Raw genomic sequence first — 72089 nt, forward strand, 5'->3', positions numbered from 1 at the left:
GGCAGGTAGGCCATAATGAGTCCAAGGAGGCACGTATACTAGGATGGCAAATGCAAAAAGCTAGAGTGATAGAGTTGAAAGCTAGGGCATATTAAGAAGCTACCTATCCAATTTCATATCTTTCAGCCAACAGACAGCTAAACCATCTGAGATGGATAGCTGTCTGTTCTAATTCCATTCATTCATGTTTTATTTGTTCACTGACTCATATAACAGTAATTCCAAAAATATTTGTTGTTTTCTGATAACAACAATAATGATGACTACCAGGTATGGAGTGCCTGCTCTGTGCCATTCCCATATTGTGCACAGATGAGGAGCTGAGGCTCAGAGAAGCTGGGTAACTGCCCAAAGTCACACAGCTAGGATTCAAATCCCAGTCTGCTCCATGCCAGCCTGTCCATTGAATCAGGCATCATGTTGCATAAAGTCAGTCCTTTTTCAGGCATGTTCACGTGGGGCTGCTGGAACCTCTTCCACGCTGTTCTAGCACTTCAGCCAGGGAATCTGCTTCTCGTCCCTGCTCTGCCGCCCATTCGCTGTGTGACCATCGCTCATGTCTCTTTTGGGTCAAGTCTCTTCATCAGCAAAATGCAGAAACAGGACTAGGTGATTACTGAAATTCCTTGTGGCTCTAACATTTCACGTATCTGTTACTGGGTGCTCATTTCTCACATTTGGGGGAACATTTATGAAACTTCACATTTCTCTAGACCTCACCTAGGCTGGTGCTTCCTGTGATAGAATCAGCTATTGCCGACCTGATGTACATTATCCTTAGTAGGAGACTCTTTGGCTTTCTTCAAGGTACCTATCTAAAAGGCTACATTTTGATGTAGTCCCATTTGTTCATTTTCTCTTTAGTTTCAAGTGCCCTAGGAGCTGTATCAGTGAAGAAATTGCTTTGGCATATGTCTGAGATTTTGTTGCCTTTGGATTCTTCTAGAATTTTTATGGTTTCCTGTTGTACATTTAAGTCCTTTATCCATTTTGAGTTTATTTTTGTGTATGGTGTAAGTTGGTGGTCTAGTTTCATTTTCTTACATGTATCTGTCCAATTTTCCCAACACCATTTATTGAAGAGGCTATCTTGGCTCCATTGTATGTTCTTGCCTCCTTTGTCAAATATTAATTGAGCATATTGGTTCGGGCCGATTTCGGGGCTCTCTATTCTATTCCATTGATCTATATGTCTGTTCTTGTGCCAGTACCAGGCAGTTTTGAGAACAGTGGCTTTGTAATACAGCTTGATATCTGGTATTGAGATCCCACCTATTTTGTTCTTTCTCAGAATCGCTGCAGCTATTCGGGGTCTTTTTTTATTCCAGATGAATTTTTGGAGCGTTCGTTCTAGATCTGTGAAGTATGCTGTTGGTATTTTAATGGGAAGTGCGTTGAAAAAAGCTTCTGCACAGCAAAGGAAATCATCAACAAAACAACAAGAAAGCCCACTGCGTGGGAAAACATATTTGCCAATGTCATATCTGATAAGGGCCTAATCTCCAAAATTTATAGGGAACTCATACAACTCAACAAAAGGAAGATAAACAATCCAATCAAAAAATGGGCAAACGATCTAAATAGACACCTTTCAAAAGAGGACATTCAGAAAGCCAAGAGACATATGAAAACTTGCTCAAAGTCACTAATCATCCGAGAGATGCAAATCAAAACAACAATGAGGTACCATCTCACACCTGTCAGGCTGGCAATGGAGTCACCTTACCGGCCCTGGACTTCCTACCGACAAACTTCTTTTAGGTGTGAGGGGGAGGGGAAAACTCTTTCAAATGTAAGCCTCTGCGGTTTTTTTATGCTACATGCAGGCAAACCAATTTTCACTGATATACCTACTAACTCTTCACTCTTCCTTTCTTCAGCTGTAATATTTCCCTTAGGTTGTAAAGTGAAATTTGCTACAAACTGCTGGACAAATTGATGACCTCCTGGCACCTCTGAATCAATAAAGAGAATACCAGATTTATAATCATCCTAGAAAACCATTTCTCCAATGTGCCCTGTTGCAGTAAATGGCCACACCCCTTTTCCTATTGTTAGTGTTCAAAAGCCCGGTGTTTGCATTCATTCCTCTTATTCCATCAGTTACCAAATCCTATGGATTCTCCATTCATTGATCTAACATTTAAGGGCATGTTATCTCAAGATATGATTGGTGCTGAGGCTACAAGGGTAAGCCAAACAGATATTTCTCTGTTCTCATGATGCTTAACAATCAAGGGCAGGCATTATCTGTTCTCATGGAGTTTATAATCAAGAGAGGCATTAGCTGGATAATCACACAAACACACGTAAAATTGCAACGGCAGCAAATGCTGCAAGAAAAGAGACTGAGAACATACAATGGGGCTGGGGAAGGCTTTGACTGAGCTGAAAGATGAGTGGGACTTACTGTCGCAAAGAGAAGGGAGGGTGAGGGGTGAGGGTTATCATTTTGCTCCCATTTTTGAAAGTCTTCAGGAGCTCCTTGTTTTCTGCTACATTAAATCCCGCTTCCCAAGCCAGAGTTCAAGGCGTCTGGCCTCCTGGGCAGCCTTCATCACCTGCCACTCTCCCTCACAACCCTGTGCCCCCACCAAGTTGTACTGTACTGCACTGCCCTGTTTCTGTGCCTTTCCTCACGCTCTCCCTGGGAACTGCAATGTCAACTTTTGGGATTGACTGCTTGTTAAAACCTCCTGCTCTTTAAGACTCTGCTCCAAGTCAACTCTCTCCCTGAGGTTTTGCTGTTCTCCCCAACCTATTCATCTTTCCTCCTCTGTGTCTGAGCCCTGTAGCTACTTCTCACCAGGAGCTTGTTACTCTGCATTCATGCACACTCCTTACCTCCCGAAACAGCTTGATGGGAAGATCCTGGCTTCCGTTCTGCAGCTGACAAGTCCCACTGTGCCCTTCTTAGCACAAGGGGCTCAACTGAAGGAGCAACTAAATGACACTCAAATATGTGGGCAAATTGCACTCAGGGTCACACTTTGTATGATTTCTTTGTGGTCAATGAAAATGGCATATCGACATGGTGGCCCTGGTAACATGAAGGCTAGTTTTGGAAACAGATTACTTGGGTTCAAATCCCAGCTCCACTACATACTACCTGTATGACCATGATGAGCAAGTTGCCTCATCTCCCTAGGCCTCAGTTTCTTTATCTGTAAAATGGGGTAATAATATACCTACCTAGAGAGTTAAGTGAGTTCATTCTGATGGAGCATTTAGACAAGTACCTGTTGCATACTAAGTACTCAATAACAGTCTTTGTCATCATCCTCTCATTCCCATTTAGGATTCTCACTGTGTGAGAAGGCACATGTATGCCCACTGTGACCTAAGGACCTAGAAAACGGCGCCAGAGTCCTGAGCAGGATAATTTCCTGCAAGCTGTTCAGCAGAGGAGCCTCCCAACAACTTCATATCTTAACATTACGAACCTGGCAGGTCCTTCATCTTATTCAGCAGATGTCCAGTTTGTACTGTTTCAGCCTCTGAACTGGGAACTACCTAAGGGCAGAGACCATAACATACAGTTCTATACAATCGTATTACACAGTAGGCACTGCTCAGAGCATTCACATGGATCAAATCATGTGGCTTTTCCAAAAATCTTGTGAGGGAACTAGGGCACAGAGAGGTTAGGTACCCTGCCCAGGGACACATAGCCAGCATCCAAACTCAGCCGGTGTGGCTGACAGGCTAGAAACTTCTCTATGCTACCCCACCTCCCCTCTGTATCGTTAACACCTGCTGCATAGTGGGCACTCGATAAATGTTTGCTGAATGAATGGATGGGCCCCAGTGGCATCTTCAGGGAAGCCCTCTAGTATTTTCTCTATTCAAAGTTTCTGACTGGCTTCCTCTCTCGCTAACCCTTTTAAACCCTCCAATGGAAGTTTTGCAAGTAAATCTCAAAAGATATTTATGCTGCAAGAATATTAGCCCTAAAATTAGGATTTTTCTGTGTTTTGGTTCTTAATATTTCTACCTTGGTTAATGAAAACTTACTCTATTATTTAACATATAGTGCAAAAGTAATACATATTAATGATAGAACATTTAGAAAATATAAAAAATGCACAAGAAGGAAATGAAAAGCATTAGTAAATTCACCATCCTGAGAACCTGGCTCATTCTGAAGTTCTGACTCTCTGGATGTTGATAAGGGGAATGGGACAGAGGAATGTATATAGTGATGGATAACTGTGGGCTTGGCTGGTCCCAAATGCCTGCATCTGGTCATAACACTGGTTCCCTTTATAAACTGCTCCCTGCTCCCCCGCTCCCCACACCACATCCCACAACCAACCAACTAATCAACTAATCAAACACCCACCCACCCACCTAGCCAATCACATTCACCCACACACACCTGTGGCCATAGAAACAATGTCAATCCCAACACCCGTTTTCACAGGGTTAGACATAAAATCCAGACTGTCTAATCTAATTCTTTCTGGGAGACAGTTCTTAATTTGATTCAAGGAAAGAGATTCCCTTCTGCTCTGATGGCAAAGATAGAAAGATGAGCTCCCTGGGGCTGCTAGCTGCAAGAGTTACCGCCTTCTGGAGGAAGTTGGTCTCAGAGTGGAGGAAAGACAAAAAATGGAAGAAGCCTCATTGTGCTGAGTCCCTGGTCTGGCTGTCCCTGAGGGCAGCAAGTTCCTGCCCTTGTCCAGTTTGGTTGCATGAGCACACAGTTCCTTTTGGTCTGGGTTAGTTTGAGTTGGACATCTTCTCACTGGAACCAAGTGTCTTATTTAAACAAACACACCAACATTGTGTTAGAGGAGAGAAAATTAGGAGAAGCATATTTATTTAGGATAATTTTGTTTTACTTACTTAAGGGAAAGTGTTGGACCTTGCCTTGTTCGCACCTCATATTGCCTACGGTGGATCTGGCCAGAGATGTAGGTGCTTGCCCTCTCCCTCAGGTGACTGACTTAGCTCCCACCAGCCCACAGCTCTGGGAGGAGTCATGGGTCCCAGCCCAGGTCTGTTATTCATGCTGTCTCCCTGCAGCTGGGTTTCCCAACTTAACAGGAAGGGTGGGCTACTCTGACAAAGAGAGGGTAGTGGTTATCTAGCGTCTTTTCCACCCGTAGGCCAGGCTGACCACCGTTCTCTGTGCATCCAGTGGCCAATATAGGGAGACTTTGGATAGCTCAGCTCCGTTGTGGAAATCACCTGAATCCTCCTCACCTCACTCCCAACACTATCTAGCCTGCTCCTGTCTAACCCTTACCTCTACTTTGTATCTCAGATTTTGACTCCTCTCTTGCACTTTTGGTCTTCACAGCTAATCTTTGTTTCTCCTGTTTTACCGGAGCATTCCCTAAGGCCTTTTTCTCACATTCTCCCCACTCCTCCCAGCCCACTAAGCTCTCCGGCCCCACTCAGAAAACAAATCTCGACATTAGTTCCTTTGGCAGCTTCCCAGATCTATTCCTGAAGGCAGAAGGCTGTGCAATAAGAGCAAAGAGGGAGGATGGAGGCCCATCTGGGATGGCACAGGGTGGGATATGAACAGAGAGGCACAGCCACATGAGGTAGGAAGTCAGCAGCACCACTTGTAACAAGATGGAGAAATTTCCTTCCCAGAGAAGAAATATTTTGTATCTTGTGCTTGTATCATCTCCCAGAATAGATTATTTATACTTTTTATTGATAAAGCTTGTATTTCTTTTCTCCGTGACCCTCCAAAGAACAAAGAAGAGAAGTCCAGAGCTGAAGAAGAAAGAGTTGCTGAGAGGGTTTTAATGATCTGCTGGGCTCCTTCCCAGGTGTTCCTTCACCCTCCAATCAGAACCACTTTATCTCCTCCACCTCTACTTGCTTGTTAGTTCAATTATGATTGTTCTCTGTGTCCTTCCAGATTAATTTAAGGTGGCTAAAAATAGAATGCACATACAATAGGACAATTTCAAACAAGGATAAAAAAATGATATCAGAATCCATTAGATGTAAGGTGAGAAAAACGTAATTAAATCGGGAAACTTGGGGAGAAAATGGTGATGGAAAATGAACAATTCTCTATTTGTGTCCTGCTCTCACTGACAATGAAGACTAATTAGATACTTGAGTAAGAGTGATGCAGGGACTCTTAACTCAGCAGGTGATTGGTTTTTCTATGATTACTGAGCATCTACTAGTGCCAAACACTGTTCAGGATACAGAGATGCTAAGTCTTTTTCATTTCTGTTCTCAAGGTGTTCACACACTACCTGAGTGTGAGCGTAAGATCCCATTATAACCTTATGTACTGAGTATCCATCCTAATATATAAAAAGCCAGGGGCCATCACGACCGAAACAAATGGACGAACAACCAAACAGCAGGCTGCATGGGGTGACCAGGCCTGCGGGGGGGGGGGGGGGGGGGGGGGTTAGTGATGGACGACCAAATAAATGAACAGCAGGCTGCATGAGGCAACCAGGCCGGCAGGTGGGGGGCAACTGGGGGCAACCAGGCCGGTGGGGGTGGGGTGCAGTTGGGGGTGATCAGGCCAGCAGGCAGAGGCAGTTAGGGGTGATCAGGCTGGTGGGGGGGGGCAGTTAGGGATGATCAGGAGGTGAGCAGTTAGGAGCCAGCAGTCCCAGATTATGAGAGGGATGTCCCTGGGATTGGGCCTAAACCGGCAGTCTGTCATCCCCTGAGGGGTCCCAGATTGGAGAGGGTACAGGCTGGGCTGAGGGGACCCCCCTGCCATGCACAAATTCCGTGCACCGAGCCTCTAGTAAATGTATATGTGTCTGACCCACCCACACCTGTTCTGTGCCATGAATCTGCCTCATGTAGTAGGTGAAACCAATTCTTCCACCTACCAAAAATCATTGGACCAGAGATGTATGTCCAGGCTCAAGATAGCCACACAGGCACTGGACTCAAAGGAGCTCAAATATTGCTAAGGACACTTGATGTGAGATTGCCTAATATATTCCCTCCATATTGTATGGGCTCACACTAATTTTATCAGATTATATTTTCCAAAGATGCTTATAACATATCTCCTATCCACTTGCTCTTCTCACAATGTGACCTTGACGTCCCTCCCATTGAATGGTGGGTTTTGTGTTTTCTCCCCCTTGAGATTTGTGACTGTTTTAAACAACAGATTATGACTTCTGAGTCTAGCTTATAAAAATGCCATGCACTTCCACTTGGTTCTCTTGGGACACTTGTTTTTGGAACCTAGCTACCATGTTGTACAGAAGTCCTGTGTAATAGGAACCAAGGTCCCTGGCCCACAGACCTGCTGGGCTCTAAACCATTAGCCAGCACCAACTTGCCAGCCATGTGAGTGAATCATCTGAAAGTCAAAATCCCCCAGCCCCCACTAAACCCCATCCACACCGCAGACTCATATATGACTGTTGCTGCATCAAGCTACTCAGTTTTGAGGTGGTTTGTTGGGTAGCAATAGATGGCTAAAACACCAATCCAATCCAGTTTTCTTGGGGGGAAGTATGAATGCATCCAGAGGTGGGCTCTTGAACTCAGACTGAATCCTAAACCATGCTGCTTTTCCTCTTCCACACAAGTCCTACCTACATGCTAGGCTTGGCTATTCTGAAAGGCAGCATGACTATGGCTATGAAAGAAGTGATATTTCAGGCTACTTTACATTCTTTCAAATTCTAGCACTAAACATCTGTTCTTGAGAGTATCTGGGCATGCCTCTCGAATGCAACTTTAAAGAGTACAACTATATACTATCCTGTTGACTTTAGCTCCAGTAAACGGGAATTCTATTTTATTTTTTTTTGCTCAGTGACCAAACCTTTTACCAGCACCTACGTCCTGAAACTAGGTCTTTCCTTACCACCCCTATTCAAACCCTGGCTTTTTTTCAACATGATATATCATTTTCACTGGCCCTGGGGTCATGCTATCACTGCCACCCTACAGCTTCTGCTACTTATCTTAGGCTGTGCCCACTTTCAGGCCTCCTTGGCAATGACAGACACCTTCTTAAATATTTTCTTATTGCTTATCACTGGGGAGGCAGTGTATCATAGCGATATAAGAGCCTTGTGGAGACATGGGACAAGTTTACAAGTTCCCTAAACTTGCCTTCAAAGTATATTCTGGAGATTAAAATGAGATGACATATTTTTAAGTGCTTAGCGCCTTATGGCCAGAATTGCTATCTCATCGGGTACCCAATACTCTTTCACTGCTTTGAGAAACAGAACCTTTGTTGTTGGGTGTGATGATGTGCCAACCATGGAAACCACAGTTCTCTGCTGCCTTGTAGATAGGTTGGCCAATGAATGGGCTGAGTTGTTTTATTGTATGGATGGCTGACCTAGTTGGGAGGCTCTTACAAATATTATCCTTCTTACAAAGCTAGAGCAAGCATCTTGGATCATGTGTCTACCCTGAAGAAGGCAGCTCTGCACTAATGGAGGTGGGGGAGAGTTCGCAGGAGCCCAGGTCCCAGATGACCATGGATTTGCCATACCAGCTTACCTCTGTACTCTCATGTGTGAGAAAAAGCCAGCCTCATTGAAAACAATTTTATTTTGTGTTTCTAGTATTAGAGGCTGAACTTAATTCTTAATGGGTATACATAATAAATGCTGGTCAAGATTACTGGTCTCTCTTTGCATCATTTCCCTAACTCTGTGGGACTGTCTGCTATGATCTCCAGGCTGATCTGACCTACCACATTGGTCACTTACTTGTTCCAGTTAAAACAGGAAAGGAAATACACACTGCAGCAGACCCAGAGGCATATTAATGCCACAATTAGCCAGGTTTTTCTTTAGTTGGAGCCATGAGGAGCAATATTTCTTACCCATTCTTTGTCAATGTGCTGACTAGCTTTTATGACCTGCAAGAATGCATCCTTGGTCAAGGAAATCTTCATATTATCTGCATGCTGTGATAATATTATTATTATTTAATCTATAATAATAAAAGCATAATATGGCAGAGTGGTTATGGGTGATCAGACAGGCTGGCAAGCTGTTAGGAGCCAGTGGTCCCAGATTGTGAGAGGGTGCAGAGAATGAGAAAGAGAGAGAAAGATGGAAAAAAACCACTCGCCTGCCTGCCTGATTGCCCCTAACTGCTTGCCTGCCTGCCTGATTGCCTCTAACCACTCTGCCTGCCTGCCTGATTGTCCCTAACTGTTCACCTGCCTGCATGATAATCCCTAACCACTCTTCCTGTCTGCCTGATTGCCCCTAACTGCCTCTACCTCAGCCTCTGCCATGGTGACTTCATCCGGAAGTATGTCCAGAATGATGTCTGAAAGGTCATCGGCTGTCCAGTCTAATTAGCATATTATGCTTTTATTATTATAGATTAAATTTAGAAACAGTTTTCAGTCTATCCCTACCAAATGAGTAATTTAGCATACAAACATATATGCACTTATTTATTTTTATTAAAAACCATGCTGCTGAGAATTAAATAATTTTTACATAAATATATATATGAATACCCGACATTAATAAAGCCCTAGTCATAGAGGAAAAATATTGTTTTATATATATATATATTATTCTCAGCATGCAAGTTAGGAGGAAAAAACCTCGAGCCTCAATCAGTCTTTAAACTTTGATAGTTTTGCAAATCAGTTCTAATCAGTAGCAATGGGAATATTTCTTAGATGAGGCTTGCAAAGTAGAATTTTTATGTTGCTGGGACAAAAGCCAAGTGATAAACACAACATCTGATGATCTTACTGATCTCCTGAGGAAATACTTTACATGCTTGTAAAATGAGGAAGTCTAATATAGTGGAGTTTGTTTTTTACATTATTCTCACTGAACTTTATTTATCTTTATTTTTATTGATTTCAGAGAGGAAGAGAGAGAGAGAGATAGAAACATCAATGATGAGAGAGAATCATTGATTGCTTACCTTCTGAGCCTGCAACCCGGGCATGTGCCCTGACCTGGAATTGAACCGTGACCTCCTGTTCCATAGATCGATGCTCAACCACTGAGCCACACCGGCCAGGGTCATGCTAAACTTTAAAAGCAGGATGCACACATACTAAATGATTACTGATCTACCAGATTAGTTTTGAACTTGTTGAATAACCACAATCCCTGCTCTTTCTGAAAGCTGGCATTTATTAAACTTACAGAGTTCCCCATGTTCCTGATGTTAGTTATAATTTCAGGGGTTTCACCTAAGTCAGAGTAATACATGATTACTCTCATTGATTGCTTACTGTTTGTAGTATCCATATATCAATCATTTAGTCCATTCATGCTGACCAAGGAAGTGAAAAATGTGAGGAATATGCTTTTTGTAAAATGTCCAGTTACTTACTTATAAAGCACCGAAGGCCAATGATGATAATGTGGTGTGAGCTCAGCGTGTGATTCACTGGTCCCTCTCTACCTGAAGTTCAATTGTAAAAAGAACCCATCCACTGTGGGTTGTCTCAAATAGTTCAATATCATATTTATAATCTTGTACAGAACTGAAATTAAAGTATTGATGTTATAATAAGCATGTTGGTTTAGGAATGTAACTTCTTAAAATATCATTTCAAAAAGAGCTGAAATGTCTTCCTTTGGGAGGGCAAGAGGGAGAGGACACAGTCTGAGTGGTTTCTTTAAAAAAGAAAAATAAAATAAAATAAATTAAAAAAAGAGATGAAAGCACCTATGGAGTTGGTAAAAAAAAGTTTTATTTTATATAATTATATGGATTGCTATCTCATGAACATGTTATTTATAAAAGGTAACAGGGCAAAAAACAAATGAAACAAAAAAAGCCACCAGGTATCTACAAATAACCACCTTCGAAAGGACTAAGAGGAAAATAAAATTTTGGTGCTAGATAAGACAAAGGCAAAGTCAAAGAACTTCTCAAAATAATAATAACAATAATAGGTCATTTGGTTATGACACTATTAATAACCAATTTGACTAATTCCATTGCTCACTAATATACAGTGACTCTTTTGGTTATTGTAAGATCCAAATAATGTAATCTATGAGTGAAGCTACTCTGGACTGTCTACAATAGATGCTAAATGGAAACCCCAGAATTCACCCAGAGTGTCTTCTGAGTGTGAAAAAGTGCCATGTGTAATTTAAAAATTTTTTTAATTCAATCTTTTACCCACACTGAGAATTTTAGCAGTGTCTTCCCAGTGTAAAACCATGTCTTGTCACTCCACTATATTCAGAATTTGTACTAATCCTGACAGAAGTTGAAATCACAGTTTCCATTTTATGTTTACTCAACAAAGGGCCTTCTTTCTGAGCTGGTGCAAACTGATAGTTTAAACAACCAAAATAAATGAGTAGGTAGAAGTATTTTTTAAAGCACCTGTTTCCATTGCTAGAGCTGTGAGGGTGTCAGTGGAAGTATCTGTCACTCCATGGATGTCAAGGTTGATCCAATGCTGTGTGCTCGTGTTTGGAATGACAATGACCTTCTTAGAGAAGTCACATCACTGGGTGAAGGTAGACACTTTTACATACTCATTAAAACAAGTTTCCTGCCCTGGCCAGTTTGGCTCAGTGGATGGAGCTTCGGCCTGGGACCGAAGGGTCCCAGGTTTGATTCTGGTCAAGGGCATGTATCTCAGTTGCGGGCACTGGTCGGGGTTCATGCAGGAGGCAACCAATTGATGTGTTTCTCTCACATCGATGTTTCTCTGTCTTTCTCTCTCTCTTCCACTCACTCTAAAGATCAATGGAAAAATATCCTCGAGTGAGGATTTTTAAAAAAACAACACAAGTTTCCTAAAACAAACAAACAAACAAAACCCAACAAGTTTCCTTAGGAGTTCAACGAGGCAATGTTATTAACCTAGTGTGCTTAAAATGTACAAAAATGCAAATATATATATATATATATATATATATATATATCTAAAATATTCTAGTCAGATTTTCTTCTGATTGGCTACCCAATTGGGGGCAAATTAATGAGACTTTCACAAACAATAATCTGAAATATAAAATTAAATTTGGGTTTAAAATTTCTTGACATTTCTTGACATAAACCTATGATACCTATTAATTGGATGGGAATAAAAAAAAGACACTGGATGCTGGAACTGACCCTTGACTGTTTGACCCATACTAATTTCATATATCTTGCCAGAATTAACTATATTTTTAAACATATACACTGTGCAATTATAGAGGTTAGTACATTTTTCAGATATAAACTCAATGGCATGTTGCTGAAGTTGGCTTCTTCTAGAATTTGAAGTTATTTTAAATAGTGAATGAGAATATTTTTAAAAGATCATAAAAATATTGCTTCATCGAATCTCATCAAAGATTCCAAGACCCTTATACTTCTCAAAACTTCTAAAGTCCATTATCCAATTGAGTTGGGTGAAATTTACAGGTCAAAGTGTTCAGCAAAAATCTTAGCTACTTAGAGAAAGAACTGAGACTCTTCTGAGAGTCACACATTGATGAGAAACAGACTGAAAATAACCAAAATAGGCAGAAATGGTGATTCAGAAAGTGGCAATGTTGGCATAACTATCTGAGAATCACAAGTTGTGGACCACAAGTTGAACATGAATATGTAAAACAGCAGTGGAAACAAACAAAAAATGCCATATTAGGATGTCCCAAAGAGAATATGACAGATAAATCTGTTGAAGTTAGATACCACGAAGACCGTCTTTTGCCAGAGCTCTGTGCAGTGCCAGGATAGCAGAATAGCGGTGGTTAAACACAGCCAGACAGTTCTATTGTTCACTGTGGGGCAAGACCTCCCTGATTTGGAAGCCTGCCTTTAAAGGTAAGGGCAGAGTTCAGAAGGCAAATACTAGGTAAGGGATTCTGACAGGGAGGAGGGTCCGGGTTTTGTTATGCGTTAACGCAGCCTTTCAAACACAAGGCCCCAGATTCAGCAGTAGATGTTTGGCGAACCTTATCTCCCCTCCGTGTATATGGGAAGCAGGAAAATAAACAAAGCTTTTATTCTTTGTTTCTTTCCTGGAATAAAATATCAGGTGGCGTAGATGACCTGAGGACTCCCCATTTGCTAGATTGCTTTAAAGGTCAGAATTTGAAAATTAAGGATTAACTGGAGATTGATAGTACATGAGTGGGAGTGATAAACAGGCCCTTCTGCATTTTGTGCCATTTCCTCTAGCGCGAGGATGTCAACAAATACCACGTAGAAATCACGCAGAATGTCACCTCTGACAGGCTGATAGTGACTTCCTGGAAAGCTGAGATGAGAGGACATGAAGCGTGTCCCAACACCGAGTGAGATAAGTGACATTGGCCACAGATATTTGCTATTCCCGTTTTGCTTGTTTCAAGTGACCTTAAAGATCTCAGAGACATACAAAGGTGGCAGATGACCCCACCACCCACTCTCCCTACCTATATACTACATGCAAGGGAGCTGTAGTGAGAACAAAAATGAGCTTTGGGCCCTGATTGGTTTGGCTCAGGGGATAGAGCGTCGGCCTGCGGACTGAAAGATCCCAGGTTCTATTCCAGTCAAGGGCATGTACCTTGGTTGTGGGCACATCCCCAGTGGGAGGTGTGCAGGAGGCAGCTGATAGATGTTTCTCTCTCATCAATGTTTCTAGCTCTCTATCCCTCTCCCTTCCTCTCTGTGAAAAATCAATAAAATATATATTTTTTTAAATGAGCTTTGAGGACAAAGTAGGGGGTTTTATTTATTTTTATTTATTTATTTATTTATTTATTTATTTTTTTCACTTTTTTTGCCCCCAACCCACAGTAAACGCTTTTCAGTCTAAGGTCTGTCTCACTTCATCCTGGTCTTAGGACCCTTCCCGGTATATGATGGGGAACGGAACCAACTGCAATCATAATTCACTGAACTTCTTTTGGTCCAAATCAGATGAACAGGACCACTTCATTGAGAACAGAGAGGCAGGACGTGACACTGTCACTACTTTGTGAAAATAGAGCTTGTATATCTGTCATCATTAACAAGCAACTTGGAGGAGGCACCTCTGGAATCCTCAGCATAAAAGGCTGGTAAACAGCTGGAGCCACGGAAGGAGCACCGGACCCAGGTGAGACGATTTCATCTGGGCCCGGGCTCGGCCTCTAAGGCACTGGTGGCTGGAATTTCTCCACATGTTAAGAAGAAGAAGAAAAAAAAGATACCACTATGTTGTTTGAATCGCTGCTCTAATATTCTCTACATCAATTCTACTGGCCCTAAAATTCTTAGATTCTAACCTCCATCACAAGGTTGCAGGGGGAAAAACAAAGGCCATTATAACTAAGGTTAACTTGTATTGAACCCTCAGGAGTTCTGGATTCGTCATTCTTTCACAAATGGGGATGGGACGTGAGAGATGAATGGTGTCCTGTGGAGGTGGGTGGGGCAGTTAACCATTAGAGAGAAAAGCGTGGAAAGTGAAAAAAGAGCATGAGACTGGGAATCAGGAACACCCAGGTTTAAGACCTCATCCTATGTTGGGCAAAACGTAAATCACCCATAAAATGTAGCTAAACGTCACTTCACCGGCGAAGGTTAGATAAATGTCTCTGAAATTGCTTTACAATTATAAATTATTATGCAAATAAAGTTATTATTAAGCAATCAAAGCACTTCTGTCCTCACTTAGTCTAAAAGCACGACATTCCCGCGCATCCCACCCAGGTGGGCTTAAGGCGGAACCCCAAGTAGGGGGTTTTAGCTGAGAAAGAAAACGTTTGCTCTTCCATCGAAGATTCCCATGCCTCTGAGAAGTTCCCAAGAGTGACGCGATCTAGCTGACGTGGGTCCACAGGTCACCAAACAACATCTCCTCAGGTCTGTGGCCTCTCGCTGCATCCTCGTGACAGGTAGAAGCCAGTTTACCAACCTCCTGGGATAGTGTAGACAGTAAAACACCTGCTTTGTTTGCTGTCTTCTCCGAGCGTGAGACACTCGCCTTGAGAAACCTTCCTGCTGAATGCAGTTGATCTACCACTTGACTAATCAGAGGAAATTATCCAAAGCTAATTAGGTAACAGTGTGACCCAGAAGGAAACAGATAAAACAGCTGCCTGATTTAAACCCTGAGGACTGAAGCAGAAAGGTAACAAGGACGCAGAGAGCATGGCCAGAGTGAGTGCAGTCCATGAGAGGTTGGCTGAGAGGAGGGAACACCCTTTGATTAGAGGCAAATGTATCCTATGGCTCCTCCACCCTCGGCGATGGATGTCAGCCAGGCCTTTTCCTTGGACTTCTCAATAGCACATTCTTCCAAGCAGAGGTGATGCCATCCTTCGGAAGAGTGGGCGTTGGGAGAAGCAGCAGAAGGTTCTTGTGTCTATGTTGATTTGAAATTAATTAAACCTGTATCCTCTTCATCCTCTGTTGGCAGGCCCAGCGGGCTCCCCCCGGGCTGCTCCTCTTGGAGAACATTAGCACCATTCAGTTTTAGGATTCATTATCACTGCAAAAAAAAAACACAGAACAGTCGTGTGTTTCCAAGAAGCTACCCAGAGCTGGTCACTTCACCATGGAGGTGACTCATGAGAGCATAAACAGTCAGCAAGCCAACAGCCTTCAGTTTACAATTTCTAAAACAAAAGTCAATTAGGATATTTTAGTTGATCCGAGAAGAAAACTCATGAAGGCCAAGAAATAATCCCTAACTGTTGCTCTAATATCCTTCCCTGGTGCTGACATGGAGAGAACCAGATGGAGTCAGGGGTTCCCCTTTTAATTAAATCTAATCCCATTCTCTATGCATAAATGCCAATTGCCTTTTTTTTTTTCCTTTTAAAAAAATTTCCATGTGTTGTTTTCCCTGAATTTGTGGCCCTGGCAGGATTCCCCCTGCCCCCCAAGCCCATTTTGTTCATATCCACAGGATCTGGAGGTGCCCTCTCGGTGTCCTATAGAATCCGATCAGGCACCCTGGGGTGTGAGTTGACATTAATTATGGATGTGGTATTTGGACAGGACCATGCTGGCTGGCTAACTGGTGCTTTGTTTCTAGCGTGGCTATCTCTGCCACATACCTGGCTCTGTGGCTTTTCCCCAGTAGGACCAAGCCACCATTCAAGTCTCCTGGAAGGCAGGCCACCCTACCTCTCCTCCACATCTCTCTGTACTTTGGTGGCCCTTCACTCACATCCTAGCACATCTGAACTTGAAGCGACCTCTGTCTCCAAGGAAGTGCCTGAATGAGAATAATCAACATGACCTGGTGTCTCCTTAGTTTATAGGCGTATGTAGTCTGCAATAGATTGTTCTTTTGACTCCTGCTTCGGTGCTCTCCTGCTCCGTGAAACACCCCGTGTTCCAAAAAGGACTCTGCAGCAACTTTATAGGTAGATCCACGAAAAAGGAGGGAAACATTGTGTGTGTGTTTGTGTTATGAAGATGGGGAAGAGGTTGTGATAAGGAGGGATGATCAATGGGTAAGAAGGGGGAAGGTAGACATTGTCAAAAGGACAACTTCTGTAGCAAAACTTATTTAAAGTGAAACCTAATTGAAAATTAAGACCTTTTTTTCCCCTAATTCTCACCCAAGGGTATTTTTTCCATTGATTTTTAGAGAGAGCGTGGGAGGGAGGGAGGGAGGAGGGGGTAGGAAGGAGAGAGAGAGAGAAACATCGATGTGAGAGAGACATTTACTGGCTGTCTCCCTCACCCTGACCAGGGACAGGGGATTAAACTTGCAACAAGGTACATGCCCTTAACCAAGAATTGAACCCGAGACACTTCAGTCCGAGGGCCAAGGCTCTAATCATTGAGCCAAACCGGCCAGGGTTTTTTATCTTTTTAAATCTGAAGAGTAGATGTAATAATGCACTTCACTTAGATTACCCTGAGCAACTCCTAAACTGGACCAAAAAGTTTCATTTCTTGGAAATTGATGGTAGCAAGATAAGATTTCTAAAATCCAGAGTTCATCTCCACAGATGAGTCTCTCAGTTGTATGTTTTTCTTTTGTTTACCTTAAAATTTCTGCTGCTCTAAGCTGAGTGTATGACAAAGCTGGCTAGGAATGAGCACAACACTGAGCCATGTCCAGCAGTTATAATAGAAGTGATATTAATTATACTAGAGGCCTGGTGCACAAAATTCATGCAGGGGTGGGGGTGTCCCTCAGCTCAGCCTGTTCGCTCCCAACTGTCCTCCCCTGCAGGCCTGGTTGCCCCCAACTACCCTCCCCTGCAGGCCTGGTCACCTCCAACTGCCCTCCCTTGCCTTCCTGGTCCCCCACAACTGCTCTCTCCTTCAGGCCTGGGTCCCCCCCAACTGTCCTCCCCTGCTGGCCTGGTCACCCGCAACTGCCCTCCTCTTCTGGCCTGATCGCCCACAACTGCCCTCCCCTGCTGGCCTGGTCACCCGCAACTGCCCTCCTCTTCTGGCCTGATCGCCCACAACTGCCCTCCCCTGCTGACCATCTTTGACTAAGGAGATACCAGGTCATGTTGATTATTCTCATGAGGGCGGCCATCTGGTGTGTTGGAGTGATGGTCAATTTGCATATTACTCTTCTAATTGATAGGATAACACAAATCCATATTCATAGTTGAAAAAATAGAAAGTACAAATAAGCAAAACAAAAATATTAAAAAGCTCACTACACTTAACATTTTGCTATTTATTCTTCCAAACTTTTTTCTGTGATAATGATATATGTTCTTTTTGTACAAAAATGGGATCATATTGTGCATAGTGTGTGATAATCTGTTTTCCTCACTCTGATTCACATGTAGGCATCTTTTCTTGCTAGTAAATATAAAATATCTTTTTAGTGGCTACAGAGAATTCCATTATCACTAGACCCCCAAATATGTTTTTTTAAACCCATAAGTTTATTGTTAAACATTTTGGCTTTTTCCAATTTTTAGTTTTTATTTATTATAAAATTGCTGCACACTTCTAATTATTAAGGTTTGCATAAATATCTAGAAGAAGAATTGCTAGTTTAAAATATTTGCAATTTTAAAGCTTGACTAGCCTGCTGTATGATTTGCCTTCTCTCAACACTTTCTTTAGGGAAATATGCTTTTCCCCACATCCTCTCCAATACTGGATTTTATTATTTTTACTGTTTTGGTCAATCTAATAGGTGAAAATAGTATGGTATTTACCTTTAGTTTTTCTTTCATTATTATTTATTTCTAGAAAGAATAAACATTTTTTTCAAAGCTCTATTGCTTATTTAATTTCTTTTTCTGAATTGCTTATTGATACTTTGCTCATATTTAAAATGGATCAATTCTCTTTTTTATTAGTTTGTGTATTAATAATAATATTTTTGTTCATCATGAACAAGCACTTTTCTCCAGTTTGTCATCTTCCTTCTAATTTTATATACAGTGGTTTTTGAAGTACAGAAAATTTGAGTTTTTAATGTAGTTAAGGCTATCATTTCCTGATATGGTTTCTGATTTTGTGTCATGCTTTGAAACTAGTCTCTATCTTAAAATTATAATGATATTTACCTATAATTTTTCTATATTTTTTTCTTTATCTTTAATATTGAAATTTATCTGGGGTCTATTTAAAGTGTGAGGTAGGGCCCTAGCTGGTTTGGCTCGGTGGATAGAGCATCGGCCCACAGACTGAAGGGTCCAGGTTCGATTCTGGTCAAGGGCACATGCCTGGGTTGCGGACTCAATCCCCAGTGTGAGGCATGCAGGAGGCAGCCAATCAATGATTCTCTCTCATCATTGATGTTTCTATCTCTCTCTCCCTCTCCCTTCCTCTCTGAAACCAATAAAAATATATTAAAAATAAATAAAGTGTGAGGTAGGGCTTTAAGTTTCCCCTCCAAATGTTAGTTGTCTGAAGACTATTTATTAAATTATCCACTTGCTGTGAAATACTACATTTATAATATATTAGAGGTTTACATGTACTTGAGGCTATTTTATTGTTATTAAATTCGATTCCATTAATAATTCTTATTTGGTTCTGTGTGTACATAGCTGTAATTATTGGAGCATGTTCCCTGCAAATCCTGGCCCCTCCCCACTATCTCACAATTACTTTTTCCTTCTTTTAGAGTTGTCCTGGCTATTTATACACAGTGATTCTTCCAGATCAAATGTTCATTGGGATCTTTAAGAGACAGGGTTGATTTTAAAATGATAAAATTTTAAAATGAAAATCCTTTCATTCAGAAACACAATATGTCTCTCCATTTATTTAACAATTTTTAATTAAAATTTGAACAATTTCTTTTTATGTTATCCCATGCATTTTTTGGTTATCTTTATGCCTGGGTATTGCACATCTTGTGTTGCTTTTATGGTAGTATGAATGCTGAATGTGCTAACAGTGGCTTTTTAGCCTAGTAGATAGAGCACAGGATCCGATGGCTGGATCTTGAACCAGGGCTCAGCCACTTTCTTGTTGTGTGACCTTGGGCAAGTTAGCCTTTCTTAGCCTCAGTTTTCTGTTCTCATCTCATCTGCAAAACATACCTAATAATACCATGTACCTTATAGGGTTGTTGTAAAGAATAAATGAGACTCTCAGAGGGAAGGGGTGGGGGGGGGGGGGCGCGTAGAGGGAAGAGATTAACCAAAGAATTTATATGTATATATTATATGCATAATCTATGAACACAGGCAATAGTGTGGTGAAGGCCTGGTTGAAGGGAGAGGGGTGTGGGGTGGAGAGGGTCAAAGGGGGAAAAATGGGGACATCTGTAATACTTTCAGCAATAAAGATAAATTTTAAGAAAAAGAATATATGAGAAAATGTAGGTAAAGTACTATACCCCAGGCCTAACATACAGGCACTTGAATGCACGTTATCATTCTTCGTTTTTAAGCGATAGCACTTGGTATTCCCAGGCAGTCTCCTATCCAAGTGCTAACCAGGCCCGGCCCTGCTTAGCTTTAGAGATCAAACAAGATGGGGTGTGTTTGGGGTGGTATGGCCATAGACTGCATGCTATTCTTATTTTGAAGATTCTACACTAGCAAATATTTGTCTGTGAAACAGGAGCTGGAACATTGCTCCAAATATCCAAAGGCTTTAAGAAACCATCTTCTGGAACAATCTTTTGATTTCTGAGCGGAATGTGCTTAAGTGTGGTTTCTTTAGAACACTCTACAAGCATTTTGAAGGCTTAGTGTGTGACACTGCCCACCAACCAGAACTCACTTACTTAAAGCACCAAAGAGCAGTGTGACAGACCCCATGACATGGGACAGTCCCAATGTGGGTACAAGTTGCTTCAGCTGTGGGGCATCGGGTCATTCCCAGTGTCGCAACTCTCACATGCAAACTTTCAGCAGTGGTTCCACAGCCTGTTAGTAAGTCAGGAACCTGGGATCTGGCCTGCCATCTGAGCCTGGAGGCATTCTCCCTCTCACGCATTCCTTCATTTAGTTAGATGTGCTTCCTGCTGTCTTTGAGGCTATTTATCATCTCTGTGAAATAATCAAATAAGCCCAGACGTTTTAAACTCTGGCAGATTCTAGAATTCCCTGTTAAAAATATCTTGGCAAGCTGCCCCAGAATTGCAACAAATAAAATAAGTGATCTTGCTTCAGACCTCTATTGCTTGCCTTGATGTTAATTGGTTAGGTCTTAGTAACTTATTTATGACGGTAACATTAGTGAGTAATTTTTCTTGGAGTGTATATAGATATTTTAAGCATATGGGACAGCTTTCCCCAAAGCCTGTGTAGTGACAAGCCTACAAACTAGAAAAACAAATTGAATGGTTAAAAAGCATCATCTAATTATTTTTAAGAAAGCCCTTAATTGGAACGCTACCAGTTAAATGAGGACAGATGCAGCTCTGACACCTTGTTTCATAACTGCCCCTTTGTTGCAGTCAGGATCAGATAAGCCATCTTTGTTCTGATCAGTTTATCGTGTAACAATCCCTCTTTATGACCACAGTTAATGTTCCCCTCTCTCCGAAGATGACAATAAACCTACGCTAAACCTTTCTTGCGATATGATGCTCTCTAACTTGATTTTTGGAAAGTGCGGAGTTCAGTTTAGCACAAAGTCACGTAACAATTAGATCATGCTCCCTTTCTCTGCATCAATATAATGTCCCTTCTCCTTCCCGAAAGAGGCCTGGTCCGGGTGAAATTACAGAGGTCACGCATCTGGCTAACATCAGAGTCAGGCCTAGAGTTAGTCCAGAGCACATAGATCATGCTCATAGTGTAGACTTAATCTGGGCCACTATTCAAGCAATGCTGTGGTTTGTTAAATTTAGTACATCTTCCCACCCCCCTCCCCACACACCTGCATTTTAACAGTGTTCCTTGAGGTTATCATCTTGTAGGATTGTAAACTGTCCCATTGTATCCCTCATAATACTTAGCTTAGATTTAAGGGAAGCCAGTTGGCACTTTAATACACTTAATATTCAATCCTTCTTGACTTATGACTTTTGATGGACTAGAGAGGAAAAGAGGAAAGAGATCATAAACGAAGAAAATAATTGGAAGTGGCCACAGAGATTTACTTGAGTGCAGAGGCCGAAACAGTTCATGCAAAAAGCCTGTTGTCTTACAATTAATGGCTCAGGTCTTGTCAACGACTGCACTGCATGATGAACATATCATCCGCCAAATTCTTTCATGTATTAGTTTCATGGTGGCTGGCTTTCTTGCTGCTAAGGGTTATTGTTGTTTTTTGTCTCCAATTTGTCTTTTAATTTATGGAATATCTCTTATTTTAACTAATAAAAGAAAAGGAAAAATGCAGTTTTAAAAGAAACTCTTCTCTAGATTAACCTTTATCATAAACTGATTGTGTAAACTTGGACAAGTCAATTAACCTCTCTGAGTTGCAGGTTTATGCAGATGAATTATTTCATTTTTAACTGGTTGTCTTGGCATGATGTAGACAGTGCCAGACACATATTAGGTGCTCAATAAATGTGTTTTGAAAAATTACATCAACAGTTGTACTTTCTCCAAAAAAAAAAAAAGACAAAGAGAAGGGAAGAAACAGGAAGAAATAAAAAATATATTAAACTAACCTGGATTTTTCTGAAAAATATTGAAGTGATTCATTTTTCTAATGTCATTGCATTCAGACATGAATCAATAAACAATAGTTATCTTGCCCTGGGCTATGCTTCTCAGTGGTTAGAGCATTGGCCGAAGGTTTCAGGTTCAATTCCTGATCAAGGGCACATACCTGGGTTGCAGGTTCTAGTCCAGGCCCCTCTTGGGACATGTGTGGGAGACAACCAATCCATGTGTCTCTCTCACATCCATTTCTCTCTCTCTCTCTCTCTCTCCCTATCTCTCCCCACCTTTCACTCTCCCTAAAAATCAATGGAAAATATATCCTTGGGTGAGGATTAACAAAAAAAACCCAAACAACAACAAAAAACACCTAAGCATTGGACATATAGAAAATGCTATCTATACAAATGTCTTGTTGTTATTACTGTACTTACAAAATTATAAATCCACTTGGAGGGTACCTAATCTAATTTTCCCCCTAATCTTTTCCAACTAGAGGCCCAGTGCACGAATTCATGCACAGTTGGAGTCCAGCTGGCCCAGCCCCAATTGGCGGATCAGGACCAGGAGGAGACAGCGGGAGGTTGGCCAGTGGGCCCACCCTGATCGGGGCCCAATCAGGGCCAGGCCAGCTGGGGGGAGGGGCTGTGGGAGTTTGGCCAGCTGGCTCCACCCCCTGATCAGGCCAGTTCGCTGGCTGCAGTGGGCATGCTAGCGACCAGTCATTCCGGTCGTTACAGTGTTCTGGTCGCTGGCTTTTTATATATATAGATGATGTTACTGTGGCCAACAGGCACACAGGGAAAGAAGATGGGCACTTGGCTAATATTTGCAATTTCTTTTCTATGGTTGTTCTAAGCTTGCAGAGATAAAAACACCAAGCTTTCAGGAAATTGTCTAAATATAAAGGCCTTAGGAAGAAGAAAGAGGCTGGCTAGCCTGTAGGCACCAAAATAAAAAGGACTCTACCTTTCTTGCTTTTATCACTATCTAGTGGCACTCAGGAAGGTGTTGTGAGGGTAGGGTAGACAATGAGGGAGGGCATTCTTTAGAAAATTTAAACAACAATGAAACCAACTCAGTCGGTCTGTTTTTTGTTATCACCATGAGCTGGCAATGCTTAACAATGTCAGTGATGAAATCTCTCCAACTCTAAGGCAGACCTCTCCCACCAACCAGCCCCACCCCTTGGACACTATTCCACTGACACTGTTCCCAATACCTCAGACAATGCCTGGCACATAACAAGTATGACTTGCAGTAGAAGGTGATAATGGGAGAAATGAGAATCTAGAACTCCACCTCCCCTACAATTCCTTTGTCTTTTCCTATTGAAATTTTTAGAAACATGAAAACCATAATACAAATTCCCCATATACTTTGTACATCTCTGGCCCATATTTAAATCCTATGCAAACTTTTAAATTCTACAGCCCAGGGGGAAATGTCCCTGCAATGAGGACAGGGCAGGCCATTGGGATATGTGGGAAAAGTTCAGAAAGACCTGCGAGTATGAACCCTAACAAGAGAAGGTTGAAGGGTCAAAGTTTCTACACACAATGTGACGCATTAAGTTTAGGATGGTGACCAGATGGACTCCCTTTTCCCAAAAGCACAAAAGACAAGACAATATATAACAGAGCTGCTATGTCAGGCTGTCTTTCCAGCATCAAGAAGGTCTGAACTCTGCAAACAGACTCTAGAAGTCATCATTAGCAGGAGGATGGGGAAGTGTGTTTTCCACTGAGGTCAAGCCTCAGTGACTATGATATACTTTCTGAAGCATTAGAGTCACCTGTAACTGCTTAAATGGTAGAGGAAAGGTGACTCATGTTGGTAAAAGCCAATGGGGAGTTTGGGGGGTAATGACTTGAGCCCTATACTGGACATACTTAGTGGCCCACTTTTAGGTAAAATAAAAATGCAGGGGAAATACTCCTTTGTAATGTCCTTTGTGATACTCCCCCTAGCATTTTTTCTTTCTTTTTTTTTTTTTTTATTGCTTTAAAGTATTACAAAGAGTATTACATAGGGCATTTTTTCTCTTATCTGTTTATTAATATCTGGTGTCTCATTTAGATAAGACAGAATCTTTTCTGAAGCAGCAATACATTTTAACATGCAAATACCTGGTTAGGTAACAACAGGTAACATCTGCGATAAGATATATAGATCTCTGTATCAGAGCAGAGGTCGCCTCAGAAAGACTGTGGTGGTTTGTTGTAGGGACAGATATAGAATAGTGACTTCTTCGGTAAGGTTTAGGGGAAGGTGCAGATTAAGGTTCCAAAAGACAAACATCTGATTGCTCCAACAATCAGTCTTTTCCTGCAATGCTCTGACCTAGGGCCCCAATGGTAAGTGACCGCACTCAGGAGGCATTTAGGGTGATTGGCACAGGACCTCTGGTCAGCATGGAGGGAGCGAAGGTGGGTGCTATTTATCCTGCTCTGGACGTTTATTCTGTTTATTCCGACAGAACTGTAATATCTCAGTCATGGGCTCAGTCAAGTTCTCTGCTCGTTGGTCTTCTCGAGTCACCTCTGCCAACAGTGCGGTGCCTCCAAACCACAGCAGTGCTCTGTGCAGCAGGTCCCTGCCTGAAACGGTCAATCCTGTTTCCTGTGAGCGCTTCCCACGTCCTGACCAGACAATTTTCTTATCAAAACACCTCAAACATGGTCATTTCTATTCTCACAAAAGATAATATAATTTAAATGAGATTGTGGAATGCGAAGACACCCAAGCCCCATGCACTAGAATTTTCTATCAAGCAGAGCCACCTAGTGGTAGAATGAAATGTGTTTTTTTTTTAAATTCTTTAATTTCTCTCATATAATAATCTCATCCAGATGGGGTTCCCTCCTTTCCTCTCTCCCTTCCTTCATCCCTCCTCCCTCTTTTCCTCCCTTCCTCCTTCCTTCCCTCGCCCCTCCCTCCCTCTCTCTCCCTCCCTTCTTTCCTGTTCATTTTACTTACTCCTGTTTTCAGCTACCCCCTTTGAGACTATCATCCCTATTTTCCTTACTGAACATCTACTCATCCAAGATAAACAAACCTACAGTTTGTTATAATCAGAGAGTTTTACAACTAAAACAGAAGCGGACTTAAAAGTCAGTGTCTCTTTAGAAGGGCAAGAAAATGTCAACACTAAATTATTTCTAAAGATAAAGAGTAACTATTTACTTTGTGCCTTTCTATTTTCCCAAACTCACACTTCCTTTTCTTCACACTACACACATACGCAGCCATGGAAAATGTCACATAAAATGTACAGGCACAGAGAAGGTGAGCAAACGTGCTCTGCTGTGGTTTCCAATCCCCTCCCGGTATGCACATGGAATCTATGGCAGAAATTAGAAGTACCTTGGGTTGTGGTTTGATTCCTTTTCTTCTTTTAAAGTAGGTAAACATTCACTGTCGGCTAGGACAGAATGAAAGCAAACGCATTGTTAGTCACTGAAATTCTATTTTCTATCCACAAAACTCACACAGTTAAACCTCACAATTCCCCAGTCTGTATGTGCAGAAATGGCCTCACCAGGGAGTTGCAGAGGTTCAGAGATTAATGGTGGCAAGGCTCTTGAAATGGACAAAGCACTAAAGCACAGACACAAGACTTCCGTGTGCTTCCGGCCCTGTTGGAAAGGGCACAGATAATGGTGGCTTGGTCATTCAGTCTCTGCAGAACCCAACTGTGGCTCCAAAAGCCTGAATCTGCATGATTCAGGGTACGCGCTGGAATAAAACGGCTTCACCTGAGGTCCTGATGTGCCGGGAGAATGACTCCAATCAGGATGCACCGTCAGAAACAAGCAGGTAAAGTGGGGGGCAGCTGACCTTAAAGTCATCAGAGTTCTGTTACACCACTGCCATTTTTAAGGGAAATAAAGAACTATTGGGCCTATCACCCATGTGTCAAAGTAACTGCTTTAGTGTCGAATAGAAATGCCTTTCCCCTATTTTATGCTTTTAGTCAGTGTACCAGGATCATGGTTTTGTATTTAACAGATCTCAGGAACAAAAGGGAATCCACCAAAATTGTAAGAGAGGTCGTTTTTGAGTGGTGGGATTCTTTTTCATTTTACTTTTTTTTTTGAATTGTCTAAATTCTACTGTGTATGTATTTTACTTTTATAAACTAAAAACAACAAAATGAATCTACTTTAAGGATTGTTTCCTTTCCTCACAAGCTTTCCAGAGCCATTCAATCCTCAGTATTGGATTACGAAAAACTGTTCAAAATTGTGCAAGTTAGTTAAGTGGTTCTAATCTTTTGGAAAACTGGTCTTGATAAGCCTCTGGTACAATAATTCTAATAACAAATCTTTAAGTTATGTAAACTCCATTGCAGATTGTTGAATCTGATAGACCCCGGGGTATTTTTTATGGTAAGTGTTAAAAATACAAATGATATGACAGTATAAATAGTGGTTTTTATTAATTTAGGCTGAGCATTAAAAATAATTTATTGATTTTTTAAAGAAATTAGAAAAACAGCTGTCATTATTTTTAAGTCCAAATATTTAGTGAAAACTAAGGAACATATACTGCAATTACTGCCAGATATCAATTGGAAATTAGGTTATATGGGGACATTTATATTACTATTTATGTTAGCAGCTTTCTTTACAGTGATGGGAATGTTCTAGACTTTCACTATAGTAGCCACTAGCCACGAGTGGCTACTGAGTACTCAGAATGTGGCTAGAGTGATTGAGGAACAGTATTTAAAATTTTACTTTCAAAATTTTAATCTCAATAAGCCACATATGGCTAGTGTCTATTGTATTGGACAGCACCGATCTGTCAACTATATTTGACAAAGTTTATAACCAGATACAGATCAAAATCATAAATCTCTAAATATAAGGTGAGGCCAAAAGCTAACTTTTTCCAGATAATTTGGACTCCAATTCCCTTGCTTGAAAAAAGACCATTTTCTTCTTGAAAAAGATCATTTGAAAAACTTGTACAGAAATAAAAACAAACGGCAATGATGCGGTTATTGAACTGAATACTTAAGGGCGGTCAGACCCAAGTGTGTTATCTGTGTGTACCAGAGTGTATATGGACTGGGCTCACGCGGTTCCACTCCAGGATTTATGGGGGATTGACAAAGCTGTTGCAGCCTTCTGTGAGTAGAGAGGACAGAAAAGCAAGGTTCCCACATACCATTTCTATGCATGCTCATCCATTTATCAAGCTCTTCCATCTCTATTTCCATAACAGAGGGTGTATCTTCCTCAAAAATAGGGCTAGAAAGAGAGCAAAAAGCTTGTTGAAAGAAAGAAAGGTATGGTGGGCTGAATTTCTGTGGGGGAGTCTAGCATGTTGACTGTGAGGAAATGAACTTGATTCAGGGTAGGCTGAGCATGTGCCCTGTTCAAATGTACCAAACTCTAATAGGGAGAAAATAAGAACAACAATCTTGACCTACCACTGATCCAAAAATGGAGGGTGCATAACCCAGCACAACCCAGCGAGGGGGGAGACGGGGGTTAGGGGAGAGGGTAAAAGGGAACCGGAGACTCTGCTTCCCGGAAGGCACACAGGGGAGCACACACTCCTCCAGGGAGTTGCCACATTTAGCAATTTCACCTTGCTCAATTTCACTTCCCTTTCTTTGGTGTTTTTGATCACTGCCCCCAAGTCAAGAGGCTACAGTCAACGAATTGCTTGCATCACCTCTCCCTTCAATTCCCATGCTTTTCTGTCTTGGAGAAAGTGAGCAGTTCCTTTCAGAAATCCACTGCCCTCACTTGCCAGGGTTTAGAGGTTTAGGGCACCCAGTTTGGAGAAAGAAGCCCCTGGTTAATGGAGGTGGGGAGGAGGAGGGCATCATCAACTCTGAACAGCTGCCAAGGTGTTACACCTTGAATAGGAAGCAAGCCAAGTGTCTGAGTAAGGCTGCTGTGGTTGGGGTGGAGGCTGGAGGAGGATGTGGGCATCGCTCTAGAACATTCTCCCGTGGTAAATCTTCTACTTCCCCCCTCCCTCCGATCTTTCTTCCTCTCCCCTCCATTCCCCTTCTACCAGGGATCTCCTTCCTTAATACCAGCTGAAGTATCTTTCCTGGTGATACAAATTTTAATCCAAATAAATGAAGCAAATTCTTTGAAAACCACCCAGCGTCAGAATATTTACGATGCCTTTGGAATTGGCAGCGGGCGTCAGAAAAAGATTGTTTTCTAAACAGAGGACCCTGTCCTCAGCCCAGATCCCCTTCTAGGTTGAGGTTTGAAGACAGGGACATCCTTCCAAAGGCTGTAGACCACGACAGACTGTCTTCTGGGGGCTCAGGAAGCAAGAGGTCCCCACAAGGAACAAAAACTCTTGTAAGGACCGATGGTCCTCTAATCTGCTCCCCTCCCGACCGTCCTTGTCCACGCTGAGCTGGACCGGAGGGAGTGGGGAAGACTTACACTTTCAGGTTGTCGCCTCCCAGTTCATCTAGAAGAGAATAAACATAAAGGTCATGCTGGCTTTGTTTGTCCGGAACAGCTTTTTATTTCAACAACAGCTGAAATCTGCTTCACAAAGAGAACAAAATGGCCTTAAGTAAATTGCGTTTTTAAAGGAGCAATAATTAACCTCTAAATCAGTGGCTCTCAACCTTCCTAATGCCTCGACCCTTTAATACAGTTCCTCATGTTGTGGTGACCCCCAACCATAAAATTATTTTCATTGCTACTTCATAACTGTAATGTTGCTACTGTTATGAATCGTAATGTAAATATCTGATATGCAGGATGTATTTTCATTGTTACAAACTGAACATAATTAAAGCATAGTGATTAATCACAAAAACAGTATGTAATAATATATGTGTTTTCCGATGGTCTTAGGCGACCCCTGTGAAAGGGTCGTTCGACCCCCATAGGGGTCACGACCCACAGGTTGAGAACTGCTGCTCTAAATCAAACGTGTGTCAATTGCCATATTGAAATGAAGTCCCAATCCATTGGAAATCTGTTTTCTTTTAGATGGGAGGTGCTCCGAGTGCATTCACTTCAGCTCAAATGTTCATTCCTCTTTGTTTTCTCCACACAAAGAGGACAAGCAGTGGTAAGGGGGGTAGAAAAGGGTCTTACAAGAGGGCTTGCTCCTTGGCCCCCTTCCCCAAAATGTCCCCGTTCAAAGCACTGCTTTTCATCTACTTGTGACACACTAAACCCAACACTGTGACTGTCCCTTTGACCCAGAGTAGGATGTGGGGACTCCATCCAGAGCTCCTCTCGGAAGAATCCTGGCACCTGCTCTTTGCATGACTGGAACCCTCACTTCTATCCTCAACTTACACACTTTCCTCAGGGAGGCCTCCCCCGACTCCTCTACCTGAAGTGGGGCCCGTCTTCCCAACTGTTCCCCAGCTGAGCACTTTGCTTGCTTCCTTCATTAGCATTGGCCCCAATTTGTCACTGATCGATTCATCTGTTTAATTCTTTCCCATCGTTTTTTTTCCAATAGACCATTGCTCCCAAAGGGCAGAGATTGTGTTTGTCATAGCGCCCCTCACCTCCCATCCATCCAGTGCACTACCTGGGAAACACACAGTACTCATTTACTGAATAGAGGAACAGATCTTAATCTGGATTTTGTCCAGCGCTGGGGTTAAATTCATGGCTGGTGTTTTGGACTTAACATTATCAAATAGTGAAACTTCCAACAAGTCTGCTGTTCCCTGCTCTTGGTTGAGGTAAGGGTCAGACCACAGTTTGCAAAACAGCTCAACTGCACGCCTGTTTCCAACAAGCCTGGTTTTCCCTGCTTTTCCTGCTATGGGTTGAGGTAAGAGTCAGACAACAGTTTGCAAAATGGCTCTGATGCATGCAGATCAGACTCCACATGAACATGGGGCAGGAATCAGAGCCCAGTGCCCCAGCGCAGGTTGTGTTTTGTTTGGCAAGAGGATCAACGCACCCAGAGAAATGAGGCTACGATGTCAAGCAAGTAGATAGCACAGGCCTGCTGCACCTTTTATGATGTGAGAACCATGAAGGAACAAACCACTTTGTAGAGGTCTACCAAATAGTTGGATGTTCCTAATCCTTGGCAGCCAGAGGCCTCATTTTGTCTGGTCTGCAGAAATGCAGGTCCCCAGTGAGGGGTCATAACCAGCAGGCACTTGGAACTGAGCTCCTGGCCGCAGCTGGGAGCTGCTGTAATTGTCTGTGGGTTGGCAAGCTTGAATGGCATTGCTAATCCAGGAAAGCTGGGCACAGATGTAAGTTTCATGCCATCACTGCTTACCTTCCAGGGGCTGTAGGTTATGTCCTCCTGATTCCCACCCGCTGCCCCCCAAATAGGAATCTGAAGATTCCTGCAGAGACCTGAATCCTTAAAACTTTGGAGGAAGGGGAGATGTACATCTTATATTTATGTGTATATGCATATATATGTACGTATATGTATGTGTGTGTGTGTATGTGTGTGTATACTAGTATATATTTTTTTCATCTAACATTTACATACTGTTTCCTTAAGGGCTTTTACTCTAAATAAAGCCACTACAGGTGACCCATAAAAATCTCCTGTTTTGTCATTCCCTCTCCCTCTTCCCTGTTTAATCCCCCCCACCCCCGCCACCCCACCCCCATCCCCGGTAATTTCTCAGGGAGCAAGTGTCCCTGGAGCCCCACTGTCTAGGCATGGATTTATCTCTATAATCTGAGCGCCCACAGGCTTTGTGGTGAGTAAAAGCTAGCCCTCGCTGCAGATGATGGAAAAGTTTAAAACCCCATTACCAAAGTGCTCCAGAGGCACCAAATGGGAAGCTCCTATAATCAGTATTCAAACAGAGCAAAAAGCTTTCTGCAGTTTCATCTCCCCTGCTCCAGGACCATTACCCCTGCCCCAGCCGCCATGGCAACAGAGAAACATCTGGGAGAGAACACCAGAGCAGAGCATTAAACCAGGAGGAAGACCAATTACTTGTCCTCAGCAATCAGGCCCTGCCCGCTCCACTCCACCTGGCCTAAATCTCTTTGTTAATAGCCACCTACTCCCTTGCATCCAGGAGGCAAAGGTTGCTCTTACACAGCCCCTCACCCTCACTTGCTCCTATTTTCCCTCCCATCGCCCTTCCGTTTCACATCCTTCCACCCACTCTGTCCTCCTCTTTCAGTTCCTACATTGCACCCGCTTGGCCTGGCAATGCCCCCTCTCCCGCAGCTACCCTGTGCACGGGAAGGTGGGATTGCTGGGGTGCAAGGATGGGGGCAGGAGCCCAGCAGGGGACTGGCTTGCTTATCTTGTTTCCATGCTGAACGGCGAGCAAGGGAGACAGCCTCTTTCTGGATATTTACTGAGCAGAGCCAGGTGTCATGTGGCCACAGCCTGTGTAAAGTGATGGTTTACTGCCAGCTGTTTCCCCTGCAGCTCTTTCAAAGAGACACAGCACACCAAGACATTTAATAATAACAAATGCAATGCCTGGAGGTGTAGGAAGAATGACAATAGAACATCGAGTTACTACACAGCATTTCCCTTTTCCTGGACGCGAACCTGACAGGCCCAAAGAAAAAAGGCAGTTCCCAAATGGATGAAGCGTTCTTCCTAAAAATGTTGGCCAAGTCATCGCCAGTTGTCAAATTTAAAGACTTATTTTCTGGTGCAGAAGAATATGTGAAGAAAGAAACCATGTGTTTATTGCTAACTCTGAGGGGACATCATCCATGCCCTCCCACGTAACAGTCCTTTGGGAATTTTTAAGTCCCCTGGAACTTTTATTTTTCCTGGAAAACAAATGTATTTAAATCAGATTTTGTGAATTTAAATATTCTCCTTTTATTGGCTTGCTTATGATGTTAAATATGAATGGGTAGAATTTAGTGGACAGTCATCATTAGCATTCAGTTTGTCTGAAGAGATATGTAAGTGTTAAGCAGTTAACCACCTGTATCTATATTAAAGGAGTGGATAGTAAAAGAAAATATTCAAGTCAAACTCTATATATTTATTTACTTATTTTGTAATAAGCAACTGCTTCAAAATGCTAAGCTCTCTATGTTGTTTTTTCTTAAAGTAGAGCATACTTAAACTAAACAGAATGTGCCAATTTATAGTAAGGATATGTGAAAATTTTATTTTTTAATCTCTGAGAATAGGTGTTCTTTAAAATAAGTTCTAACATTGTTTCATTTACTCAACAAACATTTATTGAGCAGCTAATCTATGTGTTGGGCCAAGCACTATGTTATGTAAAAGGGATAATAATAATAATAAGCTAATACAATATGCCAGGTATTGTTTTTCCTAAGCCCTTTTCACAGATGAATCCATCTACTTCTCACAACAACTCTGTGAGGTAGGTTTTGAATTCGCCCATTTTACAGATGAGGAAGCTGACACAGAAGTCACAGAACTAGGAAATGCAAAAGCCAACTAGTCAGTGTGGTGGCAGAGCCTGTCCTTTCCACCTCCAGGCCATGCTGTTAAACAGATAAATAAGACAAATTCTTGCCTCTCTTGGACCTTAAAGAGAACATCACCTAGTTAGAAAGACCAAAAAAAGGCAAGTCCCCAAGTTATGCCAATGCAAACACTGTGCACATTGTGACCACAGCCTATGAGAGCACAGAAGAGGTGGTGGTTGATTTTGCCTGAGGAGTGATTACTCAAGGTTTCATGAAAACTTTAGAAGTGAGCATTGAAGAATGGAGCTGCAGTTTGCCAAGCAGACAAGAAGGCAATCCAGACAGAAGAAATGGCATGAAGGCATCCTGCAAGTACAAGCCATGCTCTGGGAACAGCAAACACTTCCAAGTATGGCTGCAGTGTAGGATGCATGGGCCATGTCTGAGGATGAGGCTGGTTCTCACTTATGATGGCTTCTGAACTTTGAGATTCCCACAATAAAGTTCAATGAAAAACCCATTTCTGGATTTAGAGCCCAAGAGTATGGCCATTTGACTGGATACCCCCTAATTCCTCCCAACCCCATGACCCCATTAGGTAAAACCAGCTATGGGGCTATATGGTTTAGGCAGGAAATTCTCACCTTTCCTACTAAAAAAAAAAAAAAAATTAGGCCCATGCAGCTCTGTTTGCTTTTTCTTTAGCTTACAAAGGAGCGCCCATGTGATCATGGTTAGTAGGTCACCCTGAAATTTCAAACTATGGAGGAACATGTGTATTTCCTACTTCCTTGAAATCTATTATATCAGCCCCTATGGTGAAAGGTAGCGAACTTCAGTGCTTCTTCCCCAGCTCACATTTGCTATACCTGAGGGCATAATGGGAAAAGACCATTTATAGTTCCTGCTGAGAGCTTGAAGGCTTTCTTGGTGCTAGGACAATGAGCAAGGCCTACAGGCCAAGGGCATGATCTCAAAGCCAGAGATGCCGTTAATGGGTATGAGGGACATACAGTGAGTTTTGTATGCACATATGAATATGCATCTTATTAGAGAAATTCTCATCCCTTGAGTGATCTAAATTCTTCAACTTAAAAATCTAATTGGTGCCCTGGCCAGTGTTGCTTAGTGGTTAGAGTGTTGGCTCGCACACTGGAGGGTCACAGGTTTGATTACTGGTCAAGCTTTTGCTTCCTGGCCCTGGTCAGGGTGCAGGTGGGAGGCAACCAATTGATATATCTCTCTCACATTGATGTTTCTCTCTCTCTTTCACCCTTTCTCTCTCTCCCTTCTACTCTCTCTCTAAAAATCAATGGAAAAAATCCTCAGGTGAGGATTAACAACAACAACAAAAAAATCTAATTGGAATCATTTTTCACCAGCACAAGCCAAAAGTGTCCAAGTCTCCTTTGGACCTAGATACCCTAAAATCTAGAATGTGATGCTCCTGGAATAGGAACGGAATACTCTCAGAGTGAATCTCTGACCTGGGGAATTTTCCATGAGACTGGTTTTCTAGGAGATTGATGATAGCAATCTTCAGCCAAGTAGGACTTTGCTTATGAGAGTTAGCATAGCTTTCATGGGAAGAAGAACAATGCTTCACCCAGGCCTTTTCAAGATCAAATTGGAATGTGGCATGGGGGAGAAAACAATATCTGTGGCAGAAATATAGGTGGAAGAATCCCCTTCTTGCAGAATGATGCCACGGTCCCTGCCTTCCCAACCCTGACCCCACTGCTTCGCCATCCTTACCCTTTCCTCCAACCATAGGAACATGTTACATTGATCTATTGGCCAGGATTATACGAGGGCATTATCTGGATTAGGTTCAGAGCTGGTAGCTGTGTATATTAACTTTCAATTTAGGCTAAAAACATTCTCTTTTTTAAAAAGAACAAAATATGGCATTTTTAAACTCTGGAAAATTTCATTGAAATATGTCATTCATGACTTATTATTATCCTATATAATAAAACCCTAATATGCAAATTGGCCAAACGGTGGAATGACCTGCGGAATGACTGGTTGCTATGATGCGCACTGACCACCAGGGGCAGACACTCAACGCAGGAGCTGCGCCTGGTGGTCAGTGTCCACCCACAGGGGGTGCGCCACTTAGCCAGAAGCTGGGCTCAAGGCTGGCAAGCACAGCGGTGGTGGCGGGAGCCTCTCCTGCCTCCTCTGCAGGTGGGTGGTAATGAACAAGTGGTCCCGGACTGTGAGAGCCCTGGACTGTGAGAGGAATGTCTGACAGCCGGCTTAGGCCCAATCCCCCAGGGGGATTGGGCCTAAGCTGGCAGTCACACATCCCGCAAGGGGTCCTGGACTGCGAGAGGGCACAGGCCAGGCTGAGGGAACCGCCCCCACACCCACTCAGTGCACAAATTTCATGCACCAGGGCTCTAGTTTTATATAATCCTTGTTGCTTATCTTAAAACCTCTCCGTTCCTTCTCCTATCCTATCCCCAACTCTAGGCAGGTATTAGGATAATACTCACATGTCTGTAAAACACTCTGAGATCCTTGGCTAGAAGGCAGCTCTGTGTAGAAGCAAAAGTATTTTGTTTTAGTGTTTGTCCATTGACCCATGAAGCAATTGTCTGGGATTGGGAACACACAAAATATTCACCTTGTTTAGCTTTTTTTCTTTTATAGTTGATTACAATGAGTACCACTGATAAGAGTAGGAGTGCCAAGAAAACCAACGGGATCAACACCATCAGTATAAGCTCTAGCTGAGTATCCTCCTCACCAATGATGGTATAATTCTCATATTCTGTGGTTACTATTTCTGTGGTCAGTGCAGCAATTGTACTTATAACAGGAGTATCTTCATCTGTAGGTTCCACTTTCTGGGTGACATCTGTTGACTCACCTTCTGACTCTTCTGCTGCCTCAGAAGAAGGCAGTTCTGACTCTGTGAGAACACACACACAAAATTGAGATCGCCATGGAGACAAAGCTAGTAAGTTATGTTTTCAATGATTTTTTAAAAATTTTTTTCTACATGCATCCAGTGGTAAACTTGATTTCCTGAATTGGGCCTTCCAGTTCAGAGTGATACAGAGTTTTGAAGTAACATAAATGGAGCTCAAGCTGGGAGTACATTGAACATGGAATCAGAGTCCAGATAAACCTCCCACAAATGCAGGCAGTTTAGCCTTGACCGATACTTTAGACACATTTCATCAAAGGCATTAAAAACCTTTGCCCTGTCATGGGTGATATTCCAAGACACCTCCTATAGCACTGATGGCGAACCTTTTGAGCTCGGCGTGTCAGCATTTTGAAAAACCCTAACTTAACTCTGGTGCCATGTCACATATAGAAATTTTTTGATATTTGCAACCATAGTAAAACAAAGATTTATATTTTTGATATTTATTTTATAGATTTAAATGCCATTTAACAAAGAAAAATCAACCAAAAAAATGAGTTCGCGTGTCACCTCTGACACGCGTGTCATAGGTTCACCATCACTGTCTTATAAGGTATCATATTTTAATAACATTTCTGAATAAATCAAAGCCCACATGTACTGTAGGTACTTGCCACATAACACTGAAAGGTAGGTACTTGCCACATAACACTTTTAATAAAAGGTTACCTATCAATGGAAAAGAATTTTATGAAATTGCGGCGACTGCTTCGATTTCAGCGTCAGGGCTCACATGCTGCAGAGAAACGTGTCTGCCTCTGAGATTATCTGACAGAAATCCTCCTGAATTCTAAATAAAAATACAATGTGTACTTTCTTTGTAAAGTGAAATTCTCAAGGGGAATTTAGAGACTAAAGAAATGGTACCAATATTTAAATTTATTTAGTAAAATGAACTTCCCCTATATAGAAACTCTAAGCAAGTTAATTCTGTTTGAACGTCAGATTGTGTTGGAAAACCATCCTACGGTTCATCACAGCACTGGAAAGGACTATTATTTGGAAGATCTTTCCTCGCCTGGCTATGTGGTGGTCATGGGTAGGTGGGCTAAAGGTTTCTACCCTGTCATGTTACAATGTTGCCTATCATTCAGATGGGGCCCATTGAGGAAAATAGAATATGAGTTTAGGCTACAGAACACGTATCGAATGAGTTAATTTTTGTGAAAGCTCTTTCTAAGGTGTTATGAAAATGGAAAAGTTGGCTGTTTTAAACTATGCCCTGTTACTACAGGCTAGACCAGTGCTCCATAGAATGACCTAGCTCCAGGATCAGCAAACTGTGGCTTGGCAAACCGCAGCTCGTGAGCCACATGCGGCTCTTTGGCCCCTTTAGTGTGGCTCTTCCACAAAATACCACGTTCGGGCGTGCACGTACAGTGCGATTGAAACTTCGTGGCCCATGCGCAGAAGTCGGTATTTTGTGGAAGAGCCACACTAAAGGGGCCAAAGAGCCGCATGTGGCTCGCGAGCCGCGGTTTGCCGAGCTGCAGTTTGCCAACAGCAGAGGCAATCCAGTACCTTGTCTAGATGCATAACTGTTTGACAACAGATTCCTCTGACTTGATTTATAAAACCTTTGTTTGATCCCAGTCTAATTATTTTGCTTATCTAATCTAATAATAGACAAACAGGGTAATTGACTGTACCTTCACTACGTCTCCCATTGGCTAATCAGCAAGATATGCAAATTAACCAACAAAGATGGCGGTTAATTTGCATATGCAGCTCAGGCCGGAGCAGCGAAGGCGCTGAAGGTGGCTCCGGCCGGAGCGAAGGCCTGGGTGCCGGGTGCCAGAGGAAAACCGATGCCGGCAGCCAGGGGAAGGGAAGGCCTATTGCACGAATCTTTTCATGCAACAGGCCTCTAGTATATATATATAAACATTTCCGTTTTCCCCAAGACCAGGGAATCCACTTGATAATCACATGAGTGATCAATGCAATGACAAACTGCAGGATATAACTAACTGGTATTCCTCACCTGAATGTACCAAAATCAGGATTAAAAAAAAATCTACCATTTATTGACCTCTGCCTTCTGGATTAAGTGACTTTGTCCTATATTTATGTCTTTGAAATAAAGTAAGTCAATACTGTATTCACTCAAGCTTTGATATCTCACATATCATCCTGGGTCAGGAAAAGATATTTGTCTACCAGGGCAATGTCCTCATTAATCTCATTCACTTGCAGGACTGCTAGAACCAAACTGCATTCTTTACTGAAAATCCAGGCCACTGAAGACCTGACTAAGGGGGTGGGGGTTATGGGGGAGGGGTACATACACAAGTGGAGTTGGTGGTACTGACCCTTTTCCTTGAGGTCAGTGCTTATGGATCTTTCTCAAATACCCAGATTTCCCTTTTATTTCTTTTGCTGTCTTCTGCTGCTACCATCCCAAGCTAACCTTTGTAAAGAACTTACTAAGAGCCCATCCCTGTGCTCTGCCTTTTAGCTGGATGAATTCGTTTTGTTCTCACCACTTTTTCAGATAGAAACTGGGGCAAAGAGGTTACAGGACTTGCCCACGATCACAGAGCTATCATGGAGGAGTGAGGGTGTGAACCTGGGAGAGCTGATTGCAGAACCTGGCTGGAATGTAATGATTACAAGTCACGAAGTGGTGAACAAGAGAGGGGACCTCCTTTTCTTGCCCATCAGTTTCTAAGGAGGTGGCCGCCTGGCTTACAGGGCAAGGGAGAGGAAGGGTTCCCAGAAGCCTCGGCTTTGCCAGAGCTCTCGCTAGGCTTCTCAGCCCAGACCGCTGTGAACAAAGCTGCCTGGGATGCAGGGTCTTCCCAGTGCCTCTCCAAGGAAGGCCAGCAAGTTCCCAGTGGAACACCCAGCACGCTCAGTCACCACTTGACCCGTGGCCCCAAAGAAAAGAAAATAGGAAAATAAATAGGCTAGCAGGGAAAATGAGGGCTTTCTGACGATAGGAAATGAAGGAGAAGTGGAAAGGAGGGCAGCAGCTGGTCCTGGGTTGTGTACATTTATTTTTCAGCATGAGAGACAATGCTGGTCACTGGTGGCCATTAGTGGCCTTTTTGAGTGAAAGGGGCCAGAACTTCTCTCTACAATATCCCTCTCACATGTATGTTTTCCATGTTAAACATCATTTACTCAATAAGATTCTCTAGTGGCTGAATAAATGAGAATCAAGTCTCTCTCTCTTTTCTTTACTCTGCAAGCCTTCATCTCCAGACTTTCCTATGACGACCTTCCTCACAGCTCTCCCTGCCCAAACCCTCCACGATAGCCTCAAAGTCATAAATAACAGCCACTGACATTTATCTAGTGCTTAGTATGTGCTAGGCACTAGGATAAACATGCACTACCTAATTTAATCTTCACAACTTTCTTGTTCACATTTTAAAAAGATATATTTTTATTAATTTCAGAGAGGAAGGGGGGGGGGGGAGAGAGAGAAACATCAGTGATGAGAGAGAATCAATGATTGGCTGCCTTCTGCACATCCACTACTGGGGATTGAGCCTGCAACCGGGGTATGTGCCCTTGATCAGAATTGAACCCAAGATCCTTCAGTCCGCAGGGCCGGCGCTCTATCCACTGAGCCAAACCAGCTAGGGCTCTTGTTCACATTTTACAGTGTGAAGAAACTGAGTCTTGAATGTCTCGGGCTGGAGTATAACACGGTCATTTATGCTGTAAGTCCCACTGATACGTAGGTTTTGACTCTGCAATCCCTCGAGCATAGGTGCCCAGTGACAGTGAGGGGCTTAGTCATTGCTCTTCACTTAGTAATTGTGGGAATTTGGACAAATTATTTAATCCTTAATGATAATGTCCTAATCTGTGCAACAGGAGTCATCCCCAAGGTCCCATCTATCTCCACATCTTTATGTTGATTCTAAAGCCTCGATCTGTTTTTCATTAGAATATTTGAATAGGTGCTGTACACATGGTACTAAGCTCAGCAAGGAAATTTCACTACCACCTTTCCTCAAGTTATTACCTTCCCCAGAGATAACCACTGTTTCTGCTGCCTTCCCAAGAAACTCTGTGCCTATACAAGTATCGTTTCTTGTTTTATTAACACAAATGGTAGCTAAAGAAGTTAAATCTTGTTCTGCCTCTTGTTTATTTCACTTAAAATTTGACTCAAAGATTCTTCCATGTCTGCATATAGAAAGCTGTCTTCTGTTACTTGGAAGTATCATAACCTATTCCTATTAATAGAGATTTAGGTCATTTCTTTGTATTTTTAATGATGCTACAACAAACAGCGTTGTACACCCTCCAGTTTACACATTTGCAAGTATTTTCTGCAGTGTATCTCAAGAGTGGGGGCCCCAGAGAAGAGGGTGTTGGATGTAGTGGGAAGGGGAACAGCACCAAACTACTCTTGGTGGTCTGCTCTCACAACTTCTCCAAGACAACTCTAGCTCAGTCGTCATACAAGAGAACGGGCAGAGATGAAGTCAGGAAAGGGCTGGATAAGTAGGGAGTCTATGATGGGAAAGAGGGAGAAGTTGTAAACATTGGGGATCAGCCCCGAGAATTTGTGCCAGAAGCATCAAATGTCCTCAAAGGGGAACAGGAAAACCAGGTGGGCCATAGTATCAAATCAGTAATCAGGAGGACAAAGATGAGAGGAAGAAAAGCAGAGGTGGAGAAAATCAAGGTGGAAACAAGAGAGGAGCTGAAGTCACAAGAGTAGGGATGGAGTGGAGCTTGCAGAGGGCAGCTGGGGGAATTTTTCCAAAGCATTACAAGTTCCTCCCATGGCCTGTGGGCTAACAGCAACTCTTAACCCAATGGACATGGGACCCTCTGACACTGTGCGGCCTAAGACACCAGGGACCCAGCCTTTACCAAGAAACACTTGCTAGGGCCCATTATAATCAACAGTGATTTCCTGCAGGAGCTATCCTATGCTTCTTGGATAGAAGTGACACGTACAACCAGTTGCAGGATGAACCCTGCAGAAGGCGTAGAGCAATTCCTGTATTGTGTGAGGACTTCCTGGGCATCTCCATGGCATCGTGGAGAAAAGGATTTGGATTCAGAAGAGGAGGCTTAACTGTGTAGGGGGGAGGATGTTAAGGGGAAGAGATTAACCAAAGAACGTACATGCATATATGCATAACCCAGGGATACAGACAATAGTACAGTAGGATGTTGGGTAGATGAGGAACAATGGAGGGGTAAAAAGGGACATCTGTAATACTTTCAACAATAAAGATAAATGAAGAAGAGAAAGAAGGAGGAGGAGGAGGAGGAAGAAGAGGAGGAGGAGTGTGGCTTGAGATGGTGCTACCCTCTCTAGCTGTGGGGTCTGGGAAAAGCCCCTCACTTCTCCAGCCCTTCCTTTCCTAAAGGCCAAGAAAGGAGGCCTGCTGCTCTGCCTATCCCAAGGTATTTGAATGAAGAGCAAGTGTGAAAATGCTGTATAACCCACAAGGTACCACACACATGCCAGGTGTCTGTACATTTGCTATTTCCTCTGTCCTCCACCCATTTCTTTCCCCATCTATAGACCTATCTGTTTCTCTGCTTGTTTCCCAGGAGACTAATCTGCCTGATGTAACTTCTTCACTTTACTGTTGTATCTTCTTATCTAAATTTGAACATATTTCAGAGTAAAAAGGGTGGGGCTGGGGAGTAAAAACAGAAGAAGCTGTAGTAGATAAAGATGAAGAGGATCACATGTGAGAATGAAGAGAGAGGCATCAGCAAGCAAAAGTACAGAAAAGAAGAAAAAGCAAGGACAGTGTATTAAGAGCAAATGGGTTGTGAGACAGTCAGCTGGTGTGGCTGTGTACCCTCTGTGAGACCTGCCTGTGGAATCATTGGTGGTGGGGGGGGCGGGGAACAGGAGTGGGAGTGGGGGCTCAAGGAGGCAGGTTGGCCCTAGCTCTCTCTTCCTTTCAGGTGGCCCGTCATGGCTGTCTCAAATGACCCCAACGCAAACTCTCCAAGAAATTCTCCCTCCCACCATTTCTCTTTCTCTGCTCAGATAATGGAGCATTATGAAGAGATCATGGGAGTGGTCATGTGAATGATGAAACTAAGCTGAAGTATTTCACTTACTTTTAATCCAGATAATAAGCTGCACCTTGTATAGAGTCAGTTACAAATGATTATGGACAATATCCATGCAAACAATCTGGGACTCCTATTTCACACATCTGGTGAGGACCCTGGGGGAATCCGTGTAAGTGGGGAAAATGGGGGAAATGGGTGAGGGGAGCCTGGCAGCTCTAGCAGCAGAGCGGGCACGTGGCTACCTTTATCACTGCTCTCAGCATCATCACTAAGAGGAAATGACTGCTTCTCAGTGAAGCAAATGACTCACTTCCCTTTTTTTGAAAGAGGAGGACCCTCCTTGGTGTTGGGCCACTGGGACACCTTCCTGCACGGACCCCAGATGACACTGTCTCTGAAGTGCTCTGTCTTTTCTCTGGTTCACTTGGTCTCAAAACAGTATTAAGTTATTGCTTAGTGTCTGAAGTCATCACTCATGTACCATACCTGCTTATTGTCTGTCTCCTCCACTGTTTCACACTACATCTATCACAACACCTGGAACCTGTCTGCTGTGTAGTGGCCATTCATAAACAGTTGTTTAGAAAATGTAAAATAGGCCATATTAGCCTGAGGTAAAAAGTCACACCTCTCACCTTGTTATCAAGAGTCTAACATCCACTTGGCCAATGTGGCTCAGTGGTTGAGCATCGAGGTCACAGTTTAATTCCTGATCAGGCCACATGCCTGGGCTGCAGGCTCAATCCCCAGTGTGGGCCGTGCAGGAGACAGCTGATCAATGATTCTCTCTCATCATTGATGGTTCTCTCTCTCTTTCCCTTCCTCTCTGAAATCAATAAAAATATATTTAAAAAACAAAGGAGTCTGACACCCTCCTCCATCTATCAACCCCCTTCCAGGAAAACACACAGGGTATTCTTTATCATGAAGAGAAATAGGAATCAAAGGTGGTTTTCTCTCAAAAAAACTACCTGAATTTTTTAAAGACACTGGGGTATGAGAGGAATTGTTTAACGCAAAGTTGTGAATCCCTAGTGATGAAACTTCATGTTTCTATTTTTCAGTTTTGTTTATTTATGTTTTGGGCAGGGGATTTAGTGTTCCCCATGGCTTCCACGTATAGAGGCCAAGGGACTTGGTTCTCCTGGGAACTGAATGCTCAATGTGGAGAGAGTAGTTTTCATTTGAAGCTCAGTTGTACTGCGTAGTTGACAGTTTTTATTAAGTGAAAACATTCGCTTGATATGCTTTTCCTGACATACTCACTTGAAGAAGACAGCGTCAGAATAAACAGCTGGTTTAACAGATGCAAGGGAAAAGCATGCACGAAACGTTAATGGCAGATTTTACATATTGAAGGGTAGTTTAGGTAGAGCAGTGCCGACGTTTTGTACACCCTTTCATGTCAGCCATCGGCAGTGAAAATGCCTTATATTGAAAGACTGTTAAAAAAATATATTTCTTTTGCTTATTTTGTGGAGGGTCATCTGGTAAGATGCTTTCATGCAGTCATCTGCTCTGGGAATCGGCTTGTGAAGCCAAATTGTATTTTTACCTCATTGCCTTAAGAAATACACACCCGCATTTGCAATTTATTATCAGACTAGATTGTGCGCAGGTGCGGTCCCTAGGCCTAGCCTGCGATCAGGGCCATCTTCCCCAGCTGCCGGCAGCCGGCCCTGTTCCCCACAGCCACCCACCCGCTTCCCCATTCGCCATCCAGCGATGGGAGCCTGATGGCCGTGGAGGGACTGAGAGGTCAGTCATTCCCGCCCGCTCGCCAGCCCCACCCCTGCCATCCGTCACCCTCTGTGTGTGGGGCGACTGGCAGGACGGGGGCCTTGGCCTGGTGCCACCCGCATCCCCTGGCACCCACCCCAGTTCCCCGTTCACAATTGGTGGTGTTCAGAGCCTGTTGGCCGGGGGGGAGGGACCGAGAACACCTCATAATGACTCGTCCAGCGGTCCTTCTGCCGTTATGGTCGCTGGGCTTTTATTATATAGGATTAAAACACACCCCACAATGGGGGCCCACGAGGCTCTGATATCTGTTTCTATTTTATTTTGATTCTTTTTTAGAGAAAGTTTGCTCATATCTAATCAGACTTTTCAAGACCTCAGGCTGTCTCTAGTTTGAAGTTAACCATCTGGGGAAGCTGGGTTTTTCACCATCCAACTACATTTTTGTGCATTGCAATCCTATTCTGGTCTGTAGTGACTAGAAAATGAAAGGAATGTATGTATTTTTAAATATATTTTTATTGATTTCAGAGAGGAAGAGAGAGAGATAGAAACATCAAGGATGAGAGGGAATCATTGATTGGTTGCCTCCAGCATGCCCTCTACTGGGAATCAAGCTGCAAGCCAGACATGTGCCCTGACAGGGAATCAGACGGTGACCTCCTGATGCTCAACCACTGAGCAACACCAGCTGGGTCAGGAATGTATGCAATATATATATATATATATATATATATATATATATATATATATTTTATTTCAGAGAGGAAGGGAGAGGGAAGAGAGAGACGGAAACATCAATGATGAGAGAGAATCATTGATTGGCTGCCTCTTGCACACCCACGGGGAGATCAAGCCCACAACCAGGCATGTGCCCTTGACCTGGAATCGAACTCCAGGACCCTTCAGTCTGCAGGCCGACACTCTATCCCTTGAACCAAACCAGCTAGGGCAGGAATGTATGTATTTTTATGGGACAGGATACAGACACACTTTTAACATTTAAAACTTCTTCCTACCATCAGTGGGATAGTAGACACAAAGTGCTTTAAAAATGAAAGGATTGAGGATTATGAAAGGAAATTATTATCATTACTAACCTGAATAGGTTTCTGTTGTTTATTATATTTCCCTCTCTCTCAATTTCAAAATTACAATTTAAAAGAGTAACTTAATAACCTATGTTCCTCTCCAAATCCTACCCTTCTACCTGCTGCCTAGGCCAGCCTCCCTCTGAGTGGGGAAGGGAGAAACACAGCCCATGGGAAAAAGTGGCTGGGCTCTTGTGTGGGTCACCTCGGCCCTCCGTCCTGGCATGGCACCAGCACAAGCTCAGCGTTGCCAGAGAGACAACTGCAAGACGGAAACAAACCACAAAATAAGTGGTAGATGTATGTTTGTGATAAATCAGAGAACAGGGAAGCAGGGAAAGGAGATGTGGCTACTGATGTAGCTTTACCATGAACTACAGGAAGAAGGAGGAGAGGGTGCAACCAAAAGTTCCCTGTCACCCTCCTAGGGTGGAGCAGAGAGCAAGAGTCTGTTTATTGTGTGAAGGTTTCTTGGAGGGTCAGGGAGGAAGCAAGTGCCTGAAGTGTCTGAGGGGAGCAAAATAGTGGCTGAGATTTTCTAGGATCAGCAATGCCCTTGAACAGGTCTCCAAAGCTGGCTTGCTGCTGATCCTATTTCATCTTGAAAGAGAATCAATCCTGCCCTTCCATCCCAGGTAGCCAACGGGCCTCAAGTAGTCAGAATTTTAGTATTACAGCTTGAGTAACTGATGTTGTGCTATTCTCACTCTCTTATTAACCTCTTTTCAATATTTATTAATGTAATCTTATGATTTTGTTCTCATTTAGTTTTAGTGGGATGAATCACATGAGTAAATTCTCTAATGGTGGTCTGTTCTTGGATTCCTGGTCTTATTCTACTCACTCATTGGTAGTTTCTTTCTTTTTTTCCAGAGATGGTTTCTTGTTATTTCAATGACTAATCTAGGACTCAGCCTAAATATTCTTCTAAAGTTTGTTAGTTGGCAACATAGTTAATATGGTGTCATAGGACCCAAGGAAGAGGAGAATTACAATCATTGGTTAATGATGCTAAGTGCCACCGAGAAAAACGTAAATTAAGGATGGAATTGGTTCCTGTGGATTAAGCTATTAAGAGGCAGTGGTACCCCAGATAAAGCAAGTGCTGTGGTTGACATAGTAGCCAGATTGCAATGGGCCAAGAAATGAATGGCAAGTGAGAAAATGAAAATGTCTTTCAAGGAGATTGGGGAAATCTCTGCAAAGAAACGATGGAGGGGAGCGAGTTGGGGACGTGGGAGTGCTGGGAAAGAACACAACAGGCTCTCACATTATTTTTCGTTGAGAATGTATACCTACCGAAAACAATAGAGAAAAATGAAATGGATAACAGGGTATTATATTAAATATTTCCACACTGAGTAGAGTGGTTGGCAAACTTTTTCTTAAAGGGTCACAGAATAAGTATTTTAGATCTTGAGGCCAAGAGGCCAAATACAGGCTATTATGTAATTTCTTAAAAGATAATTATTTAAAAATAAAAATAAAAAACATCCTTAGCTCAAAGGTCAGTTGCTATTTTTTATTATTTTGAGGTTACTATGGAGTTGGTTGAGACAGGGAGAGCAGTGAGGAAGGTTGTCACAGGACTGTCCAGAGATGGAGGCTTGAAGATTAAAGAAAAATACAAAAGGGGTGGGGGATGGAGGGAGGGAGAGAGAGAGAAAGGGAAAGAGGGAGAAAAAATAAGCAACTGCAGTGACTTCAGTAAAGTTCAAAGTCCAAGTCTGGCATGCGACCCCAGGCTGATCCACCGTCATCCATCATCCTGACACTTTGGGCCTGGCCCCTCCTCTGGTTTTGAATTTGGTTTTGTCTACTTCTTTCTCTTTGGCAATCACTTTGGTCTCCTTGATTACCTGCTTCTGGTTAGTGACTTGGCTCCACTGCTAACTCTGGTTTGAACTTTTAATAAGGTTTGGGCACCTCCTTCTGTGACTCCTAAAGGCTGACCCCAGAGGCCTGCCCCTCCCCATCCCAAGCTGAGGTTTAAGTCTGAGGTCCAAGCACCAGCCCTCCTCAAGCCCAGCACATCCCTGTCTGTTTCTTTTAAACTCTATTTTGTGATAACAGGGCAGGAGTTGTATTGGTTAGCATTTACAGTAGCTTGGTGATAGGATCAGAAAATTTGGGGTTCTGCTACATAGGGAGAGTCACCCTCTGTGTGCCAGGTTCTGCCCTCAGTGGCCCCAAGATTTCCACCATGAATAGGAGTTGACAGATACAAGCAACAAGAATACTAGTAGGTCTACAAAATCTTCAGATAAAAGTTATCAAATAATAATATCCTATATAATAAAAGAGAAACATGCAAATTAACCATCCCTCTGCTATGCTCAAACCACACCCACCATCCACGCCCACCAACCAATCAGGAGCGAGTATGCAAATTAACCCAACTAAGACGGCGGCCACGGAGTTGGAGTGAGCAGGAGGCTTGGGTTGCCCCTGGTGATGGAGGAAACCAAGCTTCCCGCTTTCCCTGGCTGGCCTTGGGCTATACTCAAGGCTACAAAGTTTCAATTATAGAAGATAAATAAACCCCAGAAAAAGAAAAAGAAAAAGAAAAAAAGGGGAGGCTGAAAGCTTGGGTCACCAGGGGACGTGGCCAGCCTGAAAACGGCCCTCAGCCCCTCACCCAGGCTGGCCAGACATCCCAGCGGGACCCCCACCCTGATCCGGAACACCCTTCAGGGCAAACCAGCCAGCCCCCACCCGTGCACCAGGCCTCTATCCTATATAATAAAAGGGTAATATGCAAATTGACCCTAACAGCAGAACGACTGGAAATGACTGGTCACTATGACACACACTGATCACCAGGGGGAAGACGCTCAATGCAGGAGCTGCCCTCTGGTGGTCAGTACGCTCCCACAGGGGGAGCTCTGCTTAGCCACAAGTCAGGCTGATGGCTGCCAGTACAGCGGTGGTGGTGGGAGCTTCTCCTGCCTCCTCAGCAGTGCTAAGGATGTCCGACTGCAGTTTAGGTCTGCTCCCTGCTGGTAAGTGGACATTCTCCGAGGGCTCCTGGGCTGCCAGAAGGGTGTCTGACTGCCAGCTTGGGCCCAATCTCCCGGGGAGCACGCCTAAGCCAGTAGATGGACATCCCCCAAGGGTTCCCAGACTGTGAGAGGGCACAGGCCGGGCTGAGGGACCCCCCCGAGTGCACAAATTTTTGTGCACTGGGCCTCTAGTGTTTAAAATAAAGACATAAAAGAAGAAACAAATAACACAAGAAAATAATAAAACCAAGACACAATATATATAATCCTATCTAATAAAGAGGTAATATGCAAATTGACCATCACTCCAACACACAAAGATGGCCGCCCCCATGTGGACACAAGATGGCTGGCAGGGGAGGGCAGTTGGGGGGGACCCAGGCCTGCAGGAGAGGAAAGTTTGGGGGGACCCAGGCCTGCAGGAGAAGACAGTTGGGGGAGACCAAGCTGGCAGGGGAGGGCAGTTGGGGGCAATCAGGCTGGCAGGGGAGCAGTTAGGCGTCAATCAGGCTGGCAGGGGAGTGGTTAGGGGGTGATCAAGCTGGCAGGAAGAAGCGTTTAGGGGAAATCAGTCAGGCAGGCAAGTGGTTGGGAGCCAACAGTCCTGGATTATGAGAGGGATGTCTGACTGCCCTCGAGGGGTCCAGATTGGAGAGGGTGCAGGCTGGGCTGAGGGACACCCTCCCTGCACGAATTTTGTGCACCAAGCCTCTAGTATATTATACTATATCTATAATATAGATGAAGGATTTTCTAGAAATAAAAATATGATAGCTGAAATTAAAAGCCCAATGGATGTGTTAAGCCACAAGACAGACTAGGTGAGGGCACTAATCTACCTTCCCACCAGCGGTTCAGAGTTCCTGTTTCTCCACATTTTGCCAACATTTGAGGGTGGTGCAAGCTATACAAACTATACACAAGTAGGCAAATTGCAGGCTGCATTGTTTCTTTATAGAACTGAGCTCATCCCAGCCAAGATCCTGCCCTCTTCTGATTTCCTGGGTCATCCTTTTAGAAGCAGGGGGACTTTAAGCCTCAGCAAATCCCTCTCTGCTTATGTGTGTGTGTTTGGTCCTTGGGCTCAGCTCTCTCCCACAAGGCTGGGCTTTTCCTCTCTGGTTCCCACACCCTGAAGCCTCTTACCCAGTGATTTCAGCATTGGCCTACCTGCTTCTGGTGTTAACTGTGCTAATCCCCAGAGTCTGTTTTGTTCACTCTATACCTTTCAGCCTCTCCCTCCCCCCTCCAGGCCAAAGTTTAACCCAACTCTCACCACTCCTTTTCCTGTCAGCCAGTCTCTGACCACACCACATACAGCTTCTTTATTAACATGTGGTAAATAACCTTAGAGCCCGGCCAAGAGTTTATGTGTCTGCCTACGGTTGGGAAGGTACCAGAGACATATTTTCCCAAACCTGAAACTAGACACATAGCCTGCAAACCCAGAGGCAATATAGTATAAGGTTAGAGCATAGACTCCTGAAGCTGAATCTCACTTAGATCTACTGCTTCACTGTGTGACCTTGGGCCAATCATTTAACCTCTCTGTGGTTCAGTTTTCTCATATGTAAAACAGGGGTACTAGTACCCATTGCCTTAGGCTGTTAGGAGAACTAAATGAATTAGTTCGTGGACAGTGTTTGAACAGTGCCTGGCATGTAATGAGCACTGTGTATGTTCCCTCTCATCACTATTACCGCTTCACTGGGACTGTCCCAGACAATCGCAGGTGGCAGTCACATTCATTGAAATGAGGACAGTGTCAGAAAGTGCCACTTCATTTTTGCAACTGGTATGTTCTCCTGTTCTTTATCTCCTTCTGAAGGTTCATTAATCAGTAACTACATGGTTCTTACTCTTCTGAATCAGCCCAGACTATCTCCCAGCCCTCTCTGCCCAATCCGGTGTTTGACTCTGGCCACCCGAACAGTTGCAGCCACCTTGTTTCTGCTTTCTGCCCTTGACTTTCTTTCTACAAACGATCCTGCTTGCAGCAGCTAATAAATCCCATGCCTTTGGTATCTGAGAAGTTGCTTTTAGCTTGCGGATAGTGTTAAGCTGACACTGACAGGGCTCAGGGTAAGGAATGAGGTAGGCATGTTTCCTTTCGCTCCGGGGCAGAATGTCACCTTGAGTCTGAACTTTCTTAGCGTCTGACACTGGCCAAGATACCTGGGCCCAGAGCTTTCCTTTAACTATGCTCTTCTGTTTGGTCAAAATCGCAGAAAAGCTGTTTTCCCATTTCTCTCTTGGTGACTTCTAAGTGGATTACTCACTGGGATAGTAATCAATTCTTCATCAGGCTCTCAATCTACATAAAGAGAAGGATGCTGACTCAGAAATAATGAGGCAGGCCTCAAGGAACTGCAGGTATTAGATAATGTTGCCTGATTGTGGTTACTAAAGGCCTCATTTGAGATATATCCCTCAATATGCTTGCAACGGAAAGTTGGGCTGTTCAGGAGATTGGATTCTCCCACCAGACAGTTCCAAGGTAATTTTTGAAGAACCCAAGGAAATACAAGTGTGACACCTATAAACCAACTCACATCCTCAAGTCTTAGGCACCATCAGATCAAAAGGATATACATTAATTAATTTTAAAATATATATTCATTTAGAGTAGTCTTTTCCTTGACTAATCTCAAAGTAGTACCCTTTGATTATACATGCATTTTGCAAGTGGCATTTTTGTATTTTCAGACCTGGGGAATCCAGGGAGGGCCCAATAAATGTGTTGGATTAGCTAGATAAACCCTGTGCTCAACTACAATGCAGATTATCATCTGTGATTTAAATGCAGCCTTTTGTCTTTGACTCCTGACATGCTAACACTACCTGTCAACACTACAGCTCAGTGGGACTAGAGGGGTGTGGCTAGGGAGTGGGAGGACACATGGAAGGAGGTGCCACTGGGAAGGAGATTGGTGTGAGTCCAAGGAGCACAAACGAGGAGCCTCTGGAGGTCTTTAAGTGGAAGAGTCACATGATCAGGTAGGGTCTCAGAAAGAGAAGTTTTAAGGATTGAGTCTCTTCAGATTTTCCTTCTGCGTCTCCCCAATTGCAAATACTTCTATTCATTTTTAAGAAGCTCAAGAAAATCCTCAGGCAAGGTTCATATTACTCTCGGGGGGTGTTTGTGGTAGTCATAAGGGTTACAAGAGGTGGAAATGGGATGGCGAGGCTCCACTTCCTTGGGTGTGCTGAGGGATGCCCTGAGGAGAAGGGAGTCTAGCTCAGCGGTCTTGGCAGGGGGCGTGGTTGGGCCCCTGGAGTCCACGTCAGAAAATCTGACCAGCGGGGATTCAGACGTCACAAGTTCCTCTGCCTCAGTTTCTTCCCCTGGACCCCCAGTGCAGCTCGAGCTGCATAATCTTTAGGCTCCCTTCCAGCTCCAAAACTTTGTGCATAAAACATTGTCCCCCAAACTTATTTTAAACGCTAACCTCAATTTCAACCAAACACCTTTTCAGTTGGAATGGTTTGCCTTTCACCTTTCATTTCCCACCTCAAAGCCTGGAGGGACCATGTGCAGAGCACTCACAGGGAAAGAGAAATTGGAGGGGTGGGGGTGGTTGCATGCTGACTGCTAATCTCCGGGAAGTTGTGACATCTGTTAGATCATCAGTGCCTAATGCCCCATCCTATTTAAAGAACTGCAGCTTGAGAACTTGCCTGTTGCTTGAAGTTCTGCCCTACACCAGAAGCAGGTAGCATGCCCTGAAGAAACCATGGGCAGCAAGTTTATTTACCCAAGGGCGAGTCAACACAACTGTAAGAGGCATTTGAGGGTGACCATGCTTGCTCTAACTGCCAAGGGTATAAACCAATAGCTGCTCTTAGCTCAAAAGAATTAGATTTAACATTTTACCTTTTTCAGTAGCATTGATTTGCAATTATTATCATATCACTTTTTTAAACAAAGCATCAGTAACAATCAACTCAAAGACACAGTCCCCCAAAGTAACAAGATCAAAGAAAAACAAATGAAAGACCTTTCTTGAAAAGTTAAGAGTGGATGCCTGGGAACGCCTCAGATAATTTCCTGTTTGCATTTTTCTAAACGTATGTTTTTCTTCAGTATATACTTTCCAGTAGTAAATCTCCATACCACAATTTTTCGAGAGTGTTTGAAACCAGCAGACTTCTCAGCCCACACTATTAAAATCAAATGTATTATTATTTCTCTGTTTCAGCTGAATGAAACGTTCTTTTCCATGAACTGCCAAAGACTTTATGGTTTTCTTAATATGCCCATTAAAGCTGGTAAATTACAGGGACCCACATATCTTAGAAGACAAAAAGATTGCAGGGAGGTCACAGTAAGCGATCGAGCTAGAGCGCGATTTCATAGCTGCAGGGAAAGGCAAGTTCACCCTCCCACCCCACCACCTTAAAAAGACAGTTCGAATTTCCTCCACTTCTTTCACAAAAAAGGATTACACTTTCTGGGTGTTAGCCTCCCCAGCAGAGTTCTAGAGCCTGGGGCACCGAACAAGGCTTCATTATCCTCCTCCCTGCAGTGGAGGTAGCTTACCCTGAGCCCGGCCAGTGAGGAAGAGTGCGAGTATCAGGGCACAGAGGCGGGCAGCACGGGGAGCCTTCATGTCAGCTGGCCTGGGCGCTCCCTCCCGCACGATGCTGCGCTGGCTTCAGCCTCCCTGAAACGTGAACATTTCCTGTTTCCTGCTTGTTTGGGTAGGTGCTAACTTGAAGGAGAAGTGTATGCCTGTTTTTTTAGGAAGTGATGTAATTCTGCAGGAGCCTGTCAGACCAGCAAGGATTGCAAAAGAGAAGTTGCTCTTCAATCGCTGATGCAGTTAGCACGCCTCCCAAGCCCTTTGCAGCCCCGGCCCAGCCGCTGGCTTCTGCCTTCGGAAATTGTCCCCGTGGAAACGGTGTCGGTGCTCAGGTGTCATTTGGAATCTGAGAGTGGGGGTGGGGTGGGGGGGTCCTGAACCACATGCATTCTTGATTGGTGATTTTACTCAACCCACAGGTGAGTCCCTGTGGCTGCGTCTAGAGCAGCGCTAGCCAGCAGTAGGACTTCCTGAGATGATGGAAATGTTCCAAACCGGTGCTGTCCAGGACAGTAGCCATTAGCACTTGAAATGAGCCTAGTGCGAACTGAATATTTAGTTTTCTGCTTTATTCATTTAAGTTTAAATAACTCCGTGTAGCTAGTCCTACCATGGTGGACAGTGCAGGGACATCAGCACCATGAAATCGTGGCCAGGCCACTTCTCTCCAGCCAGGCCCAGCCTCCTTCCTGGGCCCTGGAGGAATGCCCCTCCCTCAAGGAGAGGACTATGCCACACCCAGGCCTGAAAGGTGTGCTCTGCTTCCCTGGAGAGAAATGATCTTTTTATGTTTATTTTGGGGAGTTATTTTCTGTTCATTTTGTTTTCTCCTTTTTTTTCTTTATAAAGACTTTATTTTTTTTAAGTCTTTTAGTTTTAGGTTCACAGAAAAATTAAGAAGGTACAGAGATTTCACATATATCCCCTGCCCCCACACATGCATAATCTTCCCTATTGTGAACATCCCCCATAGGCTGGTACATTTCTCACAACGGATTAGCACGTCATAATCACCCAAAGTTCACACTTGGTGTTGTACATTCTATGGGTTTGGACAAATGTGTGGTAGTAATGACCTGTATTTTCACTGTAGTATCTGTCATACAGAATAGATTTACTGGCCTAAAGATCCTCAGTGTTCCACTCAGCACCCCCCTCCCCCAACCTCTGACTGTACCAGAATTTACCAGGAGACCGAAAAATATGCAGGAGTATCGGAGATACAGGAAAAACCCATTTATTTCCAGACGTTTCACATGTACCCGTACAGTGACTCAGGGGAGACTGTTCCTCTCCAAATCCTGAGCAAACCAATATGGAGGAAGCTCTCCCTTAATACCCTTTGGTTTCTCTGTCCCCCAAATATGGATGGGACTTCCGGACCTTTTGCGGGCTTTGCAAAAAGCCCCATGTGTTGGGATGGAGGCTGTGAGATCACACCTAAAGGCCTGGCCTGGTGCCAGTGCTGATAACCCCTTCCTGGGGTGGTGTATTGTTCATGGTTTATGGCCTCTGTAAAATGGGAGTACTTAGGTAAACAGGTCTTGCAAGACCAGATTGTGGAAAAAGGGGTAGTGACTTAATGATAGGCTATCAAGCATGTACATTAGGTTACTGGCACAGATTCAGATTGCTAGCCCCCCAAAAATGTCTTATTTTCCCCATCATGACAACTGCTGATCTTTTTACTGTTTCCATCGTTTTGCCTTTTCCAGATGTCATATGCTGGACTCATACAGTATGTAGCCTTTTCAGATTAGCTTCTTTCACTTAGCATTATGCATTTAAGGTTCCTCCTTGTCTTTTTACGGCTTGATACCTCATTTCTTTTTAGGTCTGGATAATATTCTGTATGTACCACAATGATTTATCCATTCACCTACTGAAGAACATCTTGGTTGCTTCCAAATTTTGTCAATTAAAAATAAGCTGCGATAAACATCCCTGTGCAGATATTTGTGTGTATGTAAGTTTTCAACTCCTTTGGAAAAATACCAAAGGGCCTGATTGCTGGACCATATGGTAAGAGAGAAACGATCTTTTAAAGGGTGTATTTCCAAAGCAGAGTCTATTGGGTGTGTGTGGGGGGTGGGGGGGGGGGGGATTTGCATTTCACCTTTCTTCCTCTTTGCATGACAATAAATTCCTCAGAGGTTGTTAACAACAAGCAAAATAGGACTGAGTTGGATTAGAATGGGGTGGAAATTCTACCCAATTAAAACAATGCAGGAAGGAGGTGTCTGTTTAGGCCAGTATTCAGGGAGATTAGAGTGTTAGGTTTTTGTGTTCTCACCGAAGTCTTTCCATTGGTTTAGGGTTAGGGCCTAAGCACTAGGGAATGCAATTTCATAATCATGGTTGTTATGGTGCTAAGAGAGACGGGGCAGACAGAGGCATCAGATACCTACCTTTCCTGTAGGTTATCATGAGACACCACTTTCCAGTAGGTTTCACCTGCAGTGATCTGGTTGGTGTAAACCAGGGGTCCTCAAACTTTTTAAACAGGGGGCCAGTTCACTGTCCCTCAGACCATTGGAGGGCCGGACTATAGTTTAAAAAAAAAAAACTAGTCGGCTGCTAAGCAACAGGCAGCGGTGGCAAAAACACCCAGCGGGCCGGATAAATGTTTTCGGCGGGCCACATGTGGCCCGCGGGCCGTAGTTTGAGGGCCCCTGGTGTAAACACTCGAGGTGACTGGAATTTCTCTGCCCCTGACATAGCCATTAGTTTTTGGTTCAGTGCATTGCTGCTTTTAATGTCATTAGTCACTGTTTGTCTCCATTCATATGCACAAGAAGTAGGTTGGTGATTCGTGTAATGAGCAGTTTGCTAATGGGTTTACAGTATGGATTTTAGTGTTTTAAACTGGCAATTAAGTCAACTCCTGATTTAATATGCCTTTGCCCTTTAGGTGACAACACAGAACAAATGGTGGAAGAAAATAGACTCGATCAAAACCCGATGATTGATGGGAAAGCAACAGGGAAAGAACTATCCATCAAACTCTCGCTGCGCAAGGGAATAGGCCACTGGCTCTGAGAGCCTCTGGCGCTGAGTTTGGTTGGCAGTTATCCTGTACTCACATGCATTTCTTCCAGCTGCCACACACCGGCAACAGAAGAGGCCCAGGGCTTGGAGCTCTCTTCATTTCGCCACATACCCCCTGTTAAAACCATTGTTGGGTCCCAGGCTCAAGGCACGTGCTTGTCAAGGGCGAGGTGTCAGCCTTGGTTTCTTTGATTTTAAAACCACAGAAGATCTTATTCTGCAGCCCCCTGCAGAGGCCTGGCCAGTCGGTTCCTCAGAGCTGCTACAAGTGCACCGGCGTTACTTCTGAGCAAGCACAGCCCTCCATCGGTTAGAATGATGTGCAGAATAAACTGAGGCCGCGGAGACATCCTGCACAACCGTATAATTTTCTTTTGACCTCTGTGCTCTCTGAGACCCTTGCCGTGATTAAACTGATCTTAGGGGGAAGAAAATTACCACCATTGATCAGAAAATGGCAGCACCTTGGTGATCTCTTTACTGCAGTTAAAATCACAGGGAGACTGTGTGGTAGGTAATGGGCTATCTTACCTCTGTTTGTTCTAATTTTACCAACCATTAATTTTGGCAAGTGGCCGCCCAGCCTCAGATTAAATCCTGATACACTCGTGGCAGGAAGTCAGGGCCCCAGTCTCAGGAGCCTCTGCAGGAAACAGCAGGCACACAGCAGGGGTAATGACGCCTGAGACACCTCACACTCAGGAGGGCACGAACAGAAAGTGCTTGCTGGTTCTGGGGACTCTATTACTTTACCCCCACAAACCCCGGCTTTTACAATCACCTCTCTGTGTTACAGAAGAGATTCTCATCCAATCCCTCCTCCTTTCCCTCCTGTCTCCTTATCTCCCCTCCCTCCCATCAGCTCCAAAACAGAAGGGACAGACGCTAAGGGAACAAACCCAGAAATGGTAAGATTTGTAGTCAGTGCAGGCTACCCCTGCATTCCCTCTTAGCCCCAACATTGCCATTCCTCCCCCCCCCCAAAAAAATAGACAAAGACAGGCACACACACACACACACACACACACACTCATGCATGTACACAGCGCTCCCTCTCACACACGCACACTGTGGAAATCCATGGAGACCAACCAAATGAGAACAAGCAAAGGCTGTTTATTCCGGGCTTGCTGCAGCAAAGGAGCCCGCCACATCCCTCGTGCTTTGGCTGAGACTGACAGGCAGGCAGCAGAGCGGAGCACTTCACAGGGGAAAAGGCTAGGCTTCAGGTGTGCCCTGGGGGATGCTGTTGGCATGGGGAGCTAGAAGGGAGATTTAGTTATTGCTTCGGAGGCACATATTTGCTCCTCCTGAATTGAAAGTGGGAGGGAAAAATTGGGGCCAATTGTTACAGGACTTGTGGTTACTAGAGATAGGGTCTGACTTCCTGCACGTTGACTCGTAGCAGGCTGGCTTCCTGGGTTGTGTGTGCTGCAGGTGGTGGGTCTGGCCATTGTCCAACTGTACTCAGTCTCTCAACACCTACCCACATGCACACTCACTCAGAAATATACACACGTCTCACACCCAACAAACCCACACCCACACTGACACACTGGCATACGCTTTCTGGGGCTTCTTGTTCCGTCTGAAGGCTAACCGATGGCAGCTGATGGCTCTGCAGTGTTTGCATCACAAGGTGGCAGGACTCAGCTGTGGTAAGAGTAATAGGTGTGCCTGTCGCTCACTCTGAAGCCAGTGAGCAGGGCACAGGGGGCAGGTTAAGGTTCCAGGCTCTGAGGGAGTGCCAGAGAGATATGTGGGCATGGCTGGGGCAGAAAAGCCGCAGCCAGGAGAGGGGCTGACAGCAATTCTCCTGTGTCCTAGTCAGCTCGGCTGACACAACAGACATTTATTTTCTCATCGATCGGGAAGGCTGGAAGTCAGAGACTGGGAGCCAGCATGGTCAGGTTTCAGTGAGAGCCCTCTCCCTGCCTGGCCACCTTTTCCCAGCATCCTCCACTGGCAGAGAGAGGGAGCGAAAGCTCTCTGGTGCCGCTTCTTACACAGTACCAATCTCAGCATGAGGGCTTGGCCTAATAACCCACTAATCCAATTATTTCCCAAAGGCCCCATCTCCAAATATCATCACATTGGGGGTTAAAGACTTCAACATCTGAATTTCTTAGGGGTGGAGAGGACACAATTCAGCCCATAGCACAGTACCTTTGTACCTTTGAAGCTGGGAGCCTACACACCCAAGTTCCCCCTAACCTGCCCCTCTGCACTTGTCAGAACCCTCAGTGGCCTCTGTCCTTGCATTCTGACTGCTGACCCTGGTCACACACCCGTCAGCTAGTCATTCGGAGCAGCTACTACAGGGTTTGGAGACTCCTGGGGGTTTCCACCATAGGCATCAGCCTGGACCGCCTCCATGGCAGAGCCCCAGGGCCTAGGCACATAGCCTGGTGACCAAAAGTGAAAGTGAGAAGGATTGTGGGTAGGAGCTGAAATCCTGTGGAACAAGGTGCATCGCTCTGGTTTGGAGGCCCTTTGGGGTTGGGGGACTCCTGAGGGGCAGGGGCAGAGCCTCCAATTCTGTGCTTCTCCCCTAACTGATCAGAGTGTCCCTGAGTGCAAGGGGTTTCTCTGTCTTGTTCTCTAGTCTATCCCTACATTTAGGACAGTGCTAAATGAATAACTAAATTTAAAAATTCCTTTTCGTGTGTCTCAGTGGTTGAGTGTTGACCTATGAATCAGGAGGTTACAGTTTTATTCCCAGTCAGGGCACATGTCCAGCTTGCAGGCTCAATCCCCAGTGTGTGGCAGGCAGAAGGCAGCCGATCCATGATTCTCTCTCATCATTGATGTTTCTATCTCTTTCTCCCTCTGTCTTCCTCTCTGAAATCAATAAAAATATATTTTTAAAAATTCCTTTTACAGTAGTATATTCTTAAGTGGGCTGGAGAGGGCCACCCTACGTCAGAAATATGGCTCTCACACCTTACTGTAGACATAAAGATAGGACTTGTAAAGACAGGGCTGTTCACACCTAAGTCACTACTGCCATCTTCTTCCCTCCTCCTGCAGGGACCACGGCTCAGAAAATTCAAAATCCTGGACCCCACCCTAGAACGATTGACTTAGTATCTCTAGAGCTGAGGTCCCATGATGTTTGGGGGATTTTTTTTTTACACACAAAATACTTGAGAATCATTATTCTAGAGTTTCATTTTTAGCACTTAGAAAGGTATGTCCCTTTTCTCAGAGAAGAAGACATAAATAACACAGTAGTTCCCCTTTTTGCCAGAAAGCCCAGGTTTCCTTACCACTTCGAAGACATTGCTTTCCTTGGCGAACTCTAACTCATCTTTCAAGACTTAGATCAGGAGCCATCTCCCCCAGGGAGCCCCAGCCTTTCCAGAGCCTTCCCTGTCCTTGGGCTGGACTAAGTGTCCTTCCGCCTCCCTACCCCCAGGTGCCCATCAGAATATACCAGGTCTCTGGTTACGTCTCCCGGGACTGACTGCCCCAGTCTTACTCATCGGTGGCCTCCCACTCCTGTTCAAAGGAACCAAACTTCCTTCCACTGCGGTTGCGTTTTTGATCAAATCCTGTCTTTATAACTTTTTTTTCAAAGTCTCTTCAAGTATTTTTGAAGTAGGAAATACGTCATTAATAAATATATAGTTATCTATACCAAAGTCCACTTCAGAATGATAAATGCAGATTAGTGGTCTCAATGCTTTTTCCTGGTTTTCTGTTTAATTTGACTTTCCAGACTCATAGTGGATGGTATCCTGGCCCACCAACTCCTCAGCAAACCTCAGTGAGATCACAAACCTGATTCCAGCCTAGCACAGCCTAGATCAGCCAAACCCCACAGACTTAGGGACCCATGATCGTAAGCTACGGAGAGACTTACGATTGTTTGTTACTGACTAATATATCTCTTAAGATGCTTCATTCACAAGTTGTAAACCTGAATGGAGAGAGTCAGATAAGAAAATAAGAGCTGCTTTTGGCAAAGCGTTGAGGCACTGAGAAATACGGCTCTCACACCTTACTGTAGACATAAAGATAGGACTTGTAAAGACAGGGCTGTTCACACCTAAGTCACTACTGCCATCTTCTTCCCTCCTCCTGCAGGGACCACGGCTCAGTCCAGAGCCAGCAGAAGTATGTGGTCGAGTCGTGCTCTGGAATCACCCCTGGCATTCCTGGACCTCTGAGTCCCTGGATGGTTGCTAGAACCCACGTCCACAGCAGTGTTTATTGGGGAGGAAGTATCGAGTAGCATCTGCATCATTGTAGCTGTACTCATGATCTTTACCACATTATGCTTGGATTATATCATTTAGACCATCTCTTTCTGGCCCAATTGACCACGTGCTTTTTGAATTAGGAGCCATGTCTGAGTTCACTTTATGCCTTCCTTCTACTCAAAACTCTGCCCTACAAGATACTGAATACATTAATTCAACATATATTAATGAAGCCCATGAAAACATGTTGAATGAACAAACGAATGAAAGAAAGAATGGGCCTTATTTGCCCTGGTCAGGTGGCTCAGTTGGTTCGAGAGTCGTCCCATGCACCCAGAGGGTTGTGGGTTCAATTCCCGGTCAGGGCACATACCTAGGTTGTGGGTTCCATCCCACTCGGGGTGTGTGTGGGAGGGAATCGATCCATGTTTCTCTCTTACATCAATGTTTTTTTCTCTCTCTCTGTCCCTTCCTCTCTCTCTAAAAATCAATAGAAACATATCCTTGGGTGAGGATTAAAAAATTAAATTAAATGGGACCTTATTCAAATGGGATTAAAAAAAATCTCTTCTCAGCACTTGGGCACCTCTTTTTGTAAATGATCACAAGTTACCAAATAAGAAATTAAATAATCCTTACCATCTCCCTGCCGGGAGTTTAACTCATTAAACTCAGCAATGGAAAACGCTCAATGGAACAAGCTCTGTGCACACCCTGCCTCAAGTCTCCGCTGGTGTAGTCTTTCCTCCCCCTCCCTCCCCCCCCCCGCCCCCCCCCCCCCGCACCGCCCTCTCCCCCCCACCGCCCATTACATAACCTGTAGGTATCCTCTCTCCTTAGACTCCTTTGCAAAACATATCACCTCTTTTTTAAGAAATCAAACACAATAGGATGAAGGTTTTAATGTTGTGGGTGTTGTGTGTAGCTACCTGAAGGGGTTTGCTTCGCAGTGTGCGCAGCCCTGGTCAGGCTGCTGGCAACTCCAGCACACGCGGCGCCTCTGTGGGGCTCTGGCAGGAGGGGGATCTATTTTGGACACCTGCAGAGCACTAAGAAAACCTCCTCCTTGGCAATCTGTTGAGACTGAGAATTATTATGGCCGGGGATAGACTAAGAGGAAATCATCGTCTTCACATACAAACAAGAGCATGTTGAAAAGCCAGTGAGAAAAAAAAATATGCTTGCATATGGACAGAAAACAGGAAGGATTGGATCCACGGGGAAGGAACAGTGTAATCCTGGAGAGGGACATGGAAAGCTGGGGGGTGGGGGAGGAGGAAGAGGAGAAATGAAGAGGGCAGATTTCCTTTAATAACATTGATGTCATTTGGGGGGAAGGGGTGGAATGTAACACCACATATTACCTTCCTAATAAAAAATAAAAAAGACGTGTGAGGAGAAAAGGAGACCTGTAATTCTGGAATGACTTTTAGTCCCATGGGTAGGTAGTTTGGTGATGCCAGTGGAGGAAGAGATGACTGGAGGAAAAGGATGTTGAAGGAAATTTGCATGTCCAAAGTAGGACTGGCTAGTAAACAAAGATGGAGGGGATGAGTTAGAAAAGAGGAAGCGTTTTTAAGTTCAAGGTCCAGGAAATGAAGTTTTGTTCCAGGAGATTCTGTGGACAGAATCCAGAGAGGTTACCAAGTCTGCACGTGGACAACTGCAAAAGCATCTCTGTACAGGTCGGCGGAGTCGGAGAAGGCCTCCCAACAGGGACCTTAATGTTCAAGAGAAAATATTAATTTTTATTAAAATTTTCTATTAATATTGATTTTTTAAATTATTTTATTGATTTTTTACAGAGAGGAAGGGAGAGGGATAGAGAGTCAGAAACATTGATGAGAGAGAAGCATCGATCAGCTGCCTCCTGCACAGCCCCCACTGTGGATGTGCCTGCAACCAAGGTACATGCCCTTGACCGGAATCGAACCTGGGACTCTTCAGTCCCCAGGGCGACGCTCTATCCAGTGAGCCAAACCAGCTAGGGCTTAATATTAATTTTTATTAAAATGTTCTATTATTTTATGTTAATGATTACTCATTTATTTCAGCCCTTTGTATTCAGCATGTCTCTATCAAAATAAACCTATGTTTCTATGAAAATTGAAGCTTTTGTTTTTTTGCGGCCCACATCAACTTTAACCTTGTTTATTTGGCCCGTGTTAGCCTTTGAGTTTGACATGCTTGCTTTACAAGGTCCTGGAGATCAAGTTATGACCGGAAATGGATTCTGTCAGCAGCGAGTAACCCTGGACATTTTTAAGGGCAGTAGCGACGTGACTTAACTGGTATTTCAGTAAGCTTACTTAATGAAGAACATTTCTTTTAAATAACATTTGTTCCTCCCGACCATATGACAAAATAGGTTGTTCTTCACAGCATTGCATTTGATGTTGGTGGGTGTTCATCGAGGGACGAGTGCTTCGCTCCAATTTGGAGGAAACACTTTACTGAGAAATGGACGGCAGATGAAAATAGCGTCGTGCACAGCTGTCCTTTCGGGTGGCTATTTAAGGCCAGAGTAAGTGAAGTCACAGCACAAATACTCACATGAGTAACTATCATCTGACACTAACCCAAATAGGGTTATTGCTACAATTTTAAATCCACATGAATCAAAACAGGCTACAGTGTGTTCCCAGGGTGTCTAATGTCAGTGACATGGGCTAACTCTGGAATGGAGATCATCACCTTCAAAGGCATGAGAAAGAAAAGTACTCATTCCATTTTGGCACCATGTAGGGTACTACACTGAATAAACTGCTCTTTCCTGCATGTAACTTTTGACTTCACAAAACTTAGTTGTTCCTCAGTATCCACAGAGATTGGTTCCAGGATCTCTCCGCAGATACCCAAATCCACAGGTGCTCGAAGTCCCCTATATGAAACCACGTAGAACAATGCATACAATTGGCCCTCTGCAACCATGGGCTCTAAACCGTGGATTGAAAACAGCAGCTGAAAAACCCCCACATGTGTGTGGACCTGCACAGTTCAAACCTATCTTGTTAAAGGTCAACTGTATATTATTTAACGCAAGAAGGCCTTCTGTGCCTGTCCTTAAAATTTCCCCCTTCTCACCCTAGCCGGTTTGGCTCAGTGGATAAAGCATCAGCCTGGGAACTGAAAGGTCCCAGGTTCGATTCCGGTCAAGGGCACATACCCGGGTTGTGGGCTTGATCCCCAATGGGGAACTTGCAGGAGGTAGCCGATCCATGATTCTCTCTCATCATGGATGTTTCTCTCTCTCTCTCTCTTCCTTCCTCTCTGAAATCAATAAAATAAAATAAAAATTCCCCCTTCTCTCTTCATACTACATTCTTATATGTTCCTGGTGTTTGTCCTCCTAATTAAATATTCAGTTCTATGTTCGTCTCTATATCAGTAAATAAGAGTTTTTTGGGAACAGAAAAACAACAAAACAAAACAACAAACAAACAAAAATCCCCAGCCTCCCACTCATGCCCAGGGCTTGGAGAAAACAAGGCAGCCACCAAATCTGTCCTTGGACTCAACTTTGGTGAACGGGGTGAGAGCACTATTCAAGGGCATCTAAGAACAGCACATACTTAGTAATAATTTCCTCAGCATTCTTGGGATCTGCAGGGTATGGGTAAGAATGGAATACACCAACTGGTAAGTCTAAATGATTGATAACAGCAGCAAACATACCATAACAAATACACATAGAAATCAACAAACAGAACTTATATGCAGCAGCAGCAGCAGCACCTAAACAACATTCAAAAATTAATAGCTGGAATTTGAAGCCCTCGATAGGGTAATAAATTCTAGCAATTCTCTGCTCAGGTGAGTCTGTTTAGGGGCTCGCACCTGTGCAGTTTCAAAGAAGGAGGCTTCTGCAGCGTAAAGCCAGGGCCCCTTGAGAAACAAGCCCCAGGTCCATGTCTCTTCCAGGAAAGATCTTTCTCCAGTGAAACTGGAACCGCCAGGCGATGCCCTGGTCTGTGGTGAACTCGCTCAGTCACACCGGATGCCCTGAGTCAAACCAACAACCCAGGTAAAGGGATGGAGGGCCTATCCTCTATCTATCCGCAAAGCAGAACCAGCTTTGACCTCTAATGCCATTGGAGCCAGAAAGGAAAGGAATATGTCTCCTTCATGTGAGTTTATGGAAAGCATCAGCGTGTGTGTGTGTGTGTGTGTGTGTGTGTGTGTGAAATCATTCACTGAGCAAAAGAATGTTTGAAACTAGACTATCCCTAAGCTTGCAAATAAAAATCTATATATCTTCAAAATATAATCATGAGCATGAAAGCAATTTCTGGCCTAGGTCCCAACCCCTAAGTGTGTCACCTAGCCAACCCTCCTGAGGAAAACAAAGGAGCCACCCCTCCTCCCGCCTGCTGGGCCTGGCCTGAAGGCTGGTTGCTTAAATGAATGGCGTTTTCTGAAGATTTCTTAAGGAGAGCAAAAGTACTGAACCCATTTCCCTTGACTCTCTGGGAGACTAGCCTCGGGCATTCTCAGCACTTCCCGGAGCCTTACCCATCTTGTCACCATTGGACAGGTGGTGTTGGAACAGGGCATACAAAAGAGAATGGCTTCCCAGACCCTGTCCTGCAGGCGAAGGAGCATAACTGTTTGCAGGTGGGCACCTGCTGGCCTAGAGCAAGGCAGCACCTGCTATATTTCCACTGGGCGCTTCTTGAGATTCTTCTGAATTATATCTTGGCCCTATTACTGAACTGACTGCATCCGAGACTCACTTCCTCTTTGAAGTGGATTTTTTGGAAGCCACCTGTGTGGAGGGTTTCTGCTCCCCACCCCAGCCTGACTTGCTACTGTACATGAAATCTGCATTTCAGTCCAAGCCTTCAGCCGCCAGCTTGCCCGTGACTCATTCCGTCTGCACCTCTTAGCACTCAGAGGGTCTGTGCAGACGAAAGCTCCAGAAAGACAGCAGGACAGCAGCGAGATGACCAACCTGGCAGCACCCCACAGGCAGAGCCCTTGGCTCAAGCAGTGCTGAGAGCGTTTCCTGTTAGGTGAATGCACAGCATTAGCTATGATGCCTCTGCTTTAGCAGAGAAGCAAAACTTATATCCACAAAGGGGAAGAGGAGTCTTGGAAAGATTCTTTAGAAATGTAATAAGAAGCTAAATGCAACGAGGCACAAAGTCGTTTTTTAGCCAGTCTCATATTTAATTCCACGCTGTATTTATAACTCCTAGCCACTTCATGTTATCATTTGCCTCCTTCTTCTCCCAAGAGGCCCAAGGCAACAGTATCTCTTGAGTATCCCTTCTAGAGTAGCAGAATGCTTCTCATACCCTGTCCCCCACCCCCTTCCCCCACCACCCTACACCCACCCCTCTCCGCTGCAGGCAGCATACCTTTCCTCCTCCTATAAGAGAACCAGGGTGTCCTTTCCCTTCCTGTCCTCCATCTTGTAGATCGATCTGAGAAAACATTCACTGTGCCTTTCCACATTCTAACTAAACACCCTTTCTTTGGGAGCTTTACACAGGTCTCTGTTATCCCTCCCCCCGCCCCACCGGTTTCTCAGGGTACACTGCTTTACTTTGAGTTTCTAAGGTAGCTCGTGCAGGCAGGTACAAGAGAAACAGCCCTGTCTTGTAGAAACAGCCCTTCTCTTGAAGAAACAGTCCTTCCACCTCAGCTACCAAAAAGGAAGCTAGAGGAAAGCATTTGAATGGGTCGCCTAGCTGGATGGCAAACAAGCACATCCAAAGATGCTCAATATCATTTGTCATTAGAGAAATGCAGAAACCACAGTGAGGTACCACCTCCTCTTTGACTAAAAACAAACAAATGAAGCTAACAATACCCAGTGCTGGTGGGGTTGTGGAGCAACTGGAACTCTCAAACACTGCTGGTGGGGACATAAAATGTTACAACCACTTCGGGAAAACAGCTTGGCCGTTTCTTATAAAGTTACACACATGCTCACCATATGTCCCAACAATCCCACGTCTAACTGGAATAAAAATCTATTCTCACAAAGCAACCTGATGTGAATGTTTCTGATAGCTTTATTCAAAATCTCCCAAAGCTGGAAACAATAAAAAGACTGTGCTACATCCATATAATAAAATAATACTCGCAATGAAAAGTAATGAACTACTGACACATGCTGCGACATGGAGGAACCTAGAAAACATTATGCTAAATGAAAGAAGCCAGACTCGAAAGTCTACATATGTACTGTATGTTTCCATTTATATGATGTTCGTGTGATATTCTTGCAAAGGCAAAACTTTACAGACAGAAAACAAAGTGGTTGACTGTGAACGGGCATGAAAGAATTCTGAGAGCGATGTAGCTGTTCTATATCATAATAATAGATTAATTTTTAAAATATAAAGCCAGCCCTGGACAATGTTGCTAAGTGGTTAGAGCACCAGCCCACACACCTGAGGGTCTCGGGTTCAATTCCCAGTCAAGGGCACATATCTGGGTTGCAGATTTGATCCCCAACTCTGGTCAGAGTGTGTGCCGGAGGCAACCAATCGATGTGTCTCTCTCATATTGATGTTTCTCTCTCTTTCTCTCTCTCCCTCCCTTCCATTCTCTCTAAAAAAAACAAAAAATCAATTAAAGAAATATATCCTTGGGAGAGGATTAACAACAACAAAAAGATAAAGATCCTTCCTATATAATAAAAGGCTAATATGCAAATTGACCAAATGACTGGTCACTATGATGTACACTGACCACCAGGGGGCAGATGCTCAATGCAGGAGCTGCCCCCTAGTGGTCAGTGTGCTTCCACAAGGGGAGCACCGCTCAGCCAGAAACCGGGCTCATGGCTGGCGAGCCTAGTGGTGGTGATAGGAGCTCTTTTACCTCCACGGCAGCACTAAGGATGTCCAACTTATGGACATCAATCGGACATCCCCTGAGGGCTCCCAGACTGCGAGAGGGCGCAGGCCGGGCTGAGTGACCCCCCTGAGTGCACATGTTTTGTGCACTGGGCCTCTAGTATATATATAAAGTCAAAGTCAGACTCTGTCTTCAAGCAGGCTGTGTAAGTGCCCATGATGTCACATCTCTAGTCAGCCCTTCCTCAAGGGACATGTCACTGCTTCTCTCCCTCCATTATAGGAGAAAGGTCACCTCAGAGCCACTGGACGTAAATGCAGCTTCCCCACGGGCTTCTGGCTCTGGAGGACACTGCCATTGCTGCTTAGTTGACGGGGGTGACACTAGTAAAAAAGTCAGCATGTGTGGCTGGTTCAATCCAACACAAAGGGGCTCTGTCCAGGCTGCCCTTTATAAACGATGTCATATAGTCAGTGGTCCTGGAGTAAGTGGCTGCCACTGATGTTGAACATGGGTCCCATAAGCCATTGAACACTTAGGATAACCTCCAGGGTCACAGTGACTGGAGGCAGCCCTGCCTACCAAGTGGTCAGCACATGACAAGCTCATGACGCTTCCCAAACCCAGGTTACCCTCCATCCCTCCCCTCCTCACACAGGGTGCCAGTGCCCTGGGGCCACTGCCCCGGGCAGCAACGCCTCACTCTGCCATCAGAAAGCCGCCTGACTTTGGCTGAGAAAACAGAGAGCCAGGCACGGCTCGGAATGGACAGGCCTCTGCTGTCCCTTCCCTCTCTGATAAGCAGGTCTATTTCCGAGCAATTTGGAAGGGCGAGTTCCCTTCCTCACAGAAAGCACATGTTCCTGGGAGCCAGCCAGCCACTGCTTCTGGAAAGAACCTTTGGACCACCCACCTGTACTGTGGAGGCCAACAGCATGGGTCAGGCTTCCCCTTGCCTCGCCCTGGCTCCAGGCTCCTCTCATTGTTCTTTTCTTCTTGTGGCTCTTGGCTAGTCTTCCCCACAGCTTCTCTCTTTCTGTCTCCGCCTTCTTGAGGTACAAGTGACACAGGATACAATGCACATGTAAAAGTATACAGTTTAATAAACTTTGACATGTGCACACATCAAGGAAGCCCTCACCAGAATCGAGATAAAGAATACATTTATCACCCTAGAAGTGTCCTTGTGCCCCCTTGATAATTCCTCCCTCCTGTCCTTGCTTGTCCCTCATTTGCAAGAACTGATCTGCTGCCTGTCACTATAGATTAGTTTGCATTTTTGTGAGTTTTATATAAATGTAATTATACAGTATTGCTCATTTAATTAATTTGGGGGGGCGGGTGTCTGGCACATACCTGAGGGTCAGGAGGACACTGCCATTATTCTGAGATTTATACATGTTGCTGCATTTATCAAAATTGCATTTTTTTTTTCCTGCTGAGTAGCATCCCAGTATAGGGCTACACCACAATCTGTTCATCCATTCATCTCTTGGTGAGCATTTCAGTTGTTTCAAGGGTTAGGGCAGCCTTTCTCTTAAACCAGCCTGACTGGCATTTCTTTAGGAAACACCCAGAGCTCTTGACTGCCCAGGCCACTGGGAGCAGCAGGAATCATTCCACAGAGCATGGAAATAGTTGTGGGAAAACTGACATGCTATCTCCATACACCACTCCACTCCCCGCTCCTCCCCACCACCTCGTCCCAGCAGTCTCTCAAATCACAAGGGCCCCTTGACCTGAGCCAGGAAGGGAGGGACCACAGGAGGACTGGGAGGAATGGGCAGTGCAACGGTGACACCTTTCCCACTGTTGGCTCTTCAAGAAGGCAGGTCCCTGTAGAGTGGTGGGTTGCTGGCAGCTTTTATAATACCGGCTCTTGGAACATGTTTTTAAGAGACCAATAGGGAATGTCTATGGCAGTGCTTCTTAAACTTGGATGCGGACACAAATGATTATAGGGTGGTGCTAAAGCTTGGGTTCTGATTCAGTGGGACCTCAGATTCAGGATTTGTAGCAAGATCCTATATGATCTGACGCTACTGTTCTTCAGACCACACTCCTGGAAGGGTCAGTCACAGGTGTTTAATCATTTAATAATTGCTTTTTAACGAGTGTTTAATCACTGCCTATAAAACTCTGCTAACCACAGGCTAATTCCAGTCGTCCTCTCCCTGGAGATCCCTGCAGCTACTCTGAGTTGGCCAGGGCCTCCTATGTATATGCAGAACTCCAATGCTTCCTGGGAGCCAGCATGAGCACTAGGGCCAGACAGTGTCAGAATTTAGAGTAATAAAAACAGCACCTCTTCTTGGCAACATGTTTGCTGCTTCTCTTGTTTTATGCCTTATGCCTTAGTTCCTGGGAATTATTAAGGTCTGGAACTAGATGACTTAGGCTGCAGAAATGAGTTATAGGTTAGGCCCTTAACCGTTAGGGTAAGAGAAAGAAGAAGAAGAAGAAGAAGAAGAAGAAGAAGAAGAAGAAGAAGGAGGAGGAGGAGGAGGAGGAGGAGGAGGAGGAGGAGGAGGAGGAGAAGGAGAAGGAGAAGGAGAAGGAGAAGGAGAAGGAGAAGGAGAAGGAGAAGGAGAAGGAGAAGGAGAAGGAGAAGGAGAAGGAGAAGGAGAAGGAGAAGGAGAAGGAGAAGAAGAAGAAGGAGGAGGAGGAGGAGGAGAAGAAGAAGGAGGAGGAGGAGGAGGAGGAAGGAAGGAAGAAGGAAGAAGGAAGAAGGAAGAAGGAAGAAGGAAGAAGGAAGAAGGAAGAAGGAAGAAGGAAGAAGAAAGAAGGAAGAAAAGAAAAGAAAAGAAAAGAAAAGAAAAGAAAGAAAGAGGAATAGGGGTATTGATAGGAAAGGGAGGGAGAACTCCTAGTTATGCTCCCAAGGCTGATTGATCCAGCTTGGGACCCAAGGACTGAGTGGTGAATCTGAGATCTAAAACCTAGTCCCCAGGCAAATTGAGGGTTGCCAGATGGATTGGGGGTGAGGGGAGGGGGTGAAGGGAACAGGTGAAAAAGGTGAAGGGATTAAGAAGTACAAATTGCCAGTTATAAAAACAGTCACAGGTATGTAAAGTGCAGCATAGGAAATATAGTCAATAATATTATAATAGCCATGTATGATATTAGATGGGTACTAGACTTATTGAAGTGATCACTTGTAAGTTATATAAATATATAATCACTATGTTGTACACCTGAAACTGATATAATGTTGCATGTCAGCTGTAATTTAAACATAAAAAATATAAATATAAAACACCTAAAACAACAACAAAAACCCCCACCTAGATTCCCCAGGCAAACTTTCCAAATAGGCCTCACCCAGTCCACTGTCCCATTAAAAGCCCCTACCCTTCCTTTCATTGGTCCTCAGTAACTGCCATGTATGAGGAACAGCTGTATGTATCTGGCTCATTCTTTAGGCGGTATACACTTTGCCCAGAGCATAACTCTAATGGAATCTTTTTTCCATAGGGACCATCTATCACATACCTATCTAGGGTGGAAATGAGCTGGTAATGGTAAGTGGAAATAACAGATCTCTGGGTGCAAAGTTCTGATAAAGTGATTCATTCAATCATGCAAATGAATGTTTACTTCCTGTCATGTGCAAAGCAGTGTGGATACAGTACCTTCCCCAAAGGCAGGACAGGACATAAACTGATGTATCTATGCTCATTCATGTCGGGAGAAACAAACTCAGTGTTTCGGGAGATCGGAGAAGACAAGCATTACTTCTAGCTGTGGCAGTCAGGAAGGAGGCGATGGTACTAGGAGCTGGTTAGGAGGAAAGGTAGGGAGAAGGTATTCCAAGAGAAAGGCACAAAGGTGGGAATGCCCACTGTCTTTGGGGAAAGATGATGCCCAGTTTTTGCATGGGGAGAAATGGAACAAGAAGGTGTGAAGGGAGGCCTCTGGTACCACCTAAAACATATTTTGTGGCTAATTGAAGATACAGAAATGACAGAACCAAATGAGTGCTTTAAAGTGGACTTGGCCCTAATGCGATTTGTTGGATAAGGGCGGGTGAGTTGGCCCTGGCCGATGTGGTAGGTTGGAGAATCGTCCCTACTCTGAAAGGTTGTGGGTTTGATCCCTGGTTGGGGTGCATACAGGAGGCAACCAATCTATGTTTCTCTCTCACATCAATGTTTCTCTCTCTCTCTCTCTCTCTCTCTCTCTCGCTCTCTCCCTCTCTCTCTCCCCCACCCCTTCTTTTCTCTCTAAAATCAATAAACATTTCCTCAGGTGAGCATCTATAATAATAAAAGCATAATATGCTAATTAGACCTGACATCCTTCCGGACAACCTTCTGGATGAAGCCGGGGCTGCCAGGGAAGCCTGGGTCCCGGGTGCCAGAGGGAAGCCAGTGCCAGCAGCTGGGGGAAGGAAGGCCTACTCTTGCACGAATTTCGTGGATGGGGCCTCTAGTAACAATATAAATGAGTGGGTGAGTTGGCAGGTAAGGAGAACAGTCAGGAGGCTACTGTCTCAATCTATGCGGGAGGGCCTTTGCCAGGGTGAGGTTCTGAGAATAGAAAAAGTGGGTTGGATGAAGGAGTGAGGAAGGAAGACACGCCAGGCTTGGGTGGCTGCATGTCAGGGGTGATGGAGAGAAGGCAGTGATCATGCTGCTATTTTGAGTCTTTCTGGGAGAATGACAGTTCCAAACCATGAGTTTGGTTTTAGTAAAACTCAGACATGTATGTAAAAATTTCCAGCAGGCAGTTAGAAAAATAACTCTGTAGCTTTGAAAGCAGGGCTTCCTGGAGACAGACACCTAGGTCACCCACACTGAGGTCTTTCTACCAACAAGCAAACAAAGCATGACAATCTCTAGTATGCTACTCACTGGGGCTACACAGTGAGAAAGACAGAGTCCTTCCCTAGTGCAGTTCTCAGATTAGTAGAGAAAACAGGCCCGACAGTAACAGATTCCAGTGCACGTGGGAAGGTCTGCAGTAGAGGTAGATGCAGGGTGCTGGGGGAACACAGCTGATCGTGGGGGCACCCTTGGGGAGGACGAGAGGACTGAGGAGGATGGTAGGGAGGGGGCGGGCTCTTTTCTCTCAGGCTTACATTTTTTGAGTGCTCACATGTGCCTGGCTCTATACTATGCACTGTGCGCACTGTCCCACTAAGTAATGTCTGCAAGCAGAAGAGATAAATGGAGGGGGAAGATCTTGGGGTTAGGAAATCAGGTACTGAGATGCCCCTGAAATAAAAAAGAAAACCATTTCAAGAGATAGCAGTGGTCATCAGTGTCAGAAGCTACCAAAAAGTCAAGAAGGATCATAACTGAGAGGAAATTACTGATTTGGGGGACTTAGAAGTCATGGTGACCTTGGGTAGCAATTTCAATTACAAAGCATCAGAGAAAGTCATATTCTAAGGGATTAAGGAACAAATGGGCTATGAGGAAGCAGAGGAACATTGAGGACAGATGTTTTTTTTTAAGAACTTTGGTAGTAAAGGGAAAATGCTGCTGATAGTTCAAGGTGAGGATTTTTACTTTTTTTTTTTTTTTTTTCAGGTAAGGAGCCTGGAGCATGTTGGTATTCAGAGAAGAAGGAACTCATAGAGTAGGAATGTTCAAAAAATCGAGGAGATAATTAGCGAACTAGATGCCAGCAGGGGAGTGTGAAGTTTTCCTTGGCTGCTCGCCTAGGGTGGTTGCAGCCCTTGGTGGGGAAAACGGGGACCCCAGTCAGCTGGCCCCTGAGTTTTCCTGGAGCCACCATGTCCTGATCAGTGGTCCTTCCTTATACTCTGTTTTCCTGAGAGTGAATCAGGCGTCTGCAGCTCAGTTTCCTAGTGTTCTCACCTGGATATAAACTCTTGACCAAACCCAAAGATCTCAAGAAACTGGTATTCCTAGTCCTGAACACCAGACTCCCTGACATCAATGACAGCTCTATTAGTGCCTACCTTCTGTCCACCTAGATGTCTATGAACCCCAGCTTTTGACACCAGGACTAGGACCTTGGTTTGGAACGTTTGCTAGTTGTATTCTTCTCCTAAGAGACTTTACAGAGAAACCACCTTTAAACTCACAGCTATCAACTATCCTGTCTTATTTACACCAAATAGCCAGCATCCAACGTGCTCCAGTTTAGCTTAACCTGCTGTTGCCTCAACTTCAGTGCTGAGAGCAGGAGCAATTGTGATAAAGAGGTGAGTGGGGGTGCACCCTTCCTTCCAGGAGGTTGAAAGGAGGCAAAGATTAGGGAGTTTTAGCAGGTCAGCCTCGCACTCCATTCCAGCCCATCAGCCACCCACCTACCCATTCATTCATTCATCCTCTCAATCACTCATTTATCTGTTTCCCAGTTCACAAAATTTGTGAAGCTCCCACAATATGCCAAGCTCCAGAGAAGAGACAAAGACACC

The 72089-nt window shown here is 44.2% G+C and overlaps 1 protein-coding gene across 1 annotated transcript; it reads right to left on the bottom strand.

The window, feature by feature from the left end:
- Positions 1-10645: 10645 nt before the first annotated feature.
- On the bottom strand, positions 10646-51728 carry TMEM154 (transmembrane protein 154). The gene is made up of 7 exons (XM_070415323.1): positions 51593-51728; positions 34899-35186; positions 34768-34809; positions 28334-28361; positions 27084-27166; positions 25275-25332; positions 10646-15385 (listed from the first exon to the last, which is right to left on the bottom strand). The coding sequence occupies exons 1-7, from the start codon at positions 51660-51662 to the stop codon at positions 15370-15372; spliced, it is 585 nt and encodes a 194-aa protein (XP_070271424.1). The 5' UTR covers positions 51663-51728; the 3' UTR covers positions 10646-15369.
- Between the last annotated feature and the right edge of the window lie 20361 nt (positions 51729-72089).

Source organism: Myotis yumanensis, unplaced genomic scaffold (assembly GCF_028538775.1).
Source record: "Myotis yumanensis isolate MYYU_CA2020_CCGP unplaced genomic scaffold, mMyoYum1.0.hap1 SCAF_5, whole genome shotgun sequence".
Classification (NCBI taxonomy): domain Eukaryota; kingdom Metazoa; phylum Chordata; class Mammalia; order Chiroptera; family Vespertilionidae; genus Myotis; species Myotis yumanensis.

Coding starts and splice junctions, on each gene's coding strand:
- TMEM154 (XM_070415323.1), bottom strand. CDS start 51,662: ATGAAGGCTCCCCGTGCTGCCCGCCTCTGTGCCCTGATACTCGCACTC. Junction 34,810..34,898: donor AAGAAAAAAAGCTAAACAAG/GTGAATATTTTG, acceptor GCTTCTACACAG/AGCTGCCTTCTAGCCAAGGA. Junction 25,333..27,083: donor GATGAGCATGCATAGAAATG/GTATGTGGGAAC, acceptor ATTCTGTCCTAG/CCGACAGTGAATGTTTACCT.